The sequence below is a fragment of the Glycine soja genome, chromosome 17, assembly GCF_004193775.1.
Source record: "Glycine soja cultivar W05 chromosome 17, ASM419377v2, whole genome shotgun sequence".
Lineage (NCBI taxonomy): Eukaryota > Viridiplantae > Streptophyta > Magnoliopsida > Fabales > Fabaceae > Glycine > Glycine soja.
Window position 1 is genome coordinate 27584260 of NC_041018.1, and position 63321 is coordinate 27647580.

General features: G+C 38.1%; 1 non-coding gene across 1 annotated transcript; it reads left to right on the forward strand.

The window, feature by feature from the left end:
- Positions 1–14544: 14544 nt before the first annotated feature.
- LOC114394293 lies at positions 14545–14646 on the forward strand. Its single transcript, XR_003662699.1, has one exon. It is a non-coding gene; the product is annotated as a small nucleolar RNA R71 (small nucleolar RNA).
- The last annotated feature ends 48675 nt before the right edge of the window (positions 14647–63321 follow it).

Here is a 63321-nt window from a genome sequence, read left to right on the forward strand (position 1 = left end):
CAAAATAGTCAAACCTTTGGTGTAGAACGAAATGTAGCAATCCAAGGATTTGGAAGAAAGAAAGATGCATGTTGGAAAACAATTCTGCTTCTTTAGTGCCTAGAAACCATGAAGTGTCGAGCAGGTAATTAATCTTGATTCTCCACATCTGATTGGGATAATTTAGGTGGGATTAACACCGTTGGTCCAATGAAATATGGCCTTTATGCCTACATGGCAAGCAACTCAGCCAAATACGATTACAACATGACTGTTTAACATAATCAAGGCGATAGGCATCCAGATGGGGTTCATCCCCAGACCTTGTACATGAATGGTAATTGGATTTATTCACGTAAGCCTTTTAGTTAAAATAAAAAGAAAGAGAAATGGTGGTTATATTTATATTAAATAATAATAATAATAATAATAACAATAAAATAATAAAGATAAAAGATAAAGAAATATTGATCATATCAATGAAACAAATCTCAAATGATCTGATCTCAAATTATGTACAATGCTTATATAAGAGTGTCATTGAGTAAGTTGTCAAAAGCTTCTTCTAACTCTTTATGATTTGAATAATCTAAAACACTTTCAGAGTCAAATACCTCTTGTTTGTCAAAATTTGTCATGAGACACAAGTTGACAACATGTTCCTCATCTTCAGGTATGAACATTGTTGGAGCTTGTGTAGTCATCACTTCTTCCAAGATCTTCCTCTCACGTTGTCAAGTGTGCTTAACCCTAAGAGTTAAGCTTTGATGCCAACTGAAGAGATAAAATACCAACTACAAACTTCTAAAGGAAGCAGACAAAGATGATAGTTGTCATGTCATGACAGTTAACAAGGTCATTATGAGGAACCTTTTTGATGACAATTCTAAACTAAAATCAAAATGGTGATTCTAATGTTAGCTGAGAAAATGATTCATACTTGAAGTAGATCCTTTTGATGAAGTTCACAGGGTCATTTTGAAGTGGCAAAACTTCATCAATCTTAACACATCTTCATAGCACAAAACATTATGAAGTAGATTTCTTCATAAAAGAAAAGTGAAGAATAATTATTGGTGTGTTAGTGTCCTATCTAAGGTTAGGTTGTGCAATGTCTTCAATCTTCCACTCTAATGTTCCACATCATTTCTTCCAATGGAAAAATTTAGCTTTCAAATTGATTGCATGTTCTAATGAAGTTATCATCCACTTTCTTATGTGCCTTCAGAGTGAGTGGAAGCAAATGAAAGGTGAAATGCTCTATTTGAGGTGTAGAAAATAAAAATTCTAAAGTTCGATCTTCAGAGTCAAGATCTTCATCATTCTAATGAAGACTCTAATGTAGCATTATTTTGATGCTTGATGCTCTCTTTATAGCCTTTGATGAGTCTTCTATGTATGGCCTTGTTGTCTTGTACTTTGCTAAAATCAAGTACTAAGAGGGAAGCATTATTTATCATGCAGATGGGCTTCAATGAATCTTCTAAGTTCTTTACTCTTGACAGATGTTGAGACAACAGCTCTGAACATCATTTTGAGCACCTCAAAATGCATGAACATGTATGCTTCTTAATAAGTTTAACACTTAAACACTTGAACATAATGTTAGTCATCACATAAAATCCACCATCCTTACAATTTGCATTGCTAATGGTTTGTGGTAATTAAAATCATGGATGTGGATTCAACAGTTTCAGACCATGACTTGTTCATAATAGTTGAAGTTCTTTCTTCAAGATTTCCATAGCCATCAAGAACATGCTAATTTCATTAATGGAACTCCAGATACGATGTCCAGAATGAACTCATTTTGCTTATGAAATTCCATTTCAAGTTTGTTGCAACAATGTTGTTCTTCATAATTGCTCATAATTGTTCCATCTAGAGCAATTGTCTTCTTGTCCTTTAGTTGTTGATTCTTTTTCTTAGCTTGAAGTTTTCTCTTCATCCAATAAGCATGTTGAGCTCATTGTAATATATAACTAAGGATACTTTGAGTCTTCTTTTGAGCTTTTAAGCCTATCATCATTTCTGGGTGACTCATGATAGTCATGAGTTTACTTCAATTGTTGTTCTTTGAGTCTTTTCTTGATATACTTAAGCAAACTCATCAATAAACATAACTCATAAGGTTTATGATTTGTATTCAAAAGTTTTGTCATAATTAAAACACAAAGAATTTTTTACTCAACAATTTTAACAAATCACACACACACACACACACATGCCCAAGGTCAATCCTAGTTTGTGATTTTCATTTTACATAACATTTATTTCAATAAATAATTTTTCCAAACACTTATAATTCAACAAGCTATCTTAACATCCTTTAACTCTCAACCATAAGCTAATTGTGTTGCTTTCAACTTCTTTTGTCAAAAATATCCTCAAGTTTTCAAAATTAGATATGAAATTTAGTCTATTTCAATAATAAAATAATTACTTTTTTGCATTTTTTTTAATATAATTATTTGTTTCTTAATTTTTTATTTGAATTTTACTCATTTTTGTTAGATTGTATGACATGAAGACCCCTACCTCTAGATGAGCTCCATCAGTTTATGTTTATGTTTCCTTCACATTTGACCAAATTAATAGGTATAGGGGTAGACGAGTTCATGTTGGCTTAGGATTAATATTCTTTAATTGAGAATATAAAATTTATATTAAGGCTGATCAAAAGCAACTAACTTCAACCATAAGCTTTTCCTTAAATTTTCAAATTTTCATTTTGCTATTTTCCTTAAATTTTTAAATTTTCATGTTGTAATATTGTCACGAATGGACAATTTTTAGTTACATTTCTTTCTTTTTTCTGCTTTGTATTATTAAATAGAATTTATTGTTGAGAGGAAGCAGAGAGGGGTGTGGCAAAATGACGTAAGCGGGTTCCTTTTACAATCTATTTATCCCACAGGGTCTGTTTTTAAACAATTGTCGAAGAGGGTCTGTTTTTTAAAGGTGTTCCACCACTTGGACTGGCGGAACCCTTGCTTGCATAAATTCCCATGCATGCATGGTTCTGCTAGTGGTGTTAGCGTAAATCAACCCAAAGGGTTTCGCCAATCCCACTAGTGAGATACCCCATGCCATTCATCCCATCATCCATCAACGCCATCCATCCATGCTTGGTTCCGCCAGTCAAACTGGCAAGATCCCTTCCATTGGTTCCGCCATTCGAGGTAGTGGGATAGACTTTGTACTTTTTCCATTGTTTCCGCCAGTCATACTGGCTAGATACAATGTGCAATGCTCGTACTAATTTTGAAATATAAAATAAGCGTTAGTGGGAAATTACATTTGTTCAGATTTTAAGTAAATATGTTTGTACTAAAGAGCATTTCACATTTAAGTATTTACCAAAAAAAAAAAATTAAGTTGCAACTTGGGCATACGCGAGTCTTGATTTGCTTGTTTTAGTAATGAGTTTAAAGACCATGATCTAACAATATAGAATATTTTTTTCATTTTCATTGAATCACAAATCATGTCTTTTTTCTTTTTAAGTAATTGTCTCAGTTTTTAAATGTTGAATAATTTTGAATTTACTGTTACCTTGAAATATGAAGAAAAAAATCTGCCTAAAAAAATAATATTTAAGTTGCTATTTAGGCATACACGAATCTTGATTTGCTTGTTTTAGTAATGAGTTTAAAGACCATGAACTAACCATACAAAATATTTTTTTCATTGTCATTGAATCATTATGTCTTTTTTCTTTTTAAGTAATTGACTCGAAGTTTTAAATATTGTCCGTTTAATTTTTTTTATCTATTCAAATTTTAATTTTAATGTGATAATAAATTCCTACGGGCAAGAACATGAATGTCAAAATAGAAGTATACTTTTTTCTTCTTCTGGTGATTGGTGAATAACAAAAATATATCATTTATCAAATTTAATTTTTAATAAAAATATATCAAATTTAATTTTAATGTTATAAAAAATAGGCTTTGTACTTTTTTTCATTATACCGTCATTCTCTTCATATACCCTTCCATTGAAATATAAGACTAACAAAATTCATCTTATACCAAAATATACTTACAAAAAAATTTATAAATAATTAATTATACTAACAAAAATTCAACTCCGAAGCAATTTTAATAACTTCAAAATTAAATACTCTAAATCTAAAAAATAATATACTACATATTATAAGTTAATTCTAAATATATATATATATATATATATATATATATATATATATATATATATATATATATATATATATATAAATGATGTGAGGATTTTAAAAAAATTACCACCTATATTAAAATGGGAGACATACCAAAAAATAACAAATTTTCAATTAAATAATCTAAATCTAATAAATACTATAGATTAAAAGTTCATTCGAAAAAAAATATATAAATTATGTCATCATTTTAAAATGAAATATACCACCAATATTAAAATAAGAGACATATCAAAAAATAATTTGTAAATCATATGAGGATTTAAAACTAACATATACAACCAATATTAAAATGTGAGACATACCGAAAATTAACAAAAAATTAACTGGTATCAATTTTAATCCCTTAAAAATTAAATAATCTAAATCTAAAAAGACTTAATATTAAATCTTAAAAAAAATTATAAATGATTATCAGAAATTTAAAAATAAAGATAGCGCGTATATTAAAATGACAAAATGTGAGAAATTAAAAAATTAAGATAGCACAAAACATACCTAAAAATTACAAAAGTTGAAGGTAGATGAGTTTTTGAAGAAAATTTTACCCAACTTAGGTATAAAAACACACAATTTGTTGTATTGCGTTTTTCTCTCTAACTTTCTCATATATATAACATATATTTCGCCAGAGGGACTAGCGGAACCACATGGATCATACTATCCCGCCAGAGGGACTAGCGTAATCACAAGCATGGGTATTCCGCCACCCATATTGGCATAACCCATGCTGTGGCGTGGCAAGCATGGGGTAGGGTGCATGGGTGAATGATGCATGCATGGGTATTTCTCGCCAGTGCTGTTGGCGTAACCCACATGCATGTATTTCGCTTCTGGTGTTGGCGTAATCCTTTGGGGTATCCCGCCAACAGTGATGGTGAAATAAGGGTTTTGTCATTCCTGTTGGCGGAATCCTAGAAAAATAGTCTCCCTCCGGCAATTGTTTGAAAACAGACCCTTTGGGATAAATAGTTTGTAAAAAGAATCCCCTTATATCATTTTATCAAGGGGTGTTTTTGTTCTTAACGTGAACTTATGATAGAAAAAGAAAAAAAGAAAACACTAGAATTAAACTTAAATATATTTTTATATGTTTAATAATATATATATATATATATATATATATATATATATTTAATTTATTCCCATAAAATAATTTTTTCTATTGTACTACCTAACAATTTTTAAATATTTAGTTTTGATATTTTGCATTAATATGAGTCAATTGAGTGTTAATATATTTTTTTATTGTCCTGTTATTTTATTGTTTAATAAATGATGATATTTTGTTAACTTGTCACGTATTATTTATTTGAAGTAGACTAACAAAAAGTATTAAAAGTAAAAAGTTTGAAAAAATGTTAGATAATAAAATAAAAAAATTAAATAGTAAATTAAAAAATAAATATATTATAGATATGGAAACATATTTTAAGCCAAGAATTATGAGGTACCAAATTTGTTTCCTTTTTTCTATGGAGGGACCAAATTTGTTAGAAGCATAACAAATTGGTAAACATCGGTTTTGAAATTACGAGGGACCAAGTTTGTAATTAAAAATTATATCCAAACCCGTTCGTTAATTATTTAGATATATTAAAATTTAGTAATGAATTTGATTAGTGTAAAAAACATTATATAATCAATTAATGAGAATTTATGGTAGTAATGACTTTTAATAGAATTAATGTAAAAATCAATTAACTTTCATAGTTACATACATCCGTGGAATGTAATTCAATTAATTAAAAGTGATATATCTTAGTATTGTGTTTAATTCTTATAAATAAAAAATATATTAATTTCTAGTTGAATAAAAGTATAAAAACACTTTAAACTGATGATACATATAGATCGTTTTCTCTTAAATTATTTCATAACTCTAGAAAAATTGCAGAAGCATTTTTATTTTTAATTTTCAGCTGGTTAGTCTCTTTCTCAGTTGTCCTCACCCATGTGCATGGAGAATCGATTCTCAAACTTTCAATAGAATATGGAAAACGTTGCCGTGTTTGACGAGTGTCTACGAAGGGGTTGGGGCTCCAAGTCCAAGGGGTGGAAAGAAGACAACTAAGAAAGGACCACGGTGGCTTTTTAATTTTTAAAATACTGAATGCCAAGATATGAGATGAATTCAAGTGCAACAAGATAAGCACATGTGCAGAAATCAGACTTCGTAGATAGCGATGGATCTGTCCTCGCAATAATATCAGTTGTCTTATTTTGGATCAGATGTCATATAAGCTGAACCCAACAAATAATTGATAAAAATCATAATATGGGTTTCTTAATCAAATGATTTAAAATTAAAATTTTGATTAATCTTTATATATGATATAAATTATGTTAAAAAAATATCTATCACCTTTTATGCTATGCATTCCTTTATAACAAAGATTAATATTTTTTAAATAAAAACTACTTTATACTGATAATATAATAAAAAAATAAAATGTCACGGTGTTGTCTCAGCGTCTCAGGAGTGAGGACCACCACCCATTTGGGACAAATTTATCGAAGTGCACCACGGAACCGAGGAGTGGAATGACCATGGTTATGAAATAGCAGGGTGACGCGTGCATGAAATCAAATCAGGTATAGTTTTTTTTTTAAATATATTTTTCATACGTATAATTTATTTCTTTTTAAGTTTACTATTTATTTTTTTAACTAAATGTCATTTTTAAACTTTTATTTTTGGTATTTACAATTAATTTTATTTCGTTAAACAATGATGTGATAAATTAACAAAATTCACATTATTAATTAAATAATGATATGATAAACCAATAAAGAGTATCAAGTTATAATTTAACTTAATAAATGACAAGTACTAAAAATAAAAAAATATATTTATGCATTTTCTTTTATTCATAAAAATCAAAGACATATATCAGGAATTTAGATTAAGTGCGTTTTGCACAACATATTTGATAAAATCTCGCTAAAATATATTAGTAACATTTATTTATATTTAGCGACATTTTTTAAATGTTACCAAAAAAATTTAGCAACACTTATACTAAGTGTTAGACCAAAAATTATTGTTAAAGATCACACCTGTGAAAAAAAAAAACTAGCAAAAAAGTTGGTCCAAAGCAACAAAAAACAAAAAAAAATTGTTCGCCACTTAAAAGATAAGTTTCGGTTGGGTGAGGAGGTGTTTAGTTTTGATTTCAATTTTTTTTTTAAAAATAATAACTATCTTTTAGTTTTAGTTTAAAAATAAATAACTAAATCCAGTTCTTAAAAATTGGTTAGTTTTAATTTTGTTTTTCTAATTTTTAGTTTCAAAATAAATTTATTTTGAAAGTTTCATATCCTATTAAAATTATTTTAAGAGTATTTTTATGTGTTGGGATAACAATGGTGATGATGATGATGATAACATGGTGATAGTTGTGACGACAACGGTAATAATGTCGGTGCTGGTAATGGTCACAGTGCCCGTGATACTGACAGTAGTGGATGTGATATTGATAGTGATTGTAGCAGTGTCAATATAATGGTGGTGGCAACAATGGTGGTAGTGGTGTTGACGTTGGTGGTGGTGGTGACAATAGAAAGTGTCATTTTCAAATGTAGGAATAGTTTGTTTTTCTAAAAATTAAAAACCAAATTCTTAAAACACTTTTTCTTGATTTTGGAAATAAATATATAAGTGTTTTGAAAATGAGTTAAAAACCACTTATTTTTTTTGTCAAACATGTTTTGTTTTGAAAATTGCATTTGAAAACTAAAAGCGTGCAACCACCTTGTTTAGAGGTCAATATCAACTAAACATAAAAGATTATCCTAAGTCGGTAACTTAAGTAAACCCGACTTAAGGCATGAAACTATTATGAGGGTAGAACCACCATTATGACTTCATTAGAAGAATGGGATTCCTAACGTGATTAAGAACTTGACAGTTGGCAAGAGATGCCCTGTCAGTAACCACTATAAATACAAGAATACCAACTAAATGTAATTAAAAATGTTCATCTTAGCATATACACCGGGTGGGGCACACCATGGTCATGGTCACCGGGTGAGGTATAAAAACTCTGGAGTGAACTGATAGAACCACACTTGTGGTCTTCTTGCTCATGTTCTTCTTTCCTTTTCCAATTTTCCACCTTCGAAGTACTTTTTCATAAATTTATGTACATACATTGTTACTATACAACATTATACATCCATTTACATTTTTTTTTGCCAATTTCTACATCTAAATCATGAAAAATTAAAAAAATAATCAATGCTGCTCCGCAACCACAATTGTTGTTATTCTCACCATGGTCATGGATATCCTTACCAAAGTTGTGGTTCTTATCACCAGGGTTGTAATTCTATTGACAACAACCGTGGTTTTTCCTACCACGGTCATAGTCCTCAAAGTGATCATTTCCTTCTCTTTTTCACTTTTCTCTTAACATCTAACCCTTTTTCATTTTTCTTGTAACGACTCTTTCTCTTGTAGTCATGACAAGTGAAGGCACATCCTGAGTCTGAGGGAAGCGTATCAAGCTATCTCATGCATAGAAAGGGGAGGTCGTGGAGGCCGAAACCTAGCTTCGCGTACCAACCCTCCTCAGGCTAACAATAGCAGGATCTTGAGCCCAAAGATCACCTAGTGATTCTTTTTCCTCCTCCCATTCACCTGCTACAGTTCAATGAGCACCACCACCACCACCTCTTCTGCAACCTTAAGCACAACCTTCTCACTGTGACACTCCAGTACGTTATATGGAGCGGAAATAGCGTAATGACGTAAATACATAAAATTATGAAAACAAATAAAATGGATTGAATTAACTCAAGAGAAGTGTAGGATTGGATTCTTCATTCATATCTTCAGTATGTAAATAAGATTAATACATATGAATCATTTTCTAACATCTTTGATGCACACGTTAGATCACCCCGAATCGATCCCTCGCATTCGAGAATCCTAAGAATATTTATCGAATATCAATTCCTCGCATATGAAATAAACATTCAAGCATTACAATCATAATCTCGTGCTATTCTCAATCAAAACGTTATGGTCTATTCCTAGCAATGTAACATAAGGAGTGAATTCATTCAGTTCAAATTCTAAGAGTACTTTCCAGTCAAACTTAAAATCCAATTTTATGAAACTAGTGATCAAATAAATTCAAGCATTACGAACAAAATGAAATCACCAGTAATGAGGCAATGAGTAGAGAAGATTCATATATATAAAATATCAAAATAGATACATTAGTGTACGAAGATTACATCTAATTTTGCAGAGAAACTAGATGATCATGGTATGGAGCACAAGATCAACAGAAGAAACGATGAAGGATGCGATCCACGATCACTTCATGATCACTTTGATGTTGATCTTAGCAACTTTGGCTTCTCTTTTTCTCTTTTCTTTCACATTGTTCTTCGTTCTATGGTTTCTTTCCTTCTTTTTTCCTCTGCTACATGATTTTTATCTTTTTAATCCAAGAGGTTCCAGAGCAACTCGCCCAAGCGAGTTGCTTCCTTCATGTTGAAGCTATGTCACGCACCCAGGTGAGTGATGGCTAGCCCAAGCAAGTTCATAACTTCATGTTGAAGGATTGTCACTAGCCTAGGTGAGTGATGGCTAGCCTAGGCGAGTTCACCCTCAATCTCTTCATAATGACCCTCAACACTCTTCATCTGGGCTTTATTTCTGGTTCCAAGAAATAACCATCAAAAGATAAGAGATGTATAGATGAATCTTCCATATTTAAACAAAAATATTTATAAATGTATAATATATAAAACAACTAGAATTAAGGGAAGTTTAAAGAAGAACTATTAAAATCAAAAGATAAGTGCTAACATTCTAATCCCAAAAATAACTAAAATATGACACTTATCAACTCCCCCCAACCTAGAATCTTGTTTGTCCTCAAGCAAAGTACAAGAAGAAAACTACAAATAACAATAGTATGAGTATAATATAAAAATGTTTCAATATTTCTACACCAAAAACTATGAACATGATTTGCAAAGAATCAACCTCTAAAATGATCAGAACAACACTTTTCAAGCACTCAACAATGAGAAATGAAAGCACAAAGATGAAATTCAGAAAACCAAATGAGATTAAGATCAATTCGCATTTTTTTCTAAAGAACATAAAAGAAAACACCTGATTCACTCAAATAGAGGAAAACCTCAAAAGTGTATAATTGTCACATAGGAAAGTGTTTCATCTCAATTCCAACACTGATACATCATAAATCAATTTTGCAATTCATTTCCCATCAAATCAAGATAAAGTACATAATCATCATGGATCGTTAGGACTTTTAGGGTTGGGTCTGGCTTGAAAGTAATCTTGATTTTTCTGGATATTCAAAAATACCTTGAGAATAGGAGAGCAAAAATAAAAACAAACTAGCAACTCAAATGAATCATCACTTCCTATCCCTTCCATTTTCAACCAAGTTATCAATACTTCATATATGAAAATCCTAACTTATAAAATTTACAACAACTTAGTACAATTTAAAACATAATTTACATAATTCATACATTTATTTATTCATAAAGAACTTGTTTCCTTTTCCTTTTTCTTTTCTTTTCTCTCTCTCTCTCTCTCTCTCTTTTTTTATATACAATAACTAAAAATTTATTTTACTTGAATAATAACATTTAAATACAAAGTATTTACATCACATTAGCCACCAAATGATAGAAATCCCCAACAAAACACATTTGCTCTCCTAACCTAAGGTAAGGTAAGAAAAATTTATCCTAGGTTAGTGTTCCAACAAATTATCAAGTGTTTGACTCAAAAGGCTTGCAAATGGTAAAACAATATACATTGGGATAGCTTTTTGGCTAGTGGCTTAAAATGTACAAGAAAGAAAGAAAGAAAGAATGCCTAAATCATATCCATGCATCATATGTTATTGTGGAAGCAATGCCTTCCAAGGTTATATTGATGGTGCCAAAGAATCAAGAGTCAAGCAAATTCCAAAGATTCAAGAATGAAGTTTTCAAGAATGAAGTTTCAAGAATCAAGATTCAATAATCAAGAGAAGAATCAATCAAGATAAGTATTAAAAAAGTTTTTCAAAACATTGGGTAGCACAAGAAGTTTTCACAAAATCATTACCAAAGAGTTTTACTCTCTGGTAATCGATTACCAGAATGTAGTAATCGATTACCAGTGTTTTTAAAACGTTAAGATTTTCAAAATTCAAAATGAAGAGTCACATCTGTTGATGTGTAATCGATTACACCTTAATGGTAATCGATTACCAGTGACTGTTTTCGAAAAATACATTTCCAAAAGTCACAATTCTTCAAGTGACTTGTTTCTGAAGATTCTTTCAAAAGTCACAACTTTTCTAAGTGACTAGTTTTAAAACAAAGTGCCAAGAGTCACAAACTTTGACTTAAGTCATCAAGAGATTATAAATATGTGACCATGACATGAATTTTAATAACAATCAAGAAATCTATCTTTCAATCTTCTCTCTCAACATCATTCAACTCTTTCCACAAATTTTTTCTGATTCATCTTCTCTTCATCTTTCTAAAAGTTTTTGTTCAAAACTTTTTCTTTCAAGAAAAGTTGTTTGTTCAAAAACTTGTGCTATTCATCCTTTTCTTTCTCTTCTCCCTTTGCCAAAAAAAATTCAACAAGGACTAATCGCCTAAATTCTTTTTGTGTCTCTCTTTTCCCTATTCCAAAAGAACAAAGGACTAACTGCCTGAATTCTTTTGTGTCTCCCTTCTCCCTTTCAAGAGAATTCAAAAGGACATAGTCTGAAAATTCTTTTGATTCTTCCCTTTCCCTTAAACAAAAGATTTCAAAGGAATAACCGCCTGAGAATTCTTTTGTTTCCCCTTTACAAAGATTCAAAGGACTAACCGCCTAAGAATCCTTTATCTTAACACATTGGAGGGTACATCCTTTGTGGTACAAGTAGAGGGTACATCTACTTGGGTTGTTGTAACTGAGAACAAGAAATGGTACATCTCTTGTGGATCAGTTCAAGTGGAGGGTACATCCACTTGGTTGTTTAAAGGGAACAAGGGAGGGTACATCCCTTGTGGATCTTTGCTTGTAAAGGTTTTTTACAAGGTTGAAAGAAATCTCAAGGACTGCAGGTTGCTTGGGGACTGGATGTAGGCACGGGTTGTTGCCGAACCAGTATAAAATTCTTGTGTTTGTCTTCTTCTTCCCTACACTTTTTAATTTCTGCTGTGCACTTTACTTTTACGCTTTACTTTTGTTTAAGTTACATAACTTAGTAGTAAAGTCTTAATTGAATCTAGTAACATTAAGAAGGATAAGTTTTAATTAGTCAAGGTACATTAATAATTAATTCAACCCCCCATTTCTTAATTATTCCGAGGCCACTTGATCCAACAATTATGACAATGAGAAATTCATGCAAAATCAACTATAGAACATATCAATAAGGATAGTCAATATAAAATTTATGGTTGCATATGGTCACTATGGCTTAAGGCTTCTTTCCATGTTCAAATCAAATTAGTGTTTTGAAAGTTGTTCTTTATCAAGTCCATGCATAAACATCCGAATTCATTTGGTATTTGGTAAAGCCATTCATTGTTTTTCATTCTCAATGTTTCCAAAGATCACTTTTTTGTGTTCTGATCCAATTCAAAAACAAGTTTCAAAATCATTGACTATTGATTCTTTTCAAAACATGTTATGTCCAAGAAATTTTTTTCGTTTAAGTCCAAAAAGAGTTATATATATTCTACAACTATGCTGACAGAACAAAATTATTCACTAATGTGTACTACCAAAAAAAGGAAAACCTTTGTGTACACATATCAAAGTGCACACATAAACCAGTCAAAATCACGAACACATTCAAAAATAGATAACATGTAAAAACATGACACAAACACTAGAATATTTAAAACATAGTTTCACACTAAACATAAAATTATTTAAAACTATAACTCAACATACAAATTGAAACATATACATTCAAAAGCAGAATTCTCCAATAAAGACTCAATAGTAAAGCTCAGAAATATAATTGAGAAACATAAGACATAAGATTCAGGCAACACAATTTAAGACAAAGTTTAGAAACATTGGGTTGCCTCCCAGGAACGCTTCTTTAACGTCTTTTTAGCTAAACGCCCATGTTATGGCTTAGGCTTCCTGCAATTGGAAAATAGTGGTGAGCCAATGACTTTTATGTTCTCCTTCAAAATTTTCACCAGTTTCTTTTCTTCTTCAGAAAGACTTGAATTAGCGATAATTGGTTTCTGTGAATCACTTGCAAGAAAAACATATTTCAAATGTGGAGGTAATGCTTTCAACTCCCTTTTTTATTCTTCATTCTTCTTTTCCTCTATCAATTCTTCAAAGAGAGATTGGTGGTAAGGAATTTCCTTGAAAGCATCTAGCTGTTGGAGACAATCTGAACTCTCATTTTATTTAAATTCACTTATCTCCTAAAATGCTTCAGTCAATGTTTTCTCTAAAAAATGTTTTCTTTGAATCAACCTCTTGGAGTAAAAAATCACTTCATCCAAGACATTCACTCTAAAATACTCCCTTGGTTCCTTTGGGTTAACTTGTGTGTTTGTTGAAAAATATCCACTTCCATGCTCAGACAATTGTTTTGCAAGTTGTCCAACCCGAACTTCAAGATTTTTAACGAAAGCATCAATGTTCTTCTGCTTTGTGATGGACATTTGCATAAAATGAGTTAGAGTATCTTCCATTTTTTACATTTTATCAGACTGAGCTTGTTGTTGTTGTTGTGGACCCCTATTTGAAGGACTTGCATAAGAGTTATTAGAAGGACATGCCAAAGAAGGGTTAGTGGGAACAAAATATGTATTATTATTTTGTTGCCTCCAGCCATAAGGCTGATTTGAACCTGAGCCACCTCTGTAGCCTTAATAATTTCCTTGAAAGTTATGTTGAGGTCTGGCTTGATTCTGCAAATAATGGGCCTTCTCCTTCTATTAGCAATCACCAAGTGCTGAACAATGGCCATTTTGATGGTCACCACCACAAAAATCACATCTCAGAACTTGTTGAACTTGATGGGCTTGGTGCATTTTGTTATCCACCTTGTTGAAATTGTTAAGGAAGTTGGACTTTCTGTTTTGTTAAGGTTTATATTTGTTGAGTCAAGGGTTTATTTTGAGCTAGAATTGCATTTTGAGTATCCAGCTCCATTATACCTTTCCTTTGAATTAAAGCCCCATCATGGTGATTCTGATAATCATTGGCTACAATGGACTCGATGATTACAACTGCTTCCTTAGGGCTCTTGGACATCATAGTACCTCCAGCTAAGGCATTAAGAATCATATTTGTCTGAGGTCTCAAACCACTATCGAAAATATGTAGTTGTGCAACATCATCAAAACCATGGTTTGGGCATCTCCTCAGTAAAGATTTGAATCTCTCCCATGTCTCACAGAAAGATTTGTCATACCCTTGGGAAAATATAGCAATGACTGATTTTATACTAATGAATTTGGACGAAGGAGAGAATCTTGCAACGAACTTTTCCTCCACTTTTTCCCAAGTGTTGAGACTTTTGTTTGGATGTGATTGGAGTCATGTCTTTGCTTTACCTGTCAAGGAGAATGAAAAAGCTCTGAGGTAGATAGATTCAACATCTTCGTCAGAAGCTCCCATGGTACTGCATAGCTCCATGAAGCTAGACAAATGGATGTGAAGCAATCAAACTGAGCAACGCTGGCTTCAACTTCATAACCTTGTTGGTGAAAGGAGGAATGATTATGCTGTTGAAATGCTTTGGTCCTTGTTGATAAGCATAGTCACCAAGAGTCTTCCTTGGTGGTCTATTGCCTTCTCCTTCTCTATTAGCCATAATATCAATTACAAGTGGCTTTTCTGATGAAGGAGAATCAATGGAAGAAGATTCACTCGGTGGCTTAGTAATTGCTTGTTTCTTTTTCTTCCTATTCTTCCTTTCAATCTTGGCAATTTACAGATCAAATAGCAATTTATCTGCGTGAACTTTACCTTACATAAGGAAAAAGAACAAACTACAATAAACCATAAGCACCGAGGTAAGCGAAAATAAAATATAAAAATAGAGAATTTATATAAAAATAAGAAAACAACAAAAGTATGGAAAATGGCCTATAAAACTAAAAAACTTAAATTCGAAAGAACTGAGTGAGCCACTCAAGTCCTTGGCAATGGTGCCAGAAGCTTGTTAGACTTTTGGTAAGCGTACTAATGTCATTGTAGGTTACAAATTTTATAAAAGAGATCATCTCCACATAGACTTGGGTTACTAAGTTTCTCCAAACAAAAGTAAACAGTTCAATAAATATGTACAACAGATTTAATCAAAATTTCATGAGTTAAGAGTGAATTTATTCAGTTCAAATTCTAAGAGTACTTTTTAGTCAAAATTAAAATCCAATTTAATGAAACTAGTGATCAAATAGTATCAAGCATCACAAACAGAATGAAGTCACTAGTAATGAGTAGAGAAGATTCATATATATAAAATATCAAACTAAATATATCAGGGTACGAAGATTACATCCAATCCTATGATGAAACTAGCAGATCATGGTATGGAGCACAAGATCAACAGAAGAAATGATGAAGGATGCGATCCACAGTCACTTCAATGTCGATCTCTATAGCTCCAACTTCTCTTTTTCTCTCTTCTCTCTTTTCTTTCACGCTGTTCTTCGTTCTTTGGTTTCTCTCCTTTTTTCTAATCCCAAAAATAACTAAAATATGACACTTATAAGTAAGAAGAGGCTTGCAACACTAAAAGACTGCAACATTGCCATAGGATTTGAGACAGTTGATACCATTCTGACAGTCGAGTGTTAGGGGGCACTAAAGAAGCCCCCTGAAGCATCAGTATCATGCGATGGATCTCTGGATAGACCTCATTGGCTAACACATGTTCATTCTTAGCGCATCTAAGGCAACTAATTCCAAGTTCTAGTTCTCACAGTATTACACAAATGGATTGTCAAATCTATTCATGGTCATAAAAAGAGCATAAGGGCACTCACCTTAAAGGATATATTCCTTTGAAATATATGTATCATAGAAGGAAAGCTAATACTGGACTCCTATTCATCAGGCACTGTAGGTTCATTGGGCTCAGAGTACCTTGGACCAACCATGCAATATAGTTGTCAGCTCACTAATTACCAGACTAGCCATAAACTTCAACTTCATGGAAGCCATCCATGATGGGTTTTTACCTAAGCCCATTGACAAAACCATGCCGATCTCCATGGAACTCCGTCGTCGCTAGGGTAAGGGTATGTCCTCATATAGCATGACGAGCCAACCCAATAGCTGCACCCCCATCCAGATCATCCTTAACACTTTGGGTCGCCACTGCCAGACTTTGATATGCAACCTCTTCTTTAGCGGCCAGATAGCTTGGAGGCTTGTGTCGATACTTGCTTGGACGACTAGGATGCTCACCTTCAGGAGCATTGATAATTGCCTTAGGAATGTTATTTTAATGACCATTTGGTGGGCAATTATGTTAAATATTTCAATACATTTAAGCTTGTTTGGCCTTGTTTATAATTAATTTTGAATAAATTAATTTGATTTAAAATAGTAGATTGTAACTAATCATTATAAATTTTTCCAAATTATATTAATTAGTCACAATCTACTATTAACGTCTGGATATATTTGTTGCACTTTTTACACTTTCGGGGACTAAATTTTGTATTTTCATCTTTCAGGGATGCATTTGTCAGCAGAGTGGGAAGACGAAAAGTAAAAAAAGTATTATATGAAAAATATGCCGCTATGCTGGTAATTAGAGATGACCACATTGTCAAGCCCTAATTTCGTCTGGGGACTATCATTCATGGATATTTCAATTCTCGTTAGCTGAATTGAGCTGTTCGACACCAATTACCGTGCAAGACGAAAGATCATTTGATGTTTTGGTCAAGGATGCGAAAAATACCCAAGGGGAGGGGAAAAAAGGTCATTTCAGGCATTTTTCTAGGCCCTGGCTTGCCCAGGCTAGCCTCTGGCTCACCTGGGCCCCCAAATGGCTTAGGGATGAAGTAACCAACTCGCATGGGCGAGCCAAGTTACTTCAAGGCGCAGCAACAGATCGCTTGGATGAGCTCCAAGTCCACCAAGTGCCCTCATTTCCTATAAATAGGCGTGAGGGAGGCTGAGGAAGGGGTTGGACCTTTAGTGTTTAGAGAAATTGGAGAGAAATTAGAGAGAAGAAGAAAAAAAGAAAAACGAGACCGAGGCGCTACCAAATTGCGATCGTAATCGACTTCTACATCGTTCTTCGTTCGGTGTTCTTCGTTCGTCATCTGGTTAGTATTTGTTTTAAGGATTTGGATACGATCTATGCACCCTTAGGGGTCTTCTTTGTTGTTTTGTGCATCTTCATCTCCTTCTTCTATCATCAGTAATCTCTTTTCTTCTGGTAAAGTAAATTTCAACCGATCATTTGTGCCATAAATAATCTTTTCAAAGAGATTGGAAATTAATGAACAAAACCAAGATAAAATTAACATATAACTCAATTTTTCTCCATTAAAGTCACTCGAGATCGTTCAAGGTCCAACGCCTTAACGAGCTCTTTTTGCTTGTTATTTAAAATGAATCTTTTAATAGCCTAAAATCAACTTTACACACAATTTTCTCGACTTAAACAACTACGTAGGTTTGAATTCCTAATCGCACCTGAGGATACGTAGGAGCAAGGGCAACACCCTTGTTGACCCCAAAAAGAAGTAAAAATACAAAAAAGGAAAATAAATAATTTTGAAGTCACATTGTGCACACTCGATTAAAGACTATCATCCCTTGTGACAGGCGTGTGAGGTGCTAATACCTTCCCCCTGCGTAAACAACTCCCAAACCCTTGTTTTCAAAATTTGCAGACCTCTCTTTGGTTTTTCTAACATTTTCTTGAATAAACATTGGTTGCGACTCCTGTGCATTTTCCCTTTTTGGAAGACACACATTTCCATCTCGCCTCGCCCTCCCACCGAAGGGTAGGTTGTGACAATTGGCGACTCTACTGGGGACTTTTCTTTAGAGAGTTAAGTCATTTAGTTTGTGTGCAATGTTTATCATGACCTTTTCTTTGTTTAGTTTTCCTTTTCTCTTTTATGTTCTTGTTTTGTCCATATTTATTTACCCCTTTTCTCTATGCTTTTGTGTTTGGTGTGTGGCTGCTTACCTATTACATGCATAATTAGAATTTTTTGTTTGTTCTATGCACACATGTGTTAGTCGGTGAATACAACTAACTTTTGTGTATAAAACTTGTGTAAATTGTATCAAACTCCTCCAATTTATGGGTATTTTGTAGTGTTGTAATTACTTTTTGTTAAAGATAGGTAATAAATACTTAGTACTTCCGTTTTGTGTCCTTAATAAGCATTTTTCTCTCAATTTCAGGTTAATTAGACAAGTTTTGAAGTGCTGATTTTCACCATCTCGCTAAGCCAATCTTCGGGCTTAGCGAGCCATATGCTGAGCGTAACACTTCTCGGCTGAGCGCGAGGAAGAATCTGGAAGAAGGATGAGCTGTGCATATTCACTGAGCGAAGGGCCATCCTGCTAAGCGCACCGCTTTAGTCCATCCGCTGAGCGAGAAAAGCCGCGCTAAGCCGAAATCCACTAATGCGCGCTAAGCGGTTTAGAATTGCGCTATGCGCACAAGCACAAACAAGGCCACCTATTTTAGCCTGAAATCAGATTTTTGAGGGGAGTTTGGCCTTTTCTTGAAGCTTCTGCATGTCTAGAGAGTTCTAGAGAGAGAAAGGTCCAAGTTCCAGAGAGTTTGAGAGATTTTGTTGTGTGAAGATCTGCAGAGACCAGAGTTGGAAGAGGAAGCTGTCTTGAGAGCTTGAGATGAGTTTGTGAGTGATTGTGAGGTCCTAGAGGTGGAAGAGACATCCCCACTACTTGTATTTTTGCAATCTTTCATTCTCTTCTCTTTGTTGTAAAGGAAGCTTCCAAGTTATGGAAAGCTAAATCCTCTGTTGGAACTTCTTTGTAGGTACTTGATGTAAATATCTTTTTATCTATTTAATTATGTTTTGTGTGTTCACTGTGCTATCAGAACTTCATTTTATCATGCTTTTGCCTTTATCACGTAGATGCATGTGTTTTTAGGATCATTCAACAGTGGAAACTGGTCTGGTTCTTAGAACTTGATAGGACAGGGCTAGTTTGTCGTATTGTCACGAGGAATCGGGGTACGGTACCCTAGTTGTAGTTTGTTTGTCTTAATGCGGTCCTGGCCGAGTTTAGTCCAACAAGATGAATCTACGGATGATGCTTGATTAGGATTAGGCTAGACTATCATGAGGAATCGGGGTTTAGCATTTCAGGAGACATCATAGAACACATGAGCATTGTTAAGTAGAGACTATCCTTCTAACATCAGGCACCTATTAGGAAGAACAACGTGTCGTCTACTTGATTTTACGCATCATTTCTCACGTGATTTTTCCTTTTAATAGTTAGTTTACACACCTGTTCATAGTAAACACATCTCTTTTCACACTAGACACTATTTAATGAAATAGATGTAGAAGCAAGCTTCATGATGATGAATAAAATAATTTTGATGATGACAAAAAGCCCAAAAGAATGATGTCAAGATTGAGTCAACAAGTTCAAGATCAAGATTAAAGAAAAGACATCAAGAAGAATCAAGATTCAAGAGAAGATGAATTCAAGATTCAAGAGAAGAAACCAAGAAGCAACAAGTCAAGACTTCACAAGGGAAGTATTGAAAAAGATTTTTCAAAAACCAAACATAGCACAATTTTGTTTTACAAGAAAAGTTTTCTCAAATTTTTCTAAGTTACCGGAGTATTTACTCTCTGGTAATCGATTACCAGTTTCCTGTAATCGATCACCAGTGATAGAATTTGATTTCAAAAAGTTTTAACTAAATTTGCAACGTTCCAAATGATTTCTAAATGGTGTAATCGATTACAATATATTGGTAATCGATTACCAGTGTATCTGAACGTTGAAATTCAAATTCAATTGTGAAGAGTCACATCTTTTCATAAAATGCTTTGTGTAATCGATTACATGGTTATGGTAATCGATTACCAGTGACAAGTTTTGAATAAAAAGTCAAGAGATGTAACTCTTCCAATGGTTTTCTCAAGATTTTTTCAAGGTTATAACTCTTCCAATGGTTTTCTCAAGATTTTTTCAAGGTTATAACTATTCCAATGGTTTTCTTGACCAGACATGAAGAGTCTATAAAAGCAAGACCTTGACTTGCATTTTAATAACTTTTAAGAACTTTTTAGAACTTCTTGAACAACTTTTGAGAAACCTTTAAACCTTTACAATTCTTTCCTACTTATCTTTCTTCTTCTTCTTCCTTTGCCAAAAAGCTTTCTAAGTTTTCTGTTTTCCAAATCTTGTTCTTCTGCAGAAAATAAAAGTGTGCTATATCTTTCCATTCCCTTCTCTGTTTGCCAAAAAGAATTCAACAAGGACTAATCGCCTGAATTCTTTTTGTGTCTCTCTTCTCCCTTTTCCAAAAGAACAAATGACTAACTGCCTGAATTCTTTTATGTCTCCCTTCTCCCTTTCCAAGAGAATTCAAAAGGACACAGTCTCAGAATTCTTTTGATTCTTCCCTTTCCCTTAAACAAAAAATTTCAAAGGACTAACCGCCTGAGATATCTTTTGTTTCCCCTTACAAAGATTCAAAGGACCAACTGCCTAAGAATTCTTTGTCTTAACACATTGGAGGATACATCCTTTGCGGTAAAAGTAGAGGGTACATCTACTTGGGTTGTTGTAACTGAGAACAAGAAAGGGTACATCTCTTGTGGATCTGTTCAAGTGGAGGGTACATCCACTTGGTTGTTCAAAGAGAACAAGGGAGGGTACATCCCTTGTGGATCTTTGCTTGTAAAGGTTTTTACAAGGTTGAAAGCAATCTCAAGGACTGCAGGTTGCTTGGGGATTGGATGTAGGCACGGGTTGTTGCCGAACCAGTATAAAATTCTTGTGTTTGTTTTCTTCTTCCCTACACTTTTTAATTTACGCTGTGCACTTTTAATTATCGCTTTTACTTTTGATTAAGTTTAAATTACTGTTCTTTACTTTCTTAACTTGGTAGTAAAAGCATAATTAAATCTAGTAACATTAAGAAGGATAAGTTTTAATTAGTCAAGGTACATTAATAATTAATTCAACCCCCCATTTCTTAATTATTCCGAGGCCACTTGATCCAACAATAGCTTTACCAAGTAACACAAGTTCCCCGAGAGTTCGTACTCGATTCTTACCGTTTTATACTACTTACGCGATTCGGTGCACTTGCTGGAAGCGAACAAGTTTTTGGCACCGTTGCCAGGGAACCTCTTTTTATTTGGAAAGTTAGTTCAGTTTTAGGTGTCTATTCTTTATTCGTTATTCTTTGATTATCTGTGAATATTTTTTTCTATTCATATTTATCTTCTCTTATTGAATTGGATAACCGCTGTGTCTGTTAGTATTTTATATGCATAGATCTCCCACAGGCAATTTAGTTCCTCTGGACTTAGAAATTGAAGCTACATTGAGAAGGAACTGGGATGAGAGTAGAAGGAAACTTCTGCAAGACAGAACAGTCGCATCCATTCTTGAGGAAGAAACTCATTTTTCTGATTCATTGTCACCTGATTCACCATCATCAAGGGAATCCGCTACTCAATTTCCTGAAGCCACTATCATGGCAGACGAGCAACACCAGAGGATCACCCTTAAGGATTATTCAAGCAGCTCAGTGCCGTAATTCTTTATTAGCATTGCACGTCTTAAAGTGCAAGCTCACAACATCAACTACCCGTATTCTTTGATTCATTTAATACAAGGAAATTTATTCCAAGGATTACCTAATGAAGACCCCTATGCACATTTGGCAACGTTCATTGAAATATGCAACACTGTTAAGATTGCTGGTGTGCCAGATGAAGGTATAAGACTCAGTCTATTCTCATTCTCATTGGCAGGAGAGGACAAGAGGTGGCTTCACTCGTTTAAGGGTAACAGTCTGAAAACCTGGGAATAAGTTATTGAAAAGTTTCTAAAGAAATACTTCCCAGAGTCCAAGACTGCGGAAGGGAAAGCTGCAATCTCTTTATTTCATCAGTTCTCTGATGAATCTCTGAGTGAAGCATTGGAGAGGTTTAGAGGTTTATTGAGAAGAACTCCCACCCATGGGTTTTTAGAGCCAATCCAATTGAATATGTTCATAGATGGGATGACCACAAACCAAGCAACCGCTAGATGCTTCTGTAGGGGGAAAAATAAAGCTGAAGACCCCGAAAGAAGCAACTGAGCTAATTGAGAATATGTCAGCCAGTGATCACGCCATTCTGCGCGACAGAACCCATTAACCCACAAAGAAAAGCTTGTTACAACTATCATCACATGATGCTTTATTGGCACAGAATAAGTTACTTTCTAAGCAACTTGAGATTCTAACAGAAACACTTGGTAAGTTGCCAACTAAACTGTCTATTGGTCAACCTTCATATTCTTCTGTTTTGCATATTATAGGTTGTACCATCTGTGGTGAGGCTCATGAAACAGGCCAATGTATTCTTGTTGAAGAAAACACACAAGAAATTCATTATATGGGAAATCAATAACGACAAGGGTATACTCAAGGAGGATTTTCAGGCTTCCAGCAAGGTCCTTATAATCAACAAGGACAGTGGAGGTTGCACTCGAGTAATCAGTTCAACAAAGACCAGGGTGGACCTTCGAACAACCAATCCAACAAGGGCCCAACATCTTTCAGAGGAATACTGAGCTGGAGGAGACTTTGACTCAGTTTATGTAGGTAACAATGTCAAATCATAAAAGCACTGAGTCAGCACTGAAGAACCTTGAGGTCCAGGTGGGACAATTGGCCAAGCAGATGGCTGACAAGTCATCCAACAGTTTTGTGGCAAATACAGAAAAGAATCCCAAGGAGGAATGCAAAACTGTGATGACAAGGAGTAAAAGGTTTGTGGAGGCTGAGGATGAGGAGAATGTTGTGCATAAGAAGAAAGTTGTTGAAAAGAAAGGTATTGAGGGCAAGAGAAATGATGTGAGAGGTGAAAGCAATCAATAAAAAGAGAAACAAATAATGGTCAAGAAAAAAGAATTTAATGACCAAGAAAAAGAAAAAGAAAGTAAAAAATTGAAAAAAATGAAAATGAAGAGAAGAGTAGAAGTGATAAAGTTGTGAATGAAGGTAAGGAAGTACCATATCCTGTGGTACCTTCCAAGAAATAGAAGGACCATCATTTGGCGAGATTTTTGGATATTTTTAGGAAACTGCATGACATTTGGAGAAGCTTTATAGCAAATGCCACTCTACTCCAAATTCTTGAAGGATATGTTAACAAGGAAACATATGTATATTCACCAGGAAAACATCATAGTGGAAGGAAATTGTAGTGCTGTGATTCAAAAGATCCTTCCACCCAAGCATAAAGACCCTGGGAGTGTAACTATTCCTTGTTCAATTGGAGAAGTCACCGTGGGAAAGACTCTTATTAACCTGGGAGCCAGCATTAATTTAATGCCACTCTCCATGTCCAGAAGGTTGGGAGAGTTGGAGATCATGCCCACTAGGATGACTTTACAACTTGCTGACTGCTCCATTACCAGACCATATGGAGTAATTGAAGATGTTTTGGTCAGAGTGAAACATTTTATCTTCCCGGCAGACTTTGTGGTAATGGATATCTGTGAAGATACTGACATTCCTGTAATATTGGGAAGGCCATTCATCTTAACTATAAGCTGCATAGTTGATATGGGTAGAAAGAAGTTGGAGATGGGTTTTAAAGATCAGAAAATTGATTTCGATTTGTTTGTTGAAGACAAGCCTACTCCAGAACAAAATGTTTGCTTACAGGTAATGGAAGTGGGTCAAGAGGTTCTGGAGGTGAGAACCAAAACATGATGTCACTTATTGAGGTAAAAGCGTTAAGCTAATGATGTTAAAGAAGCGCTTCCTGGGAGGCAACCCAGTTTTAATTTCTGTTATCTTTATTTTTTATGCATTATATCATGTGGAACTTGCTTTATAATCTATACATTGGAGTATATAAGCTTATCCTTGATTGTTAGATATAAGGGTTTCAATTTGTTGAGGAAGGGACTGAAAAATGACTTAGAAAACATTTTCTGAAAAATAGTCCTTTCGCTAAGCTCAAGCCTCGTGCTAAACGCATCTTTGTTCATGCGCTAAGCCACGATTCTCAAGCGCTTAGCGATAAACCCTGGCATCTGAGGTTGATTTTGTCCGCTAAGCTGGCTAAGGTTGAGCTAAGCCAATTTCAACTCAATCTGAATTCGGCTAAGTGATAGTCTAACCACTAAGCGTCATGTAATGTTTGGCTAAGCGCGACTAGTTGCCGCCAAGCTCATTTCTTTGTGGCCAGAACTGGGGTTCCTGGAGCTAAGTGCCAATCATAGTGGCTAAGTTGAATTCCTTGCGGCAATGTAAGCGCTAAGCGACCCCTTATCAGCTAAGCAGTCTCTCCTCTGTACTTAAAATGCATCATTTTAGCTAAGCCGATAGAGAGCCCGACTTAGTGAGAGTTACAGGTTTGTTTATCTGCATAACTCGTTAAGCGGTTTTATCTGAGCGCTAAGCCAAGCCTTTTTTTGTTCAAAAAAAATTTGATTTTGAATTTGAAACGTCGGCTATGCACAAGGATTCACTAAGCGAGCCTATTTGACAAACCAAACGTCTCTCTGGCTCGCTTAGCGTGGAGGTCCGCTAAGCGAGAGTGTCGAAAACTGCTTAAGTGAGTGTAACGGCAGTTACACTCACAATTGCCATATTTTCAAAGCTTCTTCTCTGCATTCTCTCTCTCCAAAAATTAACCCATTGTGCATCTGTGCTTCCTTTTCGCATTTTCTACTTACAATCACAAAGCATTTATCATCCATGTAAGTTCCTTGCTTTATATTCTCTTTTACTTGTCTAAACTTTAGGGTAGAAAACCTTACTTTTAGTTTTAGATTTTTAGGGTTTTAATGTTTTGTTAGAATTAGTTTAAGATTAGGACTTTATATATGTTTGTATTGTATTAAGTATTTTGGGAACATTGCATGTCTGATATGCCTTTTAGAGGCTTGAAAAGTGTAAGAAAACGAATTGCGTTTTCTGGAAAACGCGGTGAACTCGCTAAGCGAGAATGCTGCGCTAAGCGGGTTCATCAGTATTCATTGAATATACGCGTTCTTGGAAGAACTCGCTAAGCGCACCTACCGTGCTAAGCGAGTTCATCTTTTGAGGATGAACACTCATCCTCTTACTGAAATGCCTGTGGCTAAGCGAGGCTGAATCGCTAAGCCCAGGTAACTTAGTCAAATTTTTTGTTGATAGTCGCGCGCTAAGTCGAGCTTCCCTGAGCTAAGCGCATTTTGTTGCGGCAAAACCCATACTTAGTTTATTTTCTGAACTGGATGGTGCCGCTAAGCGCAACCTCTAAGGAGCTTAGCGCAAATCCTTGCGGCAGACCATAGGCTTAGCAGGCACTTGCCAGCTAAGCCAATTATGCAGAGGCTGAATTTCTGCAACTTCCGGTAAGCGGCTTCATGTGTCGCTAAGCGGTAGTATGTTCTTTTGTGAAGATGAGCTAAGTGGACCATGTCTCGCTAAGTCGCCAGTGCCTTTTTCAGTTTTTGAATTTGATCAACTTATGTCCTGTTTAGCTGTTTGGTTCCTTTATTTGCAGATGTCATCAAGAAAGAGGGCTAGAACCGATGACATCCTTTCATCATCCATCCCAGCTCCTCAATCAGCCGCCATAGAACTAGATGTCCAACACCCGCAAACTTTAGTCCCTATGCTACAGAGCCTATTCAAAGGACAACTCATTATCATGCACAACCTGCGAGAGTTAGCTCAGAACAGGCCAATTATACCTCTAGAGTATTTTCTTGAGAAAGTAGTGTAGAAGCAATGTCTTCCAAGGTTATTTTGATGATGCCAAAGAATCAAGAGTCAAGCAAATTCCAAAGATTCAAGAATGAAGTTTTCAAGAATCAAGTTTCAAGAGTCAAGATTCAAGAATAATCAAGATCAAGATTCAAGAATCAAGAGAAGAATCAATCAAGATAAGTATTAAAAAAGTTTTTCAAAACATTGAGTAGCACAAGAAGTTTTCACAAAATCATTACCAAAGAGTTTTACTCTCTGGTAATTGATTACCATAATGTAGTAATCGATTGCCAATGTTTTTTTAAAATGTTAAGATTTTCAACATTCAAATGAAGAGTCACATATGTTGATGTGTAATCGATTACACCTTAATGGTAATCGATTACCAGTGACTGTTTTCGAAAAATACATTTCCAAAAGTCACAATTCTTCAAGTGACTTGTTTCTGAAGATTCTTTCAAAGGTCACAACTTTTCTAAGTGACTAGTTTTAAAAGAAATTGCCAAGAGTCATAAACTTTGACTTGTGTCATCAAGAAATTATAAATATGTGACCATGACATGTATTTTGATAACAATCAAGAAATCTATCTTTCAATCTTCTCTCTCAACATCATTCAACTCTTTCAACATTTTTTTTATTCATCTTCTCTTCATCTTTCTAAAAGTTTTTGTTCAAAACTTTTTCTTTCAAGAAAAGTTCTTTGATAAAAAACTTGTGCTATTCATCTTTTTTATTCTCTTCTCCCTTTGCCATAAAGAATTCTCCAAGGAATAACCGCCTGAATTCTTTTTGTGTCTCTCTTCTCCCTTTTCCAATAGAACAAAGGACTAACCGCCTGAATTCTTTTGTATCTCCCTTCTCCCTTTTCAAAGAATTCAAAAAGACACAGTCTGAGAATTCTTTTGATTCTTCCCTTTCCCTTAAACAAAAGATTTCAAAAGACTAACCGCCTGAGATATCTTTTGTTTCCGCTTCACAAAGTTTCAAAGGACTAACCGCCTGAGAACTTTGTCTTAACACATTGGAGGGTGTCATACCCTAATTTCGTCCGGGCATTATTATTTGATGATATACAACCTTTGATTGGCCGATTCGAGATATTTGGCACCCTTTGTTGCACAATATGTGAAGTCCCGAGACGTGGCGAAAATCAAAAGGAAGCAGGCGTACGCGATCCGTGAAAATTCCGTAATGTGACGGAAATCGAAAGGAGGTGATGTAAGCTCCATTGGAGCTTGTAGGCCTAGGATCTTCTTCATCAATGGATTCTTTTGCTTCTTGGAAGATGAATGACAGCGGAATGGAGAAGAAAGAGAGAGAGGAGACGCCACTTCAAGGAGAAGATGAGTCTAGAAGAAGCTCACCACCATAGGAGGCCATGGATAAGAGCTTGGAGGAAGAAGGAGATGAATGAAGGGAGAGGGAGAGAAGAGCACGAAATTTTGTGCTCTAAATGAGCTTTGAAATCTGAAGTTTAATATTCAAATCATCAAAGTTGAAAAAAATACACACACATGACCTCTATTTATAGCCTAAGTGTCACACAAAATTGGAGGGAAATTCAAATTTCACTTGAATTTGAAATTGAATTTGTGGAGCCAAACTTTGGAGCCAAACTTTTACTAATTATGATTAGTGAATTTTAGTTATGGTTCAGCCCACTAATCCAAGATCAATTCCAAGATTCTCCACTAAGTGTGCTTAGGTGTCATGAGGCATGAAAAGCATGAAGGACATGCACAAAGTGTGACTATATGATGTGGCAATGGGGTGTAGTAAGCAAATGCTCACCTCCCCCTCTAAAATTTAATTGGATTGGGCTTCTACCAATTCAATTAAATTTATTTCCAGCCACACACATCAAATATCCACTTAGTGCATGTGAAATTACAAAACTACCCCTAATACAAAAACTAGTCTAGGTGCCCAAAAATACAAGGGCTGAAAAATCCTATATTTCTAGGGTACCCTACCTACAATATGGAGCCCTATATACAAGGACCAAATATAATGACATCCTAGTCTAATATGTCCAAAGATAATTGGACCCAACCTTGGCCCATGGGCTCAGAAATCTACCCTAAGGTTCATGAGAACCCTAAGGCCTTCTTCAGCAGCTCTAGCCCAATCTTCTTGGAGCCTCTTGCTCATGGTTCTAGTGATTGGTCCCTTCCTAGGGAGGATTGCATCAGGAGGTGTTTTTCGCAATCCGTGAGTTTTCGTAACTTCTTCGAAAGCTAAAAAAGAGTAAATACATAATCCGTAAGGGTTCGTAACCTTGCGGAAGGAAAATAAGTATCGTTACGAAATTCATAAAGTTTCGTAACGTTACGGAAAAAGAAGTACCAAAAAAAGGTAAAGGGGGGTGCATTTAGTAAAAAAAGGGGGTACAAATAGCAATTAAGCCCACTTGGGCCTTCCATATTCTTCCTCCATAAGGCTGTTGCTTCTGGAGGAAGCAACCTTGCTCGCCTGGGCGAGCTGGGTGGCAAGCTCCTCCCCTATTTTGCTATAAATAGGGGGAGGAATGAAGGGAGAAGGGTTCAGCCTTCTTGGCACTTCTTATTCTCTCGAAATTGCTGAGGAAAATTGTTTCTGTGAAGAAAATCCAAGCCAAGGCACTTCCGTAACGTTTCCGTAACGTTTCCGTGAGTAATTATGCGAAGATTTTCAACTCTTCTTCGACATTCATCGTTCGTTCTTCGGTTTCTTCAGTCTTCAACTGGTAAGTACCCCAAACCGAGCTTTTCAATTCATTCTATGTACCCGTGGTGGTCCACATTTTGTTTCATGTATTTTTATTCTCGTTTTCATTCGCTTTCTATACCCCTTTTTGACGTGCTTCAGTCATTTATTTAAGTCATTTCTCGCCTAATCAAAAAATAAAATAAGTTTCCACCGATCATTTGAATTGTATCATCCGTTAATTTCGGTTAAAATGAATTCCGACCGTTCGGTAGTGCCGTAACCACGTTGGAAATCAAAAAAGAGATAAAATAATAATATAATAATAAAAAATATCTTTTAGTAAAATGAAGCGAAAAAATCAATCGGACGTTTTCTCTTTGGGATTTCTCATTCTTAATTGGATTGACTAATAACTAAAGTGAAACTAAGGCTAAAATCAACTCGCCTAGTCAAGCTCGTCCACAAAAAATAGGGTTTGAAAGTTTATCATTTCAGTTTCTTACCAAGTAAAAGGATCATTTTTAAGGTCCAACGCCTTAAAAATGATCACAAATTCAAGTAAAAAGAATCACTTGATTCACTCTTAAGAAAGAACTACGTAGGTCTGATTTCATCTCCAAAGGAGGGTACGTAGGAGCGAAAGCCCCGCTTTTGTCGACCTCAAAAAAATAAAAAGAAATAAAAGTTAAGGTAATACAATTTCCACAATTCTAAAAAATAGGCTGTTGTCCTTTGAGACAAACATGAGAGGTGCTAATACCTTCCTCAAACGTAAATACAACTCCCGAACTTAGAATTTTCATTTCGACCGGTTTCCTTCGGTTTTCCCGATGTTTTCCACAAATGAACGTTGGTGGCAACTCCACGCATCTTTTCCCCCTTTGGAAAGCGCACCCGCGAGTCACGCGTCGCCCGCCCGCAAAAGGGCACGTTGCGGTAGTTGGCGACTCCACTGGGGACTTTTTGTGAGTTAGGCCTATTTTAAAGAATTATGGAATTGTGAAACTTTGTGTGTGCCTTTGTCGAACTGTGTAAAATGTAAATAATTGTTTTCTATTTCACATTCTTTACACTGCATTCTAAGCACCCACGGGTTTGAGTGAAAAAAGGGGGCCTATACCCGGGTTCATGGGAATTTAAGGAGTGGAGGTGAATCTATGATCATGCTAGGTCTCCGACTTGCTTGATAATAGTGAAACCTCGTCTAGAGCTTTCTCTCTTTATAATATGTTGTCGCTGGTATTCCATACCGCCACAATATTATTATCTTGAGTGATGATACCTCTAGAAAACAGCCGTGTGAGCTATGAATCGTTGGGAGTAGTTATTAGAGACCCCTAGATATTATCCTATAGGTCCCTAAATAGGGGCACAGAGCAAACACGCTATGTGCCGTTTTAAACACTGCCATGCATGTAATCCTAAATGTCATATACGCCTTTGCTTGTAATTATTTGAGGATATTGCCATGCTGTGTAAATCCCCATGTTGCGCTTTTGCGCATTTGCATCATGCCGTCACACATGCGTTGTATGTGGGTCTCGTCTTTTGTCGTGGGAAGTCGAAAGATCCATATCGTCTTCTTAACTGCACACATGGGGCGCTGCGCCCCCAAATGCACAGTAAGGAGAGATGATTTTCCGGGCCCTCGTGTCCGTAAATGCATTCATATCGTGCATCACGTAAGCATCTCTTCATGGCATCATAATGAACATATCATTCCTACATTTGTTCGTTATCATATTCCAGCATCACATTTTGCATGAGTGATTGCATCATCATGCCTATGTGTTTAACAAACTTTTTTGATCTACAAATTGCATACTAATTGTTTTCATGTTTGCTCATGCGTGACCCTTGCGTTTTCCCCTGCAAGACAAAAACAAAAAAGAAAAAAAAAAGTGCGAAAATTCACACTGCATTCTTAGTTGCATGTGTTAGGTACCATGAGCCAACCATGTTGGGATCATAAACCCATTTCTAAAATAAATAAAAAACACAAACAACAAAACAAAATGATTGAGCATGGTACCTAATGCATGGTTAATTAAGAAAGGATGTCTCTTTGGGCATCTCAATCTCATAATTACATTTTCCATGCGTAGCATGTGTATTCTCGAGTCTTTCATCCCTATGAAATGTTGTTGAAGTATTGGCGATCAAAATTGCCATTCCCTGGGTTATGGGGTTGAACCAAGCTCGTGCTTTTACGAAAAGATTCATCGAGTCAAGTTGAAGTATGGAAGTAACCATCTTGCAAAAATTGGGGCAAAAGATGGATCGTGTTACATCATTGCTTCATCTACTGCCAAACACGTTTTGGATTGTTGATATCCTTGTTACTTCCAGCTTCACCTTGACAAAGATGTCATGGACCATGTTGAAAATCTAAATTGACTCAACCCCATGTCCTGCGTAAAAATTCGCAATACTTCAACTATGCATCATTCGCATACATCCATACTTTTCATTGGTTGCATTGCTCATTACATTCTTTCCTTGAAAAATAAAATAAAAAAAAGAACTTAATCATTGTTATAAAAAAGAAAAAAACCCGCTTTACGACGCCCTTACCGAACCATTGCTAGAGCTAGAGTAATGGGTAAAGCAGAGGAGGTGCAAGAGAAGGTGAAGGCCGACATGGAGGCCATGAAAGAGAAAATGGCCGCAATGATGGAGGCCATGATGATCATGAAGAAGATAATGGAAGCCAGTGCGGTTGCAGTTGCCGCTACCAGCACTGTTGCTAAGGTGAACCCGATGCCCCCATCTGGCCTCAACTAAATGAATCATCCAACCTCAGCTATGGTAGGCAAAGATTTGGGAAGTACGAGCGGCCCCCAATGCGCAAAACGAGCACGCCTTCCCGCCATATGGCTTGCCTCTCAACTATACGCCACCCAATGTGGCGTACACTCCCAATGAGGATGTCAATAACTCCACTCCTATACCCATTGAGAGCCAACAACCCCAAACTGATCATGCATATGTCTCTTAAACTGTGGGGGAGACACATGAAATTCCCCACCACAATCTAGCCGACTTCGAGCCTTGCCTCGGATATGCCACGGAAGGGCAAGCAGTTGGTGGTATACCCCAATAAAACCCTTTGGAAGGCCCTCAGTATCACCCCCAGCTACACCTCTTGCATTCCACAACAAGTAAAAACCCTCATGCTATGGCAGAAAGGGGAAAGTTGGATCATCTAGGGGAAAGGCTCAGGGCCATTGAAGGAGGTGAAGATTATGCCTTTGCTAACCTAGAAGAGTTGTTCCTAGTACCCAATATCATCACCCCTCCCAAGTTCAAGGTGCTGGACTTTGACGAGTACAAGGGGACTACTTGCCCCAAGAACCATCTAAAGATGTATTGTCGGAGGATGGGGGCATACGCAAAAGATGAGAAATTGCTTATACATTCCTTCCAAGAAAGTCTTACTGGGGTAGCTGTTACCTGGTACAATAACTTGGAACCTTCCCGAGTCCATTCTTGGAAGGACCTAATGGTTGCCTTCGTTATGCTGTGTCAGTATAATGGCTTCGGATAGGATGCAACTACAAAACATGTGCAAAAAGGGGGGACGAATCCTTCAAAAGAATACGCCCAAAGGTGGAGAGACCTGGCAGCTCAAGTGGCACCTCAATGACGGAGAAAAAAAAATGATGACAATAATAGTAGATGCATTACCAGTATTCTACTATGAAAAGATGGTGGGCTACACACCTTCAAGCTTTGATGATATGGTCTTCACCGACGAAAGGATCAAAGTGGGTCTAAAAAGAGGCAAATCTGATCATCATGCTTTGATAAATGCCAAAAAAACTAGGGCAAATGAAGAGGGTGAGAATGAGGGAGAAGCCCATGTTGTGACTGCCATTCCTATACAGCCAAGTTTCCCACCAACCCAACAATGTCATTACTCAGCCAATAACCAACCTTCTCCTTACCCACCGTCCAATTATCCACAAAGGCCATCCCTAAAATAACCACAAAGTCTGTCTACCGCACTTCCAATGACGAACATCACCTTTAGCACAATCCAAAAACACCAACCAAGAAATGAATTTTGCAGCGAGAAAGCCTGTAGAATTCACCCCAATTCCAGTGTCCTATGCTGACTTGCTCCCATATCTACTTGATAATTCAATGGTAGCCATAACCCTAGCCAAGGTTCATCAACCTCCATTTCTCCGAGAATACGACTCAAACGCAACGTGTGCTTGTCACGGAGAAGCCCCGGGGCGTTCCATTGAGCATTGTAGGGCTCTAAAGCGTAAGGTGCAAGGTCTAATTGATGCTGGCTGAAATTTGAGGAGAATCGTGTGTAAATCCTGACATTGACAAGAGATGCCACACATGGGGCAATTTTGAAAGCTGTTGTTAGATGTCTCTAAATGACTCATCAGGATTTTCAAGTTTGTACCATTATTGTAAACCATAGTTACAATGTTAAATGAAATGGATAAAGTTGATATCTTTGTCCCTCGTCCTCTCACAAACGCATCTTTGCTTATTCAACTTTCACCGGAATGTGGGTGCAAGCCATTGGTCTGTTTGCTCAAGCGAGCTGTGCTCCTGAGTTTGGACTTCCAAGACCGTTCAATCAGAGATTACTCATCTTGCATGTTGTTGGGGGTGCCGTAAAACAACGAGTAAAGTTCAAAACAAATAAGTTTCAAAATAAAAAAAAAGTGTTCAAAAAGAAAAAAAAAGCATTTGATTGACTGTGTTTTCAAGACGTTCATGTGACCTCATTTTATCATTCCGGAAAGTTTGTCTTTTTAGAGAGAAGTGAGTTATCAAGAATAGGATGTTGGATAAATGGCCTCAGTTACCTTAAGAAAAAAAGGGGGTTGAATTAAGATACGAAGACTATTCCCCAATTAAACTTTCACTCTCTTCGGATTAACAATGCACAGAGGGACAACCCTTCCCTTGTGTTCAACAAGAGACCCACGGTCTCTTAATCCCTTGTCATAAATAAGAAGAAGAGAAGAAGAAATCTCTCTAAAAAGAGATAGATTGTATAATGAAGATTAATCAAAATTCCTTATTGAATATGCAAGTGGTTGACCAAGGAACCTTTTTGAGAGGATAAAGACATTTCAGTTTAGAAGAACTCTTAATCTTTTGAGAGGATAAAACTTTTTGGGCAATGAAGTCTCTCTTTAAATTCGTGTTTCCAAGTCACATATAAATAGACCTTTGATGGCCGTTCATAAACCATTTGAATAGATGTGACTCTTGGAAATTATATTCTGAAAATCCCCTCTGGTAATCAATTACAAGACTTGTGTAATTGATTACAGGTTTTAAAAATTTGAATTAAAACGTCCAATAAACTGCTGGTAATTAATTACCATCCATGTGTAATCAATTACACGTTATAAATTTTGAATTCAAATTTCTAGTGACTGTTATAAACATTTTCAGCTGCTGGTAATCGATTACCAGAGAGCAAATCTCAATTTGAAATGATAGAATTCTTTGGTCAAACCTTTTGTTTTTCAATTTGGAAACTTCTTCCTAAAGATTCTAGAGATCAACTTGATCATACATTTTCTTGGATTCTTGTCTTGAATAAAACTTAGAAGCACTTGATCCTTTAGCATCATCAAGACATCAAAACATCTTGCTTCTACATAGGAGTCATTTGACTTAATCCATCAACTGAAAAATCCTTCAACTATTTCTCGTCCTTGGAAAATTCTTTTTGCAAGAATCAACTGCATCTTCCATTCTTCTTCACTACGAGGTTGTGAAAACAAGACAACGATTGTACCTCAAAGCCTTACACTGGGGCAACGAAAGGCACCATGCAAAAACCTCAAGCGAACCTAGGGGCAGATTAGAAGTTTTCACCCAATAGGTTCCCAGATACAAGGTCATGACGAAAGATAACAATTGGTACCTCAAAGCCTTACACTGAGGCAATGAGGGGCATCGTGCATGAGCCTCAAGTGAACATAGAGGCAGATCAAAAGTTCTCACCCGTCGATGTTTTTAAACAAGAAAAAAAAGGGATACAAGCCCTGGAATTTCAATAGATTGATTAAACGTCAAACGACTCCATTGTCGTCACTCCAAAATGGTCAAGTGACTAAATCAAACAGAATATACACTCTGAGGGAGTTCCCGAAGAGATTTGCAAAAGATAGGATAAGGTTGCATGAATTATCACCTTTTTCAAAAGGACAGTCAGTCTTTGTTTTCCAAAAAAATTAAATCAAAATCAAAATCACAAAATAGGGAAAGAATGTCGTGAACATTGTACAACTTTCCATTGCATTGCATAGTTTCATATGAGGTCAGCATTACCAAATTTCACAACAAAGGTTGCATGCGTCTGCATCCCTAAAAATCATGTTAACTGCATAGATTTCCTACACCTCATGTCCAATCTTGTTGGATGACCGGCCCTCTCGATGGGCCGATCTCTTGTTTTCTCGTAAAGGTGGACCCTTGGGTACTAGTACCTATCACCTTTAGAGGACCATATGTCCTCGCCATCAGAGGACTGCACATCCTCGCTTGCAGAGGGCTGCACACCCTCGCCTTTAGAGGGCTACGCGTCCTCATTTTCAGTGTGCTCCATATCCACACCTTAGAAGAATATAAGGTCCTTTGCCCTTAGATGCTTAACCGAGACTTGCGCTCCCGATTAAGGGGCCAGTAGTTTCCTTTTATCAGTTCCTGGGCCACCCCCTGATATTGGAGGGCGACCAACTGTGCAAGCACGTCTAGAGAGGGAGGCTATCACGCATCTACTATGCATACCGGGGCAAGATTTCCCCCGTGCTGCTGCAAAAAGGCGAGTACGGACCATGCGCACCAACATGACCACCCTTACGTGGATGACGTTGCTATTTAGCAACATTCTGCCCAGCGACCACAATGCCAATCTCCCCCTGTAGATGTATCAGTTGGTCTGTGCCGTCATGACATAGGTAAGTATGCACATGGCTCAATTGATTTCTGATGTCATCTATTGTTTGCAGGGATCGCGCCTACAAGACACCCAGTGGACCCGAAGAAGTCCAACAGGGCCCTGGGGTTTCCAGCTCTGGTTGTGGGCCTCTGTCAGTCCTACAGGGTGCCCGTTCCCCCCGGCAAGGTCACTTCATCATGACATAGGTAAGTATGCACATTGCTCAACTAATTTCTGATTTCATCTATTGTTTACAGGGATCGCGCCCGTAAGACACCCAGTGGACCCGAAGAGGTCCAACAGGGTCTTGGAGTTGCCAAGCTCTAATTACGGGCCTCGGTCAGTTCTACGGAGTGCCTGTCGCCCCCAGCAAGGTCATCAGGCCCCTTACTAATCAAGCTTTCATCAAGAAGTACTGCGTCCCTAGGCAGGCGCAGGGCGAAACACCATAGCAGCTTGAGGATGGCCGACAGCGGGCAACAGACGCACCGCCATCACCTCTAGAGTTCACCTCAGCTCATCCACAAAAAGGTTAGAGCATTGCTTACGACCCATGGCCGACCAATAGGCGACCAAGTCCAAAGCCAAAGGTAAGCAAAGTACTAGGTCCGTGACCGACAAGCCATCACGCGTCCAGCTCAAGACGTTAAAGAAGCGCTACTAGGAGGCAACCTAGTACCTTTTAAATCTCTGCTTGTTATTTGATCACTTTTGTTTCTCAAGTCATAGCAGGACACACCTAGTTGCTCATGATCCTAGGCATTTGAATAAAACAAGCACAAGCTCAGAAGGTAGTCATACCTCACAATATATATATATATATATATATATATATATATATATATATATATATATATATATATGTATGTATGTATGTTTAGGTAGAATGATACCTTGGATATGCATGTATGTAGCAAAAATACTTCACAAAATATATATATGTATGTTTAGGTAGCAAGATACCTTGGATATGCATGTATATAGCAAAAATATCTCACAAAACATATATATGTATGTTTAGGTAGCAAGATACCTTGGACACGCATGTATATAACAAAATACCTCACAAAAATATACGTATGTTTAGGTAGCAAAATACCTCATGAAAAAAAGAGAGAGCGAGCAAGAAAAGAATAAGAAGAAAAAAAATAGAAAGAAAAAAAATAATAATAATAAAAAGTTGTCTAGCTAAAAAACAACATGCTTGTGAAAAGAGATAATTTCCAACTTTTCTTTGAAAGATTTTACTGATCTTAACCAGTTTTTGAAAAAAAAATGTGTGTACACATTTGAAGGGTAAATGCTGTGAAAAGTTTTTTGAACACCCAAGATAGACTCGGATGAATGCACAAATTGATAGAGGAATATATTTTGAAAATACTGGGTTGACTTAAAATAGGGAAAATGAATCCTGAGCCCTAGTGTCACATGACTATAAAAACTTGATGCTTGAGTGTCCACATGGGTGCATGCATGACCAGTTTTGCATAAAATTTCCTAATCATCATTGTTGCATGTGCATCATGGAAATAATGTAGGACATCCCCTTTATCCCCGAACCGCTGGCCAAACCCTGACATATATCATGACCAGTCGTTCTACAAGCCTTGAGCCAAAATCCCAACTTATCATAAACCTTGACCCAGGGTGAGAATGTCAATCCTTGCCCTCGGAAAACAAAAAAGAAAAAAAAGAAAAATTCTCAATCAAAGAGTGGGAGAAAGCAAAAAAAGGGAAGAAAATTCCCGATCAAGGATGGGAAGAAAACAGAAGAAACATCCAGAAAGGTCTTTGGACCAGACAATATCTGAACAGTACAAAATTGTCACCAAGTAAACAAGAAAAAGGAAACCACGTCCTAAAGTGGTCCTCTCCCTTTGATTGCCGACAAAATCCTGTGCGCTAGCGACTTTCTCGCCACGCACTAAACAAAAACAGAAAAGGAAAAGGCAAAAACACTCAAAGCCAAATTCCCCACCTAAAAATCATTCCCAAAATAAGTCCTATTGATCCATGATCACACATGTAATCTTTGATTTGATAGGAAATGATTTGCAAAATCAAGTCATGACATATCTATGGTTCAGAATTAGGATAAAACACTTACCTGTGTGAGATTGATACACTTTGAGTGATTTTCTCCTATCTTTGTTGGACCCAGTGTTTCCTCTAAATGGTCATTTAGAAATGAAATGCTAACATCCAAAATCTCATTTACGGTTATGAGAAAATTTCATCAGCATACTCTCCTTCCCCGACAGACACATTGTTTTTCATCCAAAAGCATATGTTGCTCTAATCAGTTGGAAGTTTTGTCTCTTTACTAAAGCATGTTCGCATTTTAGTAAAGAAAACACCGAGACTATTTTTAGTCTCACAATTATCAAGAACTACGTAGGTCTGAGTTCCTCATCACAAATTGAGGATACGTAGGAGCAAAAGCCCTGCTTTTGTCGACCACCCCACTTTTTGTTACCGTGACCCAAGGGTCTGGTGGCATGCGGAGCCACATGACCGTGGGATCCCCAAATTCGTATGTTCCATCATTTATCATTTGTATGTTATCTTATTTCTATGACTTGAGGGACTAACGTTTGTTTCGTGTTGATTGACTTTTGTTTTGTACATACATATCGTTTGAGTTGTTACGTCAGTACTTGTTTCGTTGTTGTCAATAGTGTTTGTAGAAATTCCGGAATCGCGTAGAATTTTTTCGTTTAGGAACGTTGTCCTAAAAATAAAATGAACCAAAATCATGATAAAAAAGGAGAGAAGTGTAGTGAATAAAATGTCTGCGTATATAAAGAAAAAGGAAAATGTGCATAGAAGGGTTTTTATAAAAAATATGTGTAGAGGGATTCTTGTGTGTGTGAACGAGTATATATAAAGGAACTTTTGTATGAGCCATAAGTGTGCATTGGAGAAAAACGAAAAAGATCTTTGAATGTAAATAGGGTTTGACCGTGTGACGTAAAGAGAGAGAGTTCCAATGCATATACAGAAAAAGTTTGTCATGTATAAGAGTGTAGATATACAAAGAAAAAGTTCTTCATAGAGGACCATAGGTGTATAATTTGTTGAATATATAAAAAAGAAACAAAAAGGAAAAAGAAAGAAAGACCGCGAAGGTCAACATGTTATAGTTAAGAAGTATAAATCATTCGTAAAGAGCAAACGTATCTTCTGGAAACAAGGGACTGACGCTAAAAGTTTATTTTCCGGAATAACCGAGATAAGAATGGATGAATTCATTGAACTGATGAAAGAACATAACTTGGAAACGTTGGGTCTGTTTGTGTAAATTCCCAACCGTAGTATCACAATGCCATAAACGGGATGCTTGAGTGCCCACCTGGCTGTAGCCATGACTAATTTTGCACGTTGTTTTCAAATTATCATTGTCACGCGTGCCTTGTGGAGTAATATGGGAGTTCGGCCCGAGACCAACACCTTGACACCCAAATTTGTTTTGCCCCTGATATCAAGATTCGGTTCCCACGATAAAAGACCCCATTGAAACACAACCTTAGACTTTTTTGAACCTTGGCCTATCAAAAGAATCCTCATCCTTTCCCCAGAAGCAAAGGACAGCGGAGTCTCCTCAAGGGAGAGCAAATAGAATGCTAAAACCCGATTTCCCAAAGAAAGGAAAGGAGGAAGTGAAAAGAAAAGGAAGAAATGAAAAGAAAAGAAAGAAAAAGAACAATAAAAAAAGAAAGAAAAAAGAAGGATTCCCGATCGAAGATCGAAAGGAAGTGAAAATGGAAAAGATCGGAGGAAAACAGAGTAATTCTCGATCAATGAAATAAAGGGAATGGAAAATCTTCATACCAGATAAATTTTCGGCAAGATAAGTGACTATCGGCAAAGGAAAACCCATTTTTGGTGTCTCTTCCTTTCGAATTGCCCTTCAAAGTCATTCTCGACTGGCAATATCCCACCCCACATGAACAAAGAGGAAAAGACCGAAGCACCCAGTTTCCTCTCCAAAAAACACTACCCTCGAGAAAATCCTATTGGTCCATGATCGTATGTTTGATCTTTGATTCGATAGGAAATTGTGTGCAAAATAAAGTCATGGTGCAGTTATGGTTTGGGAATAGGGTGAAACACTTGCATGTGTGAGTTTTTTATACACTATGAGTGATTTATTTTTAGCTTAGCTCGATGTTTCCCCTGCATGTTCATTTAAAAGCTAAATGTTGACATCCTGCCCTTCATTTTCGGTTACAAGGAAGATTACCCTTGGCATGAGTATATTGTTTCTCTAAGATATGGTGCTATCGCGAGTGATTTATTTTTCTTTGCAAAAAGCATGTTTGCCTTTTTAGGTGGAAAAAACCCGGTGGACCATTCGGTCCTGCCTACCCTTTTTTTTCGGAGCCCCATGAATTACGTTTTCGTTCATGCGTCCTCCACCTTCGAGTCTGGAGTCCCGCGAAGTTATTGCGTAGCGCTGTTCGCCAATTCTCCATTCTCCACTTTTTTCGGACCCCCATGAATTTATTGCCTAGCGCTGTTCATGCATCCTTCACCAACGAGTCTGGAGCCCCGCGAAGTTATTGCGTAGCGCTGTTCGCCAATTCTCCATTCTCCACTTTTTTTGGAGCCCCATGAATTTATTGCCTAGCGCTGTTCATGCATCCTCCACCAACGAGTCTGGAGTCCCGCGAAGTTATTGCGTAGCGCTGTTCACCAATTCTCCATTCTCCAGTTTTTTCGGAGCCCCATGAATTTATTGCCTAGCGCTGTTCATGAATCCTCCACCAACGAGTCTGGAGCCCCGCGAAGTTATTGCGTAGCGCTGTTCGCCAATTCTCCATTCTCCACTTTTTTCGGAACCCCATGAATTTATTGCCTAGCGTTGTTCATGCATCCTCCACCAACGAGTCTGGAGCCCCGCGAAGTTATTGCGTAGCGCTGTTCGCCAATTCTCCATTCTCTACTTTTTTTTCGGAGCCCCATGAATTCATTGCCTAGCACTGTTCATGCATCCTCCACCATCGAGTCTGGAGCCCCGCAAAGTTATTGCGTAGCACTGTTCGCCAATTCTCCATTCTCCACTTTATTCGGAGACCCATGAATTTATTGCCTAGCGTTGTTCATGTGTCCTCCACCTTCGAGTCTGGAGCCCCGCGAAGTTATTGCGTAGCACTGTTCGCCAATTCTCCATTCTCCACTTTTTTCAGAGCCCCATGAATTTATTGCCTAGCGCTGTTCATGCATCCTCCACCAACGAGTCTGGAGCCCCGCGAAGTTATTGCGTAGCGCTGTTCGCCAATTCTCCATTCTCCACTTTTTTCGGAGCCCCATGAATTTGTTGCCTAGCGCTGTTCATGTGTCCTCCACCATCGAGTCTGGAGCCCCGCAAATTCATTGCCTAGCGATGTTCGCCAATTCTCCATTCTCCACTTTTATTCGGAGACCCATGAATTCATTGCCTAGCGCTGTTCATGTGTCCTCCACCATCGAGTCTGGAGACCCACGAATTGATTGCCTAGCGCTGTTCGCCAATTCTCCATTCTCCAATCTTATTCGGAGACCCATGAATTCATTGCCTAGCGCTGTTCATGTGTCCTCCGTTATCAAGCGCAGAGCCTCTGGTGACTGGGAAATATGTTTTTCTGTTATTTTCTGGATCGGTTTCTTCGCCAAACATGTGTATATGTGTATATGTATGCTATATTTGTTGTTCTTCTTGTTGTTTGTATTTTGTTTTGTGTTGTGCACAAAAAAAAAGAGAAGGAGTAGAGACGAGAGTCGTCATCACGGAAAGGGCAGGACGAATGAAATCAATGTTTTATCTTTGCTTTCCTCTTATCTCCGATGAGAGGTAAGTAAAGAGGGGCAACTGTCATACCTTAATTTCGTCCGGGGATTATTATTTGATGATATACAACCTTTGATTGGCCGCTTCGAGATACTTGGCACCCTTTGTTGCACAATATGTGAAGTCCCGAGATGTGCCGAAAATCAAAAGGAAGCAGGCTTACGCGATCCGTGAAAATTCCGTAATGTGACGGAAATCGAAAGGAGGTGTTTTTCGCAATCCGTGAGTTTTCGTAACTTCTTCGAAAGCTAAAAAAGAGTAAATACATAATCCGTAAGGGTTCGTAACCTTGTGGAAGGAAAATAAGTATCGTTATAAAATTCGTAAAGTTTCGTAACGTTACGGAAAAAGAATTACCAAAAAAAGGTAAAGGGGGGTGCATTTAGTAAAAAGGGGGGTACAAATAGCAATCATGCCCACTTGGGCCTTTCAGATTCTTCCTCCGGAAGGCTGTTGCTTCTGGAGGAAGCAACCTTGCTCGCTTGGGCGAGCTGGGTGGCAAGCTCCTCCCCTATTTTGCTATAAATAGGGGGAGGAATGAAGGGAGAAGGGTTCAGCCTTCTTGGCACTTCTTATTCTCTCGAAATTGCCGAGGAAAATTGTTTCCGTGAAGAAAATCCAAGCTGAGGCGCTTCCGTAACGTTTTCATGAGTAATTACGCAAAGATTTTCAACCGTTCTTCGACATTCATCGTTTGTTCTTCGTTTTCTTCAGTCTTCAACTGGTAAGTACCCCAAACCGAGCTTGTCAATTCATTCTATGTACCCGTGGTGGTCCACATTTTGTTTCATGTATTTTTATTCTCGTTTTCATTCCCTTTCTATACCCCTTTTGACGTGCTTCAGTCATTTATTTAAGTCATTTCTCGCCTAATCAAAAAATAAAATAAGTTTCCACCGATCATTTGAATTGTATCATCCGTTAATTTCGGTTAAAATGAATTCCAACCGTTCGGTCGTGCCGTAACTACGTTGGAAATCAAAAAAGAGGTAAAATAATAATATAATAATAAAAAATATCTTTTAGTAAAATGAAGCGAAAAAATCAATCGGGAGTTTTTTCTTTAGGATTTCTCATTCTTAATTGGATTGACTAATAACTAAAGTGAAACTAAAGCTAAAATCAACTCGCCTAGTCAAGCTCGTCCACAAAAAATAGGGTTTGAAAGTTTATCATTTCAGTTTCTTACCAAGTAAAAAGGATCATTTTTAAGGCGTTGGGCCTTAAAAATGATCACAAATTCAAGTAAAAAGAATCACTTGATTCACTCTTAAGAAAGAACTACGTAGGTCTGATTTCCTCTCCAAAGGAGGGTACGTAGGAGCGAAAGCCCCGCTTTTGTCGACCTCAAAAAAATAAAAAGAAATAAAAGTTAAGGTAATACAATTTCCACAATTCTAAAAAATAGGTTGTTGTCCTTTGAGACAAACGTGAGAGGTGCTAATACCTTCCTCAAACGTAAATACAACTTCCGAACTTAGAATTTTCATTTCGACCGGTTTCCTTCGGTTTTCCCGACGTTTTCCACAAATGAACGTTGGTGGCGACTCCGCGCATCTTTTCCCCCTTTGGAAAGCGCACCCGCGAGTCATGCGTCGCCCGCCCGCAAAAGGGCACGTTGCGACAGAGGGTACATCCTTTGTGGTACAAGTAGAGGGTACATCCTTTGTGGTACAAGTAGAGGGTACATCTACTTCGATTGTTGTAATTGAGAACAAGAGAGGGTACATCTCTTGTGGATCAGTTCAAGTGGAGGATACATCCACTTGGTTGTTCAAAGGGAATAAGGGAGGGTACATCCCTTGTGGATATTTGCTTGTAAAGGATTTTACAAGGTTGAAAAGAAATCTCAAGGACCGCAGGTCGCTTGGGGACTGGATGTAGGCACGGGTTGTTGCCGAACCAATATAAAACTCTTTTGTTTGTCTTCTTCTTCCCTACACTCTTTAATTTCCGCTGTGCACTTTAATTATCGCTTTTACTTTTGGTTAAGTTTCTATTTCTGTTCTTTACTTTCTTAACATTATAGTAAAAGCCTAATTGAATCTAGTAATTAAGAAGGATAAGTTTTTAATTAGTAAAGGTTCATCAGCAATTAATTCAACCCCCCATTCTTAATTATTCCGAGGCCACTTGATCCAACAAGTAGCCTGGCCTGAAGCTCAACTTCCATTGGTGAGAACCAATGAGGTTGCTTCTTCGGAGCCCGCACTGGCACGGGTTGAACCAATGTCAGCTGAGCCACGAACTCCAGTGGTGAATCCACCTCCTTCTCCTGAGCTTGAAGTAGTTCCCCCATCTCCACCTCTGATTATCATCTCTGATGCATCATTAGATGAAGCTGCTGCCCCTCCTGATTTACCAGCTGAAGAAACAGCTGACCCCCCCTGCTTCCCCAGTTGGAGGAATTGCTGATCTTTTTGATTCGTCATCTGGAGAAGCTGTTGCTTTCACTGATTCCCAGTGTAGACATTGTTGACATTGTTGATTCCTGATGATGCTTTCTATTTTCTTTTTGGTTTATTATTATTATAATTATGGTTTCAGCATAGTATTTCTTTTATGTTTATATACATTGTTAGTTTTATCTATGAGTAGTTGTTTTGCTCATTCTAAAGCATATGGAATAGTTTGACTTGATTTTGATGATATGGAAGTAGAGCACTTTTATCTTTTTGTGAAAATTGGTGTATGGTTTGATTTTGGATTGAATGCATGATTGTGATGGAATTTGTGTTTCTTTTCATGAGTTTGAGCAAGTGTGTATGTTAGACAAAGAAAAAACAAGAATGTGAACTTGCATTTAGAATTGTTAGTCAGTAGACAGATTGATTAAGAAAGAAAAGCTTGAACCAAAACCGGTGAGAGTGTGAACTTAAACTGTGAGTGAACGACTATCTATGAGTAATAATCTTTGCATCAATCTCTGAATTTTTGAATGAAATGTATAAACGAGGACATGATGAAGGCCATGATTGTGCATACACAAGCCTTTTGACCAAAAAGCTTACCTTGAACGATAACTGTACCCTTTGCACCCTTTGTGAGTTGAATGATTTTATCAATAATTGAACCCTGAACCTGAATGATTATCTCCAGATACCTTGTTTAGACTCTAGGAGAGCATATAATTCAAGGCAAATTCACCCCAAATTTAGGGGAGTGGAACTGAATGGGATGTAAAGAAAAAAAGAAGATAAACATCAGCACACACAACAAATAAGTTGTGTGTTAAAAAAAAAGAGAAAGAAATCAAAGAAAATGTGTGCTGATGTAATAAAGTTAAAAGCAAATGGAAGTGAAAAGCTAGTGAGCAAGCTAATTGTATTAAAAAGACCACTTGGATAAGTCTAGGATTTGTGCTCTTAGAATCTAATCCTTTGAATATGAGAAAAACCAATGATTTTTTGTAGCCAAACCTCACTACAAGCCTGGGAAAGTGCTTCTGATTCTGCTTATATTTTTTTTTTTACTTTATGGCATGAGATGAAGTATAAATATTAGAGCTTTTGCTAGTTGTTATTAACGAATAGCTTAAACACTTGTGCATGAGTGAAACAGTGGTCGTGAGACTGTGGTTTAAGCTACTTTCCTTGATATCTATCTTATGCCTAACTTCATCTAATTGGTTAGGTTACATTTTATTCTTCTCTTTGGATAACTGCATGCCTTGTAAATGACAAGTGATGAGGACATTTTGCTTCATTCTCTTATCATGCAATTAGTAACTTTTGTTGCATACACCTTTGTACATAGTAACTGCATGTTATGTTCACTTGGGAACCAGTGAACTGTTCTTTATTTGCTTGAGGACAAGCAAAACTGTAAATTTAGGGGAGTTGTTAGTTGGTGAATACAACTAACTTTTGTGTATAAAACTTGTGTAAATTGTATCAAACTCCTCCAATTTATGGGTATTTTGTAGTGTTGTAATTACTTTTTGTTAAAGATAGGTAATAAATACTTAGTACTTCCATTTTGTGTCTTTAATAATCATTTTTCTCTCAATTTTAGGTTAATTAGGCAAGTTTTGAAGCACTGATTTTCACTCTCTCGCTAAGCCAATCTTCGGGCTTAGCGAGCCATCCGCTGAGCGCAACACTTCTCGGCTGAGTGCGAGGAAGAATCTGGAAGGAGGATGAGTTGTGCATATTCGCTGAGCGAAGGGTCATCCCGCTAAGTGCACTGCTTTAGTCCATCCGCTGAGCGAGAAAAGCCGCGTTAAGCCGAAATTCACTCATGCGTGCTAAGCGGTTCAGAATTGCGCTAAGCGCACGAGCACGAACAAGGCCACCTATTTAAGCCTGAAATCAGATTTCTGAGGGGAGTTTGGCCTTTTCTTGAAGCTTCTGCATGTCTAGAAAGTTCCAGAGAGTTTGAGAGATTTTGTTGTGTGAAGATCTGTAGAGACCAGAGCTGGAAGAGGAAGCCGTCCTGAGAGCTTGAGATGAGTTTGTGAGTGATTGTGAGGTCCTAGAGGTGGAGGAGACATTCCCACTACTTGTATTTCTGCAATCTTTCATTCTCTTCTCTTTGTTGCAAAGGAAGCTTCCCAGTTATGGAAAGCTAAATCCTCTGTTGGATCTTCCTTGTAGGTACTTGATGTAAATATCTTTTTTTATCTATTTAATGATGTTTTGTGTGTTCACTGTGCTATCAGAAATTTATTCTACAATTCTTTTACCTTGATCACGTAGATGCATGTGTTTTTAGGATCATTCAATAGTGGAAACTGGTCTGATTCTTAGAACTTGATAGGACAGGGCTAGTTTGTCGTATTGTCATGAGGAATCGGGGTACGGTAACCTAGTTGTTGTATGTTTGTCTTAATGCGGTCCTAGCCGAGTTTAGTCCAACAAGAGGAATCTGTGGACGATGCTTGATCAGGATTAGGCTAAGACTATCATGAGGAATCGGGGTTTAGCATTTCAGGAGACAGCATAGAGCGCATGAGCATTGTTAAGTAGAGACTATCCTTCTAACATCAAGCACGTATTAGGAAGACCAACATGTCATCTACTTGTTTTTACGCATCATTTCTCACGTGATTTTTCCTTTTAATAGTTAGTTTACACACCTGTTCATAATAAACACATCTCTTTTCACACTAGACACTATTTACTGAAATAGCTTTACCAAGTAATGCAAGTTCCCCGAGAGTTCGATACTCTGTTGTTACCGTATTATACTACTTGCGCGATCCGATGCACTTGCCATAAGTGAACAAGTTTTTTGGCGCTGTTGCCGGAATCCATACCTTTTTTCTGAGTTCTATCCTTCTATGGCAAAAATAGAAAAAGTTGTCAAGATCCTAGAACAGGAATTAGACCGGTTGAAGCAAAATAGAAATGGGGTAGTTGGGATACCAAGGAAGCGCTTGGAAGAGAAGGCAAAAGCTTTGGCAAATCAAGGGGAGTAGACCTCGTTCATTAACATATTAGCACTGTTAGTGTTTAGGACTATACTATTCCTGAATGTAGATGGGCTAGTGGACCTAGCAGCGATCGACACCTATCTTGCTTATCACCATAGCAAGGAAAGCCCAATCATCTCCATTTTGGCAGATACATATGAGACGCTCGACCTGGCAAGAATCATCTGTTGTACGCCTGCTCTTTATGTGTGGTTGGTCTCCCACGTTTTTCGTCATTAAGGTAGGCCTATCTGTCCTCTGCAAGGTCATCGCATGTGCGCTAAAAAGGAAAAAGCAAATTGGGAAGAACTCTTGGCAGGTATGGTAGGAGCGTCCATTAGTTGGTTCCCCTGATGGAAAGACGAAGGGGCATGAGTGTTATGCTCATGTGAAGGATTCCCAAACGTCCTCTTAATGGGAAAAAGGGGTTGTATTAATTATAATCCCATGCTGGCCATAAGACAACTAAGCTACCCTATGAGAGGTGCACCGTTGTTAGTCGCCTTATACGACTAACTTTTGTATAGAAATCATTTTTCCAAACTTGTATAGTTCCCCAATTTATGGTTATTTTTTAGTGATTTTTGTAAATAAATTTTGTTTTATGGATAAAGCTATCTCTAGAATATGTCCATTGGATTTAATGATGAAATATGTGCAATTTCAGGTGAAAAAGAGGCTAAGTCGTGAAGTGCCAAAAGTGATAGTTGAGGTTAGCTCATGAGTAGGCCAAGTGCACATCCACCACTAAGCGCAGCTTTAGCGCACTTAGCGTGATAGAAGAATCTGGCAGGCCATCAACATCAAGGTCGCGCACTAAGCACGAGATCAGTGCGCTAAGCGCAGCAGGTGTCTTCAGCCAAGCTCAGTGCACGACTGGCGCTAAGCTCGAATCCACTTACCCGCGTTAAGCGCGAGGGTGGCGCTGAACACAACGTCACGAATTCCGAGCCTATTTAAAGCCTGTCTTTTGCAGAATTAGGGTAAAGACTTTAAGCAGATGATTGGCACAAATTCCAGAGCACACCACAATGCCTAATTCGGGAAAAGACCTCTGGAGGCAGCAAGAGAAGAAGCTTAATGTTTGTATTCTTTTAGTCTGATCATCCATTTGTGTGCATAGTTAGGTGACTTTAGCATTGGGAAATGTACTGTTGCCTTAGAACTTGATTGAAGCAGGATCGAAACTTAGTCTTACAAGAGGGATCTGCGGATTAAGTTTTGGTTTTAATTATGTTGTTACAATAATGCTGTTTAGTCTAGGCCTAGTCTTACAAGAGGGATCTGCGGATGAAGCTTAGGCTAAATTAGGCTAAACTTTCGTAAGCTGCTTGAGCTGAGTCTAGTCTTACAAAAGGAATCTGCAGACGAAACTCAGTTTAAGTTAGTCTAAACCTGAGAGGGCTGTCTCAATTGGGACTAGCCCAACAAGAGGGATCTAAGGACGAAGCTTGGATTGATTCGGTCTGACGAGGGGTCGAGGTTTAGTAATTCAGGCTACAATGTAGAACACAAGAGCGTGGTTGATTAGAGAAATATATTTATATGCATCAGCTTGTTTGTTTGAAAGACCCAACATTTCTACCTATTGCTGTCACTTTTACTTACTTTGTATTTTATAGTTTTTAGCATAAAAGTTAGTTTAAATTGTGTTTGAAATTATCAATCATACATGTTCTTTCAACAATGCTTCATTTCTGAACTTAATTCAGGCTAACATTTGTTCCCTGTGTTCGATACTCGGATTCATCCGTTTTAATTTTTAAATACTTGACGATCCGGTGTGCTTTCTGGTAAATCGGATTTCCCTTGAATATATTTGAACGAAGAAAAAGTGGAACAAAAAGCAACCACAGGGGAAATCCAGAAAAGTATTTATGGTGCCGTTGCCGGGGAACTAAGCTGTTAGTAGAGTTTAGTTTAGTTGTGCAACATTGCTTTATTTTTTCTTTCTTTGATTTATTGATTCTTTTGACTAACATAGTAGTTATAGCACATTGATTGTTCTTTTGAACTGGATAACTGCTGTTTTGTTTTCTTGTATGCAAAGAAGATCTACTGCAGATGATTTGATCCCATTGATTTGGAGATTAACGCCACTTGTAGAAGGCGTAATCAAGAGAGAATTAGAAATTTTTTGCAGGATTTAGAGGTAGCAACAATTCTAGAGGAAGAACCTCAATCTTCTGAGGCTTCTTCTAGTTTTCCTATTGCAGGAAATTCTCATTTAGATCATATCGAAGACCACATCATGGCTGAAGAGCCAAGAAGAGTCACCCTGGAAGATTATTCAAGTTCTAATGTGCCACAATTTTTCACTAGCATTGCTCAACCAGAAGTTCAAGCACAAACCATTACATATCCACCATCATTGATTCAGCTAATTCAGAATAATCTATTTCATGGTTTACCAAATGAAGACCCATATGCACACTTAGCCACCTACATAGAAATATGCAATACTATCAGGTTGGCTGGAGTGCCTGAAGATGCAATCTGATTGAGCTTGTTTTCATTTTCTTAATCAAGAGAAGCTAAGAGGGTGCTTCATTCATTTAAAGGCAATAGTCTTAAGACATGGGATGAGGTTGTGGAGAAATTTCTCAAGAAATATTTTCCTGAGTCTCAAACTACAGAAGGCAAAGCCGCCATCTCTTATTTTCACCAATTTCCCGATGAATCTTTAGGTGAGGCCTTGGAAAGATTCTGTGGTTTATTGAGAAAGACTCTCACTCATGGATTCTCAGAATCGATACAACTCAACATTTTTATAGATGGGTTAAGACCACAGTCCAAGTAGCTATTGGACGCTTCTGTAGGTGGGAAAATCAAATTGAAGACCCCTGAAGAAGCCATGGATTTCATTGAAAATATGGTTGCAAGTGACATTGCTATTTTGAGAGATAGAGCTCACATACCTACTAAAAAGAATTTATTGGAGCTAACCTCCTAAGATGCATTGTTGGCACAAAATAAGTTGTTTTCTAAGCAACTTGAGGCATTGACTGAAACACTAAGTAAGTTGCCAACTCAAATTCATTCTGCACATACTTCACATGCTTCTGTTTTGCAGGTTGCAGGATGTACCATCTGTGGGGGAGCTCATGAATCTGGATGTTGTATCCCTATTGAAGAACAACCCACTCATGAAGTCAATTACATGGGAAATCAACCCAGAAACAATTTTAATGCAGGAGGATTTTCTGGATTCCAACATGGCCAACAATACAATCAACGTCAAGGACAATGGAGGAACCACCCTGGAAATCAATTCAATAAAGATCAAGGTGGACCATCCACAAGGCCACAACAACATGGGCCTAGTCTCTATGATCGCACAACGAAGCTGTAAGAGACTCTAGCTCAGTTCATGCAGGTTTCTATGTCCAACTAGAAGAGCACAGAGTTTGCCATAAAGAATCTGAAGGTCCAAGTGGGACAGCTTGCAAAGAAATTGGCAGATAGATCATCAAGCAGTTTTACAGTTAATACAGAGAAAAATCCCAAGGAGGAGTGTAAAGTTGTGATGACTAGAAGCAGAAGGGCAATCCATGTGGATGAGAGTGAAGCTAAGAAGAAGATAGAGGAACATAAACAACAGCTGGCACCTAAGCCAGCACTTGAACCCGTTTCTGATTTTGTAGAACTTGAAGAGATTAATGAGGAGGCTAAAGATGATAAGGAAGAAGAGACACCAATAAAAGAGAAAGAAAAAGAAAGAATAAAAGAAGAAAAAAAAGAAAAAGAAAAAAGTTGAAAAATTGAAAACAAAAAGAGAAAGTTGTTGATGATGAGATGAAGAGAGGCAAGAGTGAGGCAAACACTAAAAAGAAGAAGGATACTACTCCAAATGAAGGCAAGGAAGTACCTTATCCTTTGGTACCTTCCCAGAAAGAGAAAGAATGACATTTGGCCAGATTTCTTGATATCTTAAAGAAACTAGAAATTACTTTACCCTTTGGAGAAGCACTTCAACAAATGCCCCCTCTATGCCAAATTTTTAAAAGATATGCTGACAAAGAAGAACTGGTACATCCATAGTGACAGAATTATGGTGGAAGGCAATTGTAGTGCTGTGATTCAACGCATTCTTCCACCTAAGCACAAAGATCCGGGAGTTGTCACGATACCGTGTTCCATTGGTGAAGTTGTTGTAGGAAAAGCTCTCATAGACTTGGGAGCTAGTATCAACTTAATGCCTCTCTCTATGTGCCGGCGACTTGGAGAGATAGAGATAATGCTTACACGCATGACCCTCCAGTTAGCTGATTGCTCCATCACAAGACCGTATGGAGTGATTGAAGATGTTTTGGTGAAGGTGAAACACCTTATATTTCTAGCTGATTTTGTGGTGATAGACATAGAAGAGGATGTTGATATTCCTCTCATTCTTGGCTGCCCATTCATGTCTATTGCAAGCTGTGTAGTAGATATGGGAAAAAAGATGTTACAAATGGGCATAGAAGATCAGAAAATCAGCTTTGATCTATTTCATGAAGATAAAGAGCCACCTGAACGGAAGGTCTGTTTTAAAGTTCATGTGATGGAGGAAAGAAGACCATAGAAGAAGGTCCTTGAAGTGGGAACTTTATTGGATCCTAGATAATAGGATGATGCATCAAGCTAGTAACATTAAAGAAGCGCTTATTGGGAGGCAACCCAGTTTTTCTTTCCCTTCTCTATCTCCATTTTTATTTCTTGCATGTAGTTAGGACATCTTGCTTGTGATTGTGATTTATTTTAGCTTGTTTAGTAATGAAAAAAAAGGGTTTTTAAATTATGCGTGAAGAGATAAGAAGAAAATAACTTAGAAAACTTTTCAGATTGCTTATCCACTAAGCGCAAACCTTGCGCTAAGCGCCATCTCTTCACACGCTAAGCTGAGCTTGCTCGCGCTAAGCGCAAAGACCCCTGATTGATTGGCTGAATGGTTCAGCTAAGCGCACATCACTACGCTAAGCCCAACATCTTCACTGTAAGTTGCACCTTAAGTAGTGGGCTTAGCGTGGATGATGCGCTAAGCGCCACTTCCTCTCTGTGAAAATTTATTATAGTTGTGCTAAGCGCGCCATTCTGCGCTAAGCCCCAGATTCATTCTGTAAGTTGATCTTTCAAGTAGGGCTTAGCGGGAAAGGATGCGCTAAGCGCCAACATCATTCTGTTTTGAAATCATTGGCAGTGCGCTTAGCGCAAGTAGTGGCGCTAAGCCTGAATCACTCACTGTAAGTTGAAGCTTGATGTTACGCTAAGCCTCGCATCTCAGGCTAAGCACATATTGTAGAAAGATTTTTGGTGTTGCAGAAAGCGCTAAGCGCCGCCTGTCGCGCTAAGCCCCAAATGCTTACGGGATTTTACAACTTCAAGTTGGGCTTAGCGCGAGGCTAGGCTAAGCGTTAGTGTTTTAAACTCAAAAGTCACGTTGGCACGCTAAGCGCAGCTGTGCGCTAAGCGCGCCAAACAAAATTCAGTTTTTAAAAAGCAAAGGCAGAGGCACTTGGGTTGCTACCTTTGCACCCAAAGCTCTGCACCTTCTCATCTTTGAGCATTCTTTTGCTTTCTGCTGCGTGTGTACTGCTTCTTTGCATCATTTTTCCTTCATTTCAATGACAATCCAAGTAAGTTAGCATACTTTTATTTTTACTTTTCATGCTTCAAACCTTAGGATAGTTGACTTATGGTTTTCGTAGTTAGTTGTTGTTAGGTAAGTTACTTAGTTTTAGGGTTAGGTATTTTAGGACTTTAGGTAGTTTAGAAGCCCATTAGGGGCAATGTGGCTGAAAGGGATGAAAACCCCTATGCAACTTACAGTGAAGATGTTGTATTTTGTCATATATTTTGCAGATGGCATCTCAGAAAAGAAAGTCCCTTGCTTCTTCATCTTCTCAGATCAGATATGATAGACACAAATTTTATTCCCCTGAAGCATGGGATTGTTACACAAACAATATCTTCGACAGAAAGATCATACCTTAAAGGAATGTGCAATTGTCGTTCAATGACTTTGAGGAATTTCAAAGGGAGTTAAACAGGAGGAACTGGCATAAGAAGATCGCGAATTTGGTAGAGGGAAGCATAGATGTGGCACTTGTAAAGGAGTTTTATGCAAATGTTTATGATCTGAAGACAAGTCACCAAAATAGGTTAAAGTTAGGGGGCAATGGATTCCATTTGACTCAACTGCCCTCAACTCTTTTTTGGAAACACTAGTGGTTATAGAGGAAGGAGAAAGTCTTCCGGCATATGCAAGATTTGTTTTGCTAAGGCCAAATCAGCAAGAGTTAGCAGCCTGTTTGTGTATCCCAGGCAAGGGATTTGAATTGAATTCAGATGGACTACCTTTGAAGCTTTTAAGGAAAAACTTGACTACTCTAGCTCAAACTTGGAGTGTCTTTTCTTTTTCTAACTTGGCCCCCACCTCTCATACTTTTGACATCAATTTAGATAGGGCCAAGTTAGTATATGCACTCATACATAAGATGGATATGAATCTTGGATCTTTCATTTCTAGTCAGATTACACTCATGGCCCAGCACAACTCCTTGAGGCTCGACTTTCTTGCCCTAATCACTGCTTTATGTAAAACCCAAGGAGTCCACTCTATTTCCTTGACCCATGAGAGATTAAGTCCTGCCATTAATTTGGCATATATTAAGAAAAACTATTGGAACCTAGATGACCTCTCAGTTACTTTCAGAGGGCCGCACAAGGCCAAGGGGAAGAGGTCTGAGGCTCCCTCATCTTTTGAGGCCCCTTCCACTTTAGCACCAAAAACACCAACTCCTTCTTCTTCCATAACTCCATTACCTCTCACTCATATTCCAGTTATTCCTCCTGCACCCACACAGATACCACTTCTAGCTCCTTTATCTATAGGTCCATTAGATTTTATTTTTACACCAATGATGCTGCACTCCATGCTCCAGAGCATCCACAGGGGGCAGTCCATTATCATGCAGAGCCTTCAAAGCTTGGGCTTGTCCTCCATTATGAGCATGGAGGAGTTTGATGCTCGGGTGGCCTGGCCAGGAGACCAGCCCTCTTCTTCTGGAGGGGGTGGAGCATCTGCAGCCCTGGAACCTATGATTGAGGAGCCACTAATACCAGTAGCAGCAGCAGCAGCAAAGGAGGAGACTACTCCTGAGGAGACCCAACCATCTACACCAGTTACGGAGCCAGAGCAGCCTATCCTGGATTCATCAGTAGCTCTAGCACTGGATTTGAATGAAGACCAGCCACAGGAGGAGCAGGACGTTTAAATCTTTGCATTCTGAACACTTTAGTATATTTTTAGTTATTTTATAATTTATGTCATTTAAATTTCAGCTTTTATGTTTCAGTTCTTTAAATTTCAGCATTTAAATTTCAGTAGTGTAGTTGTTTGTTTGCTTGTACAAAAAGCTTGATTGAACAGTGAATTGGTTGAACTTTGTATGCAGTGGCTTGTTTGGTATGAAATGAGTGTTTGAAAATGATTTGATTGAGAAAATGTATGAATTGAATGGATTGGGATGATTAGATGATTGTTTTGATCAAGTTTGCAGTCATTAGAAGAGAATGAGCACGTGATTGGAAGTATGTCTGAAAATGTTAGTTAGTTGTCAGATTGATTGTGAAGGAATGCATTAATCGTATCCCGGTGAGAGAATGATCCTTAAATTTTGAAAGAAACGACTATCATTTAGTATTGATTTTTGCGTGAATCTCTGAAGTATGGACTGGATGCATGAATTTGAGGATGATGAAGGCCATGTTTGATTATGAATAGCCAAAAAGTTGACCATATGTTTGAATGAATTATCCCTTGCACCTAGTTTAAGCTGAATGAATTGATTGATTGATTGAACCTGGAGCTTATTCAGTTGTATCTTTTGCTACCTTATCTTAGGTTGTACGAAAACATCATCCATAGAAGCTGGGTTCAAAGCAAATCTATTCCAAATTTGGGGGAGTTATTATCAAGGTAAATTTGTCTCATATTTGGGGGAGGCATTGGGTAAGAATTGAAATGGTCAAAGAAAATAGTATACACACACTGTCTATGTATCTAATGTTTTATGTGTTAAAAAAAACTGTAAGTGCATATAACATGAATAAGTGTGTATGCTGCAAAATAATGAAAGCTAAGTGCCTAAATAAAGGGCGAGTGTGGGTTAGGAATGAATGAAAAATGTGAAGGTTTATCTATGGATGAATGCTCTCCTAGAACCTAAGCTTTTGAATCCTAGAAAAACCATGATTTGTTGGCAGCCTAACCCCATTACAAGTCTAGAAAGTCTTTCGGATTCAATTCTGTGTGTTCATTGCTGTATGATATGAGATGAAATACAAAGGTTGGAACTTGTGTTGGTTGTTTATGATGGAATAAGCCTAAACACTTGAGCTTGAGTGAAACAATGACTGTGAGGTTTTGGTTGATGATCCTTCCTTGATTTTTGTAAGGCTTACTAGCTTATTTCAGCAATGACTCTAATGAGTATGCTCCTATCTTTGAAAAGCTGCATGTTTGTGAGAAGTAATTGATTTAAGCATTCCATGATATTCAGTTCATATGGTTGAATTCCTTTATAAATCAGACACCATTTTCTTTTGATTGACCACTGTCTTTGTCACTTGAGGAAGGGTGAGCTCTTCTTTCTTTGCTTGAGGACAAGCAAAACTATAAATTTGGGGGAGTTTGTTAGTTGCCTTATACAACTAACTTTTGTATAGAAATCATTTTCCAAAACTTGTATAGTTCCCCAATTTATGGTTATTTTTTAGTGATTTTTGTAAATAAATTTTGTTTTATGGATAAAGCTGTCTCTAGAATATGTCCATTGGATTTAATGATGAAATATGTGCAATTTCAGGTGAAAAAGAGGCTAAGTCATGAAGTGCCAAAAGTGACACTTGAGCTTAGCTCATCAGTAGGCTAAGCGTGCATCCACCGCTAAGCGCGACAGAAGAATCTGACAGGGCATCAGCATCAAGGCCACACGCTAAGCGCGAGATCAATGTGCTAAGCTTAGCATGTGTCTTCAGCCAGGCTCAGCGCACGATTGGCGCTAAGCCCGAATCCACTTACCCGCGCTAAGCGCAACATCATGAATTCAGAGCCTATTTAAAGCCTGTCTTATACAGAATTAGGGTAGAGACTTTAAGCAGAGATTGGCACAGATTCCAGAGCACACCATAGTGCCTAATTCGAGAAAAGAGCTCTGGAGGCAGCAAGAGGAGTAGCTTTTGCTGAGACACCTAGGTTTTGTAAACTTATTATTGTTAGGGTTTCTTCTGTAATGGCTGGCTAAACACCCTAGTTGGGGATTTCTAATGAACAACTGATGTAAATACCTAATATCTAATTGATTATGTTTTTTGTGTTCAATGCTTCCTTCAATGCTTAATGTTTGTATGCTTTTGGTCTGATCATCCATTTGTGTGCATAGTTAGGTGACTTTAGCATTGGGAAATGTATTGTTGCCTTAGAACTTGATTGAAGCAGGATCGAAACTTAGTCTTATAAGAGGGATCTGCGGATTAAGATTTGGTTTTAATTATGTTGTTACAATAATGTTGTTTAGTCTAGGCCTAGTCTCACAAGAGGGATCTGCGGACGAAGGTTAGGCTAAATTAGGCTAAACTTTTGTAAGCTGCTTGAGCTGAGTCTAGTCTTACAAGAGGGATCTACGGACGAAACTCAGTTTAAGTTAGTCTAAACCTAAGAGGGTTGTCTCAATTGGGACTAGTCCAACAAGAGGGATCTGAGGACGAAGCTTGGATTGATTCGGTCTGACAAGGGATCGAGGTTTAGTAATTCAGGCTATAGCATAGAACACAAGAGCATGATTGATTAGAGAAATATATTTATATGCATCAGCTTGTTTGTTAGAAAGACCTAACATTTCTACCTACTGCTGTCACTTTTACTTACTTTGCATTTTATAGTTTTTAGCATAAAAGTTAGTTTAAATTTTGTTTGAAATTATCAATCATACATGTTCTCTCAACAATGCTTCATTATCAATCATACTGCAGAGAATCCGTAAAGCATGGAATACAGTGGAATGGAAAGATAAGGAGCTTAGGGGAAGTAGCAATGGCATCGTTGGTGGCTATCACAAGTGGTTGAAGTCTAGACGCAAGGAATAACTTGGCTCCCAAAGCTAAAAGGCCTAAGTGGGAAATAAGCTAAAGTCCCTGAGGAAAGCGAAGAAGTGCAAGCTTTGAAAGCGGAGATCGAAAGAACGAGAGTCGTCAAGGAGAAGCTAAAGATGACAATCACTAGGGTTAGGAAAGAATGTGATGAGCTGAGAGATGTCAACATGACTATGGTAGAAGCATTAGAGCGGGAAACAAAAAGGGCCCGAAAGGAAGAGTGGAGCAGGAACAAATTCTGAGGGGCTCTATGGGGTAGCAGCAATGAGCTCAAGCTTAGAATGGCTGAAAGGGATGAGTCAAGGGTGAAAAGCATGGTGTTTGAGGATAATTTAAAGGCTTGTCAAAGGTCGAAGAGAAGTTTGACGGAATAGCTAAGCAGAACGGAAGAGAGTATGTTGACAATTATTGATCAATATAAGGAAAAGGTAAACCTAGCTGCTAGTCATAGGCAGAGGCTAGAGGATGAACATGCGAAGGTATCGGCTATGCAAATGGAAATGGAAGCAAGAGAGAGGGTGATAGAATCATTGCATGGGTAAGCCATGAGATGGATGGATAGGTTCACTCTCACTCTGAATGGGAGTCAAGAGCTTCCAAGGTTGTTAGCCAGAGCAAAGGCAATGGCCGACACGTACATGGCTCTCGATGAAGTTCATGGTCTTTTCGATTATTGCCAACACATGGTCGAGCTAATGACCCACATAATTAGGAATCACTGAGGTGTTCATGTTGTATTAATGCTTTGGCTTTGTCAAGATAAATGATTTTCTTAATGAAAACGGGATTTGATTCAACTTTATGTCTTTACTGAAAGTTCTGCGTGGATTCAATACTTTAGCAACTTATCATTATCATGCATTCATGTTTATTTAGTTGTCGCATTACTCATTGCATTTTGTTTTTAGTAGTCATTGTCATCATCAAAAAGTAATCATAGCAACCAAAAAGAACGAACGTGCTTTACAGCACCCTTACCGAACGCGCGCTAGAGCTAGAATCATGAGCGAGGTAGAGGAAGTTCAGGAACAAATGAAGGACGACATGGAGTCCATGAAGGACCAAATGGCCGCCATGATGGAGGCCATGTTGAGTATGAAGAAAATAATGGAAAGCAATGCGGCTGCAGTTGCCACTACTAGCGCCACAGCTGAGATGGATCCTACCCATCCATCTAGCATAAATCAAATGAATCATCCAGTCCCGGACGTGGTAGGACAGGGAGGAGAAGCATTGAGAAGTATAGGTGGTCCCCATGTTGTGCAAAGTAAGAATTCTTTCCCACTATACGGCTTGCCTCCCAACTGCGCGCCACCCAATGTTGTACATGTGTCGGATGAGAACACCGACCACTCCGCTCTTGTTCTCTTTGAAAGCCAGCAACCCTAGTTGGGGCATGCACATTTTGCTCAGCCCATGAGGGGGCACGTGAGGAACCCCGAGATCATGCTCTGGTCGAATTCGAACCTTACCCTGGATTTACCATTGAGGGGCCTGCATTTGGTGGCATGCCCCAGCCTAACACCTCGGGGGGCCCTCAGCATCGCCCGCTGCAACCCTTACATTTCTCAGTGGGAAGATTGCCTCCTGCCATGGAAGAAAGAAAGAAATTTGATCTTATAGAGGAAAAACTGAGGGCCATTGAGGGGATTGGAGATTATCCTTTTGCCAACATGGCAAAACTGTGCCTAGTGCTTGACATCGTCATTGTCATACCCTAATTTCGTCCAGGGACCATTGTTTGGTGGCATGCAACCTTCGCTTGACCGCCTCGAGGTACTTGACACCCATCATTAAGCAATCCGTGAAGTTTCACAACATTTCGGAAGTCAAAAAGGGCATTGTTGCATAATCCGTAAAGTTTTGCGACATTCCGGAAAGAAAATAAGTGTCGTTACGTAATCCGTAAAGTTCCATAACGTTTTGGAAAAGGAATCAGCAAAAAAAAGCAAAAGGGGGGTGTATTTAGTAAAAAGGGGTGTGCAAATAGCAACCAGACCCACTTGGGCCTTCCAGGGGGTTCCAACAGAAGGCGGTGCCTTCCGGTGGAAGCAACCCAGCTCGCTTGGGCGAGCTGGGCGGCAACCACCTCCCTCTTTTCCCCTATAAATAGGGGAAAGAGGGTAGAGTAATTTTATTCAATCCTTCTGGTATTTAGGATTCTCTCGAAATTAGTGAGGAAAATTGTTTCCATGGAAAAAATCCAAGCCGAGGCGCTTCCGTAACGCTTCCGAGACGTTTCTGTGAGCGATTTCGTGAAGATTCTTCACCGTTCTTCATCGTTTTTTGTTCATTCCTCATGGTTCTTCGATCTTCAACCGGTAAGTTCTCGAAATCCGATCTTTCAATTTGTTCTATGTACCCTTAGTGGTCCCCACTTGTTTCGCGTGCTTTTATTTTTATTTTTTTTTTATTTTTCGTACCCCCTTTTGACGTGCTTTAACCATTTATTTAAGCCGTTTTCTCGCCTAATAAATAATAAAATGAATTTCCACCGATCATTTGGGTTGTAATATCGTTTAATCTATGTTAAAATAAAATCCAACCGATCATTCATGTCGTAACCATGTTTTAATCCAAAAAGGGCAAAATAATAATAAAATAATCAGAATATCTTTGGATAAAATAATAAAAAAAATCAAATCGGACGTTTTTCTTTGGAAGTTTCCTTGAATGAATTGACTAATAACCAAAGTGAAACTAAGGCTAAAATCAACTCATAAATCAAGCTTTGTCCACAAATCACTTAAAAACCATTTTAAGGTCCAACGCCTTAAACGGTCGTCTTTGCTTTTTATTAGTTAACATGGACTTTCGAAAGCATAAAATCAACATGTAACTTTGTCGCTACTTTCAAAAAAGCCAAGAGATCGTTAATGGTCCAACACCTTAATGTTTCTCTCCTTTCAAAAGAATCAAAAGATCATTTAAATGGTCCAACACCTTAAACGACTTTTGTTCGGTCAAAATATATCTTGCAAAAAAGATAAAAACAACTTTACCAACGTTCAGTTCTCAAAGAACTACGTAGGTCTGATTTCCTTATCGCAATTGAGGAATACGTAGGAGCAAGGGAAAGTCTATCAACCTCATTTTCCCCGATGGTACGATCCCAGTGCAACCTGCGCCTATCATGGTGGTGTACCGGGGTACTCTATCGAGCATTGTGTAGCCTTCAAGCACAAGGTACAAAGCTTGATCGATGCTGGATTGTTGACGTTTCAAGAGGATATTCCAAATGTGAGGACTAATCCACTCTCCAATCATAGAGGCTCAGTGGTGAATGTAGTGGAAGAATGGGAGTCTTGGGGGCTGAAGCAGATAGGGAATGTGTTAACTTCTAGGCGATTCATATTGGAAGCATTGTGTGAGGCTGGTATGATTCACCTTGATGGTGACAAAGGAGATTCTTATCTAATGCATCTGGGGACATCGCATGATGTGGAGACATGTCCAATGGCGGAGGAGCTGCTACAAGGAATGATGAACAAGGGGCAGATTGAAGCCTGTAGTGCGAAGAAAGGGGAAGGAGATGTATGCATGCAGTCAATCGACAGAAACCTGGGTAAGCTCAAGCCTTTGGTGATCCACTTCACCAAGGATGTCACCACTCAGAGGTCCCAAGGTTTCCAGCCCTTTACAATTAAGATGCATGTGCCCTTCCCTTATAAAAGTGATAAGGCGGTGCCATGGAAATATGCCGCACAAGGGTCCGACAGAAGGAAGCACGCGTCCGTCGTATAGGTTAAAGAGGACTTACCGTCCGCTAAAGTTACAAATATTTCTGGTACGAGTGGCATGACTCATAGTGGATGGATCTTCGCTGCGCCCGAGCTGCCAGTACGGTCAAAGGACACAGAATTATGAGGTCCCAGTTGGAAAGATCACAGAGGAAGGGAACGACTTCAGCAAGAAAGAGATATCAACTGAGGAGGCAATCGAGTTCCTAAGGATCATTCAACAAAGTGAGTTCAAGGTGATTGAACAATTGAACAAAACTCCAGCTAGGATCTCTTTGTTGGGGCTGCACATGAACTCCGAGCCTCATCGGGCACTGTTGGTCAAAATTTTGAATGAAGCCCATGTAGCTCAAGACATATCAGTGGAGGGCTTCAGGGGCATAGTCAACAACATCACTACCAACAACTACCTTACTTTTTCCGACGAGGAGATACCAGTCGAAGGCAAGGGACACAACAAAACCTTGCACGTGTCTGTCAAATGCTTGGACCACATAATGGCCAAAGTGCTCATCAACAACGGCTCTTCCCTCAACGTCATGCCCAAAACTACATTGGATAAGCTCCCTTTTAACGCGTCGCACATGAGGCTGAGCTCCATGGTGGTGCGGGCTTTCGATGGTAGCGGTCGAGATGTAAGGGGAGAGATCGATCTCCCAATTCAAATTGGGCCCCACGTGTGTCAGATAACCTTCCAAATAATGGACATAATCCCTGCCTACAGTTGCTTGTTAGGCCGGCCTTGAATCCACTCGGTTGGGATGGTCCCGTCAATGCTGCACCAGAAATTAAAGTTTGCAGTGGAAGAGCATTTGGTTATAGTATCAGGGGAGAAAGACATACTGGTAAGTTGAAAATTGTGAGCAGTGCTTATGTGGAATCTCGTCCGGTGCAGCCACGCTTATCTGGTGCCGCTTTGATGGTAGCTCGGGTTATGTTAACAGACGGATATGAACCCGAAACGGGTTTAGGCCAAAACGGGGATGACACGACAAGCTCGGTGGAGCTCGCTGAGAATCGTGGAAGGTTTGGGTTGGGTTACAAACCTTCACATGTCGACAAGAGGAGGGCCGCCCTAGAAAGGAATGAGAGAAGCCTAGCCCATCTACAAGGTCAAGGACTACAAGTGGAGAGGGTCCCCATTTGTCACATCAGCGAAAGCTTTGTTAGTGCGGGATGGATGCGCGAGGATCAGGTTGCAGTGATAGATGAGAAAACCCCTCAAGACTGACCAAATTGGGTGCAACCATGTGCTCCGGGCTTTGAATTGGGGAATTGGCAAATCGTTGAACAACCCGAGATTTCCATGACAAATTCAATGTAATCCAACAGTTCCAACCCTATTGTTGGGCCTAGGCTTTAGGGTCTGCTTCCTTTTAGGCATATCTCTTTCTTTAATGTTCCCACAATTATAAATACACAACCTTTTCCATTTGATGTGTTCCCGCTCGCATTTTCGTCTATTTTCATTCTTCTACATATTTATCTTTGTTGCGATTAAATGATTTGATGCAGATCCAACAATGAGTCTTGTGAAAGTAGTGATACCGAGGACCCGGATGTTGATTTTGAGCAACTAGTAAATCAAGCCGAGAAAGGAGAAGATGAGGATTGGGGGCTTCCTCCAGATTTGAAAAGAATGGTGGAGCAAGAAGAATGGGAAGTGAAGCCACACCAAGAGGAAACAAAAGTTGTGAACTTAGGGGTTGACGGGGAAAGAAAAGAGGTCAAGGTCAGCACTTGCATGTCCGTAAATGTCCGAGATGAATTGGTGACTCTGTTGCAAGACTACCAAGACATCGTTGCTTGGTACTACCCAGATATGCCTGGTTTGAGCTCGAATATCATGCAACACAAACTACCCTTGAATCTCGAGTGTTCCCCAGTAAAGTAAAAGATGAGGAGAATGAAGCCCGAGATCTCCCTAAAAATGAAAGAAGAAATGAAGAAGCAATTCGATGATGGTTTCTTGGCCATTGCTCGGTACCCTTTATAGGTCGCCAACATCGTGCCAGTCCCAGAAAAGGATGGGAAGGTGTAAATGTGCATGAACTATCGAGATTTAAACCGAGCCAGTCCAAAGGATAACTTTCCGTTACCGCACATCGATGTTCTCATAGATAACACGACCAATTTTGCCCTGTTTTCTTTCATGGATGGGTTTTCGGGCTATAATCAGATAAACATGGCACTGGAGGATATGGAAAAGATAACCTTCATCACTCTGTGGGGAACTTTATGCTTCAAGGTGATGTTCTTTGGGCTCAAAAACATTGGCGCAACATACCAGTGGGCCATGGTGGCGTTATTCCATGACATCATGCATAAAGAGATCGAGGTCTACGTGGATGACATTATCTCTAAATCAAGGACTGAGGAGGAACACCTTGTCAATTTGTGGAAGTTGTTCGAGCGATTGCATAAATACGGGTTAAGGTTGAATCCTACAAAGTGTACTTTTAGGGTTAAATCCGGA